Genomic DNA, 68,001 nt, shown 5'->3' on the forward strand with positions numbered 1-68,001 from the left:
GGTGAAAGCTAAAACACATGTTTTTATTGTACAGTCTTAGAGATTTGTAAATGGCAATTAAAAATCTCAATGGGGGCTTCCCAGGCTCAGCAGTAAAGAAGCCATCTGCAATGCAGGAGTCGCAGGAGACATGGGTTTGATCCCCTCATGGAGAAGATGCCCTGGAGAAGGGCATGGCAACCCACTCCAGTATTCTTGTCTGGAGAATCCCATGGACAGAGAAGCCTGATGGGCTGCAGTTTATGGGATCGCAAAGAGTTGGACATGTCTAAAGCAACTGAGCACAACACAGCACAGAAATCTCAATAACTTTCCAAGGGTCAGCCTAAATAAAGCCGGTGATACTGGGAGCAACCAAGGATCCTTGTGATGAGTAGTGATGAAAATGTTGTGAGTTAGTATCTTTAAGTCTATGGTGTGTGTGTGTTTATAAGAGAGAGGAACTTAATGATTTACTTTTCTTTTTTCCCAAGACTTCCTTTTCCCAGTGGGGTGAAGGACATTGCCCTTGAACAGTAAAATAAAAGGGAGCTCTTCATTTACCAAAGTGAAAGCCAAGAGTGTCTGGGGTTTTGGATACAGTCCTTTTTATTTGAGCGGTTAGGCATTTCCTCAAATAAGTACATATATTGTTCAATGGAGAGTAAAGATTTTTGCTGTGTAAACTTCAGTAGAATTATGATACTGGGACTCTGCTTTTACCATGGGACCTAAAAGGCAAATGGCATTCTATTTTGTAACTATTTTAAATGACCAATTCTCTGTTTTTGATTTAGTTAAGCTGATTTGTAATTTATACTGGAGTAGTGATGTGGTAGTCGCTCAGTCATGTCCAACTCTTTGAGACCCCATGGACTGTAGTCCGCCAGGATCCTCTGTCCATGGAATTGTCCAGGCAAGAATGCTGGAATGGGTAGCCATTCCCTTCTCCAGGGGATCCTCCCAGTCCAGGGATTGAACCTGGGTGTCCCACAATGCAAGCAGATTCTTTACCATCTGAGCCACCAGGAACTGGAGTAGAGATCGTATCAAACTAGTCAAAGATGTGTTAGGAGGGATATCAGTAAGGGAGATGGCTTTCTATAGAGAATTTACTTTTCTTCTTGGAAAAGATGTTGAAAATAGAAGTCCTATTTGTAGAGAATGGGAGTGGGGAGGGAGTAATCTGGGGGATGTAGTGACCATGGGCTCCTATACTTTGGATTTTGATCAGTGAAAAAATCTTGAGGTTCATACTGCCTTTCCTTCACAGAGGTTTTGCCCTTGTTTTCTGCCAGGTTCTTGAATGCATTGCAATCCTATGACCACATTAGATTAAATTCATTACTGAATTTCCTTTTTACACCACACAGGTAATGAAAATTCTGGCCATAATTCCCCAAGAACTGGCTTGTGATTTAAATTTTCCACCTGCACCTCAGGGGTCCACACAGACAAAGTCTATTACTTCTGTCTGATGTCTGTTTCTTATTTGCTCTTACACTGAGAATGGAGCTTATGAAACCAAGTAAGACCCTATGGGGATCCTGGGCATGAAAGGCTTTCTGTGTCCCCCATTTCTTGTTTGTAGGGAATAGGCTTCAGTCTCCATGACCTTCCCTAAGTTCCAAAGAGCAGGTTCAAACGGCTGCTAATTAGGGAAGGAAGGCAATGCAGAAACAAGGGAGGAGCAGTCAAGAAACAATAATACAGCACTGGGACAGGATCCTGTCCCATCTCAAAGGATAAATATAACAATATCTTTGAGCTTTTCTGCAAAACTAAAACCCCCAACAAATGGAAGATGTTAACCACTTGATGAAGCACCCTTCATTCCAGAGAGAAGGTCACAGTCTGATAATCCTGAAAACCACGGAAGCTCATCAGGAGACCACCTAAGCCCAGATTGAAGGAATGTAGGCCCTGCACACACCCTGACCCTTGTCAGCAACCCCCCCTTGAACCATTACTATAAAGCTCCTCACCAAACCGCCATGTTGGGACACACAGTTTTGAGGGCGTTAGCTATGTTCCCCTCTTCCTGGCAAAGCAATAAAGCCACTGTTTTCTACTTCCACCCAAAACTCTGTCTCTGAGATTCAATTTGGCACCGGTACACAGAGGCCAAGTTTTGGCATCACTTACAGAAGTGTTCTAGCTTTATTTAAAGGTATTGTAGACCTTCTCCAGAAAGGTCAACATTGAGTCCTTCTTGATCTGTGATTGCATAGTGTTCATCACATCAAAAAGTGGAATCTAATTTCCTATCTCTTGAATCTGGTCTGGGCTTAGTAATTTGCTTGGACAACAGCATACAGCAGAAGTGACATTCTGGGACTTCCAAGACTCGGTCATGACAAGCCTTGAGGCTTCTGCCTGAGTCTTTTGGACAATTGCTCTTGAGATGCTCACTCTTAGAATGTGACTGTCATTCTGTGGGAAGACCAAACTACCTGGAGAGATAACATGAAGGTGTTTTGGTTAGCAGCCCTGGCCAAGTTCCAACCAATAGCTAGCATCAACTGCTAGCCACATGAGTGAGCTCTCCCCGGTGGACAGCCGAGCTTTCAGATGACTCCAGCCTCAGCTTCCCTCCAGATACCACCCCAGGAAACTCCCCAAGTGAGAACTTCCCAGCTGAGTCCAGTCAACCCACAGACAGAAATTAGCAGGCAGACACCGAGGAAGAGAAAAGTAAAGGGAATTTTAATTGAGGGACATGGATAAAGACACAAATAAAATCTGGTGCTTTTTGAAAATTGTAAGCACTCTAATGTGGACTGGTGGACTTACAGGTATTTAGGAGGCCATGGGAAACCATAACAAACTTCTGAGAGAAGTGATATTAATTAATATAATGACTAAGCCACGTGTGTGTGAGAACCATCACTCTAGAAGTAGCTTATAGGCTAGATCTTCAGCATACATATAGAACCATGTTCTAAAGCTAAACAGAACTTATTCTTGATTGTCTTCAATTATAAATGATTCATTCTTCTCTGCTAGAGGAGTTAAGTGCAAATTAATTTTATTAAATTTTCCTACAAGGAAATGGCATAAATCTATGAGCATAGGAGCCATTTACTTTGAAAATCTCGGTCTTTTCAGCTGTCCTCAGATTTCCTCACTCTGGCCACATTTGAACTTGTGCTTTTTAGTTGTAGCTGACTCGCCTCTTTAAAGAAAAACAAACAAACCCACACCTGGAAATTCTTATTGAGTATAATTGTAGTCTGGGATGATCATCTTTTTTTTTTTAAAGCTTCATCAGTTATTTGGATGAAGCATATTTTTAGATCCTCTTTTCAGAACCACACAGATCTCGTTACCCTCTTTGGAACAAGTCAAATAATTTATTATAAACAGTTCTCCATTTAAAATTTTAATATACTCCAAAATAGCTCTTAAGTTTTCTGAGTTCTGCTACAAAGGGAAAAATAACTCTAAAAAAGAAATGTGCTTATAAAGGAAAGAATGTTTTAATGAAGAGTCCCATGAACTGGGGTCTAACATCATCTCAGACACTTTTCAGCTATGTGACCTCAGGCCAAGGACTTAGCTCTCTTGGCTTGGTTTTCTCATCTGTAACACTGGAATGACAATACTCACTCCCATCTTGCAAAGTGATCCTGATGACAAAATCCTTGTCACTTGAAAACCCACGTCAAATCCTTTTGAAACCCACCAGCCCCCGCAGAAATGTCAGCTATTCTATGCTACTAGATGTTTTGCATAAACAGAGTTCATATTAATCAATTTACATGTTAAATGCCTTTGGGGAGTCTGCCCCTTAAACGAAGCCAGGCAGTGAATCTTTCCTTAAAGTAAATAATTAATTTGTGACATTAGTGCCTGATTTTTCTGTTCTTTGAATTTTGCTATTTTGAGCGTTCTGAAAATAGGGCGCACTCGAGTTCCTACTTAAAAGATTGCAGTGATTATGCTGAGCGTAATGCAGTGCTGGACAGAGGGAGCTCTGATGATGGCATCAGCTCATGTGATGAGTGACCAGCAAGCCTCCCGGAATGCCTCCACGTGCCCCCCAAGGGCTCCTGGAACACGACTTCTGTCCTCTTTATGCATGAAGTTATGTCACGGGAGCTTAATGTATTATGACTCAAAGCCACTCTGAGTCTCCTTAACCTCTTCTTAAATGCAGGCATCTATAAACAGCTTGTTTCATAAATATAGTTAGCCATTTCCAGAAATATGGCAATAGAGCCATAATCTCAAACGAGAAAGGTTAGACTCTCAAAGCTGTGTGCCAGAAATCAAGAGTGATCCAAAGCTGGTTGAAGTCAGTCTTGACTATTGGTTCTTTAGGGAAGCTTGAAATGCATAACCTTGAACCAGAGGTTATGGGGTTTATTTCGTGTTGCTTTTTTTTTCATTTTACCACAAGGCTGCACTCAGAATAGTGAGGACTAAGCTATGGGTCACATACAAGACTCAAGGCTAAGGTTCTCAAAAACAGTTTAGTGAGAGTGTGGGGGGAGGTGGGTGGAGTCGGGGTGGGTGGAGGGTGGAGGAGTTGGGAGTGGGGATGGGGAGGAAGGTTGTGGACTCACAGTCTGGGAGACCAGCATTTGAACTGTGGCTCTGGATTCACGGGCAAGGAAGGCAATCTCTAGAACCTTTGATTTTCTAATCTATAAAACTGAAAATATTGAAATCTCACGGTGTTGTGAAGATGATCATCTGTATGACAGCAGCTAGCCAAGTACTGGGTACAGAGGAGGCATTCAATGAGTTGTGCTTATTGTAGTAGAGTGAACCTGAGGGGAGAAAAGAGAGTTTTTTAATTAAACTGATGAAGATGGATGCAGTAAAATAAGAAATCTATTTGTTCTTTGTCCCTGGATCCTAGCTTGAAAGAAAAGTCGCTCAGTCGCTTTGCGACCCCGTGGACTAGATAGTGCATGGAATTCTCCAGACCAGAATACTGGAGTGGGTAGCCTTTCCCTTTTTCAGTGGGTCTTGCCGACCCAGGAATCGAACTGGGATCTCTTGCCATTTCCTGAGCTATAAGAGTGTGTTTCTCACAAGTGACCCTTTCAAGGACACAGAGTTTATGCTAACGAGGTGCCTTCGAGTAGGATCCCTAGACAGTCTTGGGGTGACTGGGAGGGGGGCAGAGGGAAGTCACTAGAAAGACAAGGTGATTAAGGGTTGGAACTTTCAGCACCATCCACTAGACTCGGGGGTGGGGTGGGTGGGGCTACAGATGAAACTCTGGAAATGCCCTTGAACAGTGAAAGCTGATGAGCGTCTGGGGTGATGAGTGTCTGGGACACGTGTGGAGAGGACAGTGCACACAGCTCCATGGGGACAGACACTCTGCACTTGGGACCCTTCTGGACCCCTCTCTACCTCTTCATCTGGCCATTCATCTGTACCCTTTAATATTCTTCCTTTTTTTTTTTTCAAATGATCAGAAATCTGTCTCTTTTTTGCTTTTTGGCTGCCCTGTCAGGCTTGTGGGATCTTAGTTACCTGACCAGGGGTTAAATCTGGGCCCCTGCAGCAAAAGCTCAGAGCCTTAACCACTCGGATGACCCGGGAATTCCCTAATAAACTCTTTGTTGTTCTTTAGTCTCAAAGTCCTGTCCAACTCTTCTGTGACCCCATGGGCTGTAGCCCACCAGGCTCCTCTGCCCACGGGATTTCCCAGGCAAGAATACTGGAGTGGATTACTATTTTCTTCTCAAAGGGATCTTCCTGACCCAGGCATCAAACCCAGGTCTCCTGCGTTGGCAGGCAGATCCTTTACCACTGAGATACCAGAGAAACTCAATAAACTGGTAAATACAAGTAAATGCTTCTCCTAGTTTTGTGAGCCACTATGGGCTTCCCAGGTGGTACTATTGGTAAAGAATCCACCTGCCAATGCAGGAGACATAAGAGATGGAGGTTCCATCCCTGGGTCAGGAAGATCCCCTGGAGAAGGGCATAGCAACCCACTGTAGTATTCTTGCCTGGAGAAGCCCATGGACAGAGGAGCCGGGTGAGCTACCATCCACAGAGTTGAATAGAGTCAGACATGACTGAAGTGACTTAGCTAACACTTTAGCTAAGTCTTTAGTTAGTCTTGGCTAACACTTTAGCAACTTAACCAAACTGAAGGAGGAGGTCAGGGAACCCTCCAATGTATAGCCAGTTAACAGGTAATAACAGGAAGCACAGGTAACAACTTGGATTTGCAACTGACATCTCACATGGGGTGGAGGAGGGCAGTCTTGAGAGACTGAGCCCTTAATCTGGGAATATGATGCTCTCTCTGGGTAGATAAAGGTCTGTCTAGTCAAAGCTATGGTTTTTCCAGTATTCGTGTATGGATGTGAGAGTTGGACCATAAAGAAAGCTGATCACTGAAGAATTGATGCTTTGGAACTGTGGTGTTGGAAAAGACTCTTGAGAGTCCCTTGGACTGCAAGGAGATCCAACCAGTCCCTCCTAAAGGAAATCAGTCCTGAATATTCACTGGAAGGACTGATGCTGAAGCTGAAGCTCCAACACTTTGCCCACCTGATGCAAAGAGTGGACTTATTGAAAAAGACCCTGATGTTGGGAAAGATATAAGCCAGGAGGAGAAGGGGATGACAGAGGATGAGATGGTTGGATGACATCACCAACTTAATGGACATGATTTTGAGCAAACTCCAGGAGATGGTGATGGAAAGGGAAGCCTGGCGTGCTGCAGTCCTTGGGGTTGCAAAGAGTTGGACATGACTGAGCGACTGAACAACAGCCAGGTAGATAGGGTTCAGTTCAGTTCAGTTCAGTCGCTCAGTCATGTCCGACTCTTTGCGACCCCATGAATTGCAGCATGCTAGGCCTCCCTGTCCATCACCAACTCCTGGACTTCACTCAGACTCACGTCCATCAGTCGGTGATGCCATCCACCCATCTCATCCTCTGTCATCCCCTTTTCCTCCTGCCCCCAATCCCTCTCAGCATCAGAGTCTTTTCCAATGAGTCAACTCTTTGCATGAGGTGGCCAAAGTAATGGAGTTTCAGCTTTAGCATCATTCCTTCCAAAGAACACTCAGGACTGATCTCCTTTAGAATGGACTGGTTGGATCTCCTTGTAGTCCAAGGGATTCTCAAGAGTCTTCTCCAACACCACAGTTCAAAAGCATCAATTCTTCAGCACTCAGCTTTCTTCACAGTCCAACTCTCACATCCATACATGACCACTGGAAAAACCATAGCCTTGACTAGACAGACCTTTGTTGGCAAAGTAATGTCTCTGCTTTTGAATATGCTAACTAGGTTGGTCATAACTTTCCTTCCAAGGAGTAAGCATCTTTTAATTTCATGGCTGCAGTCACCATCTGCAGTGATTTTGGAGCCCAAAAAAATAAAGTCTGCCACTGTTTCCACTGTTTCCCCATCTATTTCCCATGAAGTGATGGGACCTGATGCCATGATCTTCGTTTTCTGAATGTTGAGCTTTAAGTCAACTTTTTCACTCTCCTCTTTCACTTTCATCAAGAGGCTTTTTAGTTCCTCTTCACTTTCCGCCATAAGGGTGGTGTCATCTGCATAGCTGAGTTTATTGATATTTCTCCCGGCAATCTTGATTCCAGCTTGTGCTTCTTCCAGTCCAGCGTTTCTCATGATGTACTCTGCATATAAGTTAAATAAGCAGGGTGATAATATACAGCCTTGACGTACTCCTTTTCCTATTTGGAACCAGTCTGTTGTTCCATGTCCAGTTCTAACTGTTGCTTCCTGACCTACATATAGGTTTCTCAAGAGGCAAGTCAGGTGGTCCAGTATTCCCAACTCTTTCAGAATTTTCCACAGTTTATTGTGATCCACACAGTCAAAGGCTTTGGCATAGTCAATAAAGCAGAAATAGATGTTTTTCTGGAACTCTCTTGCTTTTTTGATGATCCAGTGGATGTTGGCAATTTGATCTCTGGTTCCTCTGCCTTTTCTAAAACCAGCTTGAACATCTGGAAGTTCACGGTTCACATACTGCTGAAGCCTGGCTTGGAGAATTTTTAGCATTACTTTACTAGCTTAGAACTGAGTTAACTGCTTTGTGGTATTGGAAAAACACACATTAGAACAGATAAACAAGAAAGAGCATATACACAATTATTTAATATAACTGTTACATGTCACAGGAAATGAAGGAATTGAAGACCTGGAAGAAACATTTAGACCTGAGTGTTTTCATGCTAGGTTTGATAAAGAGCTAGCAGAAATATGGCAGTTAAGGAAAATGAGATGAGTGGAGTAAACTGGGAGAAACCTGGCAAGTCCTATTCAGATTCTTCTTGGAGTCCCTTTATCTTCGGAGAGAAGAATGCGTCTTTCCTGTGGGTATGAGAAGGGCACCCTAACATGAAAGTTTTGTGAGGAGTTTTTAGGGAAGAGGGGTCAAGGAAAGCATTGGAGTGACCTTCCTGCTTTTGCTGTTCTTTCAAATTTTCTCGGCCCCAAATATTCAATATGCCAAGATGCCATATTTTGATATATTGTGTCCTGAATTCCATCAAACCGCAGGGTCAGAACATTTGAACTTTCATAGTATTGTAAGATAGTAATGAAAGAGGGAACCATAAAGAATCCCAGCTCAGTGTGTGTGTGTGTGTGTGTGTGTGTGTGAGTATGTGGGGTCATTTTGTAGGTCAAAAGGGAAACATTTCAAGCATTGGATGAAAGTTCTAGCCTTTGTGGTTTTTGTGAAATGCTCTGATCTAAATACCATCAACCTCTATCTATAAATCAACTTGGACACAGTCATTTTGCAGGAATTTTAGGTTTAGGCCATTGGGGTAGCAGTGATAGTTTAGTCCCTAAGTCATGTCTGACTCTTTTTTGAGCCCATGGACTGTAGCCTCCAGGCTCCTCTGTCCATGGGATTTTTCAGGCAAGAATACTGGAATGAGTTGCCATTTCCTCCTCCAGGGGAACTTCCTGACCCAGGGATCCAATTTGAGTGTCCTGCATCTTCTGTATTGGCAGGTGGATTCTTTACCACTGAGCCACCTGGGAAGCCTGAAATGATCTTACACATGCAATTTGTTAAATGATTACCATTTATTTGAATGTTAAATAATCAACAATCTTCTAAATATCCTCAGACTAATTACATAACTAATAAATCAAATATATAAATTTAATAAAGTGAATTGTTTCAAATATTTAGACATTGCTATTTAATCTAATACTTCTAAATGTTAAATTGAAGTCACAAATATATTAGACTTGTAAATGTTTTAACACCTTAAGAGACAATATTTAAAGTATCATAGTGATTAAAAATCAGTTAAGTTTACACTAAGCAAGTAATAAGATTGTTAACATTATGGGGAAAAAAAATTCTCTTAAAAATGTCAAAAATTAATTCTGTTAGTCTCAAAAACATACAAGCAGCTCATGCAGCTCAATACCAGAAAAATAAACGACCCAATCAAAAAATGGGCCAAAGAAGTAAACAGACATTTCTCCAAAGAAGACATACAGATGGCTAACAAACACATGAAAAGATGCTCAGCATAACTCATTATCAGAGAAATGCAAATCAAAACCACAATGAGGAGCCATCTCATGCTGGTCAGAATGGCTGCTATCCAAAAGTCTACAAGCAATAAATGCTGGAGAGGGTGTGGAGAAAAGGGAACTCTTACACTGTTGGTGGGAATGCAAACTAGTACAGCCACAGTGTGGAGATTTCCTTGAAAAACTGGAAATAGAACTGCCATATGACTCAGCAATCCCACTGCTGGGCATACACACTGAGGAAACCAGAATTGAAAGAGACATGTGAACCCCAATGTTCATCAAAGCACTGTTTACAATAGCCAGGACATGGAAGCAACCTAGATGTCCATCAGCAGACAAATGGATAAGAAACTTATGGTACATATACACAATGAAATATTACTCAGCTATTAAAAAGAATGCATTTGAATCAGTTCTAATGAGGTGGATGAAAGTGGAGCCTATTATACAAAGTGAAGTAAGTCAGAAAGAAAAACAGCAATACAGCAAGTTAATGCATATATATGGAACTTAGAAAGATGGTAATGACGAACCTATATGTGAGACAGCAAAAGAGACACAGATATAAAGAATAGACTTTTGGACTCTGTGGGAGAAGGCAAGGGTGGGATGATTTGAGAGAATAACATTGAAACATGTATATTACCATGTGTGAAATAGATCGCCAGTCCAACTTTAATGCATGAAACAGGGTACTCGAAGCTGGTGTACTGGGACAACCCTGAGGAATGGGATGGGGACAACCCTGAGGAATGGGATGGGGGGTTCAGGATGGGGGACACATGTACACCAATGCCTGATTCATGTCAATGTATGGCAAAAAACCACCACAATATTGTAAAGTAATTAGCCTCCAATTAAAATAAATTAATTAATTAAAAAAAAATTCTACAGCTACTGAACAATGCACCTTACTATCAAGAAAAATTTCCCACAAGTGAAATGTACATATTTACCCTTACATCCTTCCCAGCACAAGACCTTATGCATAAATTATGTCAACAGCTATTTATTCAACTGGATTTTATATTTATAACTTTCCTCAAAGCACTGGTATTATCTTCTCCAGTTTTACAGATGAAGAAATAGAAGCATAAACAAGTTATAGTATCTTGGATTCCAAACAGTCCCTTGCTCAACCCTCCTGCAAGCAAAGCTGCATTTCCTATTAGTCAGAGGGTCCCTTCTTCTCTAATCTGGTGGAGAGGTAAGCCATTGCCAGGCCTGCCAGAGATCAAGTGATGCATGATAAACAAAATACCCAAATAACTCACTGGGATGTGTATGAGCTAAGGCAGCCATAACAAAATTCCACAGATTGGGTGCCTCAAACTACATTTTCTTACAGTTTTGGAAGATAGAAGTCCAAGATCAAGGTGCCATCAAGATTGGTTCCTGGTGTCAACATTAAATTCTCAGAAGGCAATGATCAATCAAACTGTTTATCTGGGATCAAAGAATTGCAATTCAGGGTGCACAGATTTGATTAGAAACCTAGAGTATCCCCTTAGGGAGTGACAGTCAGGGTGTTTTTACAGACAAAAGGAAATGCTTGCATAAGTTGTTTACAAAAAATTTTTATTGGTGTTGGCGCAGAAAGCTTGCCTTGACTACACAAGATTTGGTTGCTAAGGCGGTCACTAGGCAGATGCCTGTTAACTGGAGCAAGTTGCAGGTATTCTTGCAGAGTTGTTGGAATATTTGCAACTTGGCCTAGCTCAAAAGTTTGCAGTCCCACCGAGTGCGGACATGCATCAGGCACCTTGATGTCCTCCCAGCTCCACTGAAAGCCCCTTAGTATAAGTGATCCCATTTTATTTCACCTTTCACACTGATGAGGTCTCTCTTCCTGGACTTGTAGACAACTCCCTGCTCCCTGTATCTTCACATGCCTTTTCTGTTTGCACAGAGTGGGAGGGAGTGGGGGGAATAGGGTGGGAAGGGGGCTCTGCTCTCTTCTTCTTATAAGGACACCAGTCATATCAGATTAGGGTCCACCCTTAGGAACTTAATTACCTCCTTCAGGTCCTGTCTCCAAGTAAAGTCATATTGGCAGTAGGGCTTGAACATACGGATTTTGGTGTTGACATAGTTCATCCATAGGAGAATGCAACAACTAAGTGGAGGCCAAGACCCTGAAGGCAACAGGACCCTCCTCAGCCCAATGGTTCTGGATGCTTCTTGATGGCAGATTCCACTCTCCTCGTGGGCTGTATGAACTCAGAGCTTGGGATATGCAGTTTATTGAGCCTATGAAGACTAAGAAAGCTTTGTTCTTTGTATTTTTGATCTTGTGCATAACTTTCACTCTGATTGTTGGTTGGTTTGCAAGTAAACTGAAGGGAAGAAAATATAGAGTCCAAAGCATCATTTCTGCTGCTCTTCAAAGCCAGACTCTCTCTTATGACAACTTTTTTTTTTTTAATGGCCTCACCACAAGGCATGTGGGATCTTAGTTCCCTAACTAGGGATTGAACCCATGGCCCCTGCATTGGAAGAGCAGTGTCCCAATCACTGGACCTCCAGGGAAGTCCCATGATAACTTCTTGCAGAGGCAGCATGGCACAGTGTAAAGAGCCCTCTACCTGGGAACAGAAGTCCTGGGCTCAAATCCTAACAGCCTTCTGTAACTCATAAGCCCCTCCAGGTTTGGGGCTCTGACTCCATGCCCCTCCCTCACCCTCACTCCTGACCCCTCTTCTCTCTAACAAGCACCCTCCCACCTCAGAGACTTTGCAACAGCTATTTCCTCTGCCTGGAATCTCTCCATCAGATATTCATGTGGACCACTCTCTTACTTCATTTATTGTTGTCGAGTCACTAAATCGTGTCTAACTTTTTGCAACCCAATGGATTACAGCACACCAGGCTTCCCTGTCCTTCACCATCTCCCAGAGTTTGCTCAAACTCATGTCCATTCAGTTGACGATGCCATCAAACCATCTCATCCTTTGTCGGCCCCCATCTCCTCCTGTCCTCAATCCTTCCCAGCATCAGGGTCTTTTCCAATGAGTCAACTCTTTGCATCATGTGGCCAAAGGATTGGAGCTTCAGCTTCAGCATCAGTCCTTCCAATGAATATTCAGGACTGATTTCCTTTAGGATGGACTAGTTTGATCTCCTTGCAGTCCAAGGGACTCTTAAGAGTCTTCTCCAGCACCACAATTCGAATGCATCAATTCTTTGCCGCTCAGCCTTCTTCATGTATTACTTCACTTAAATGCCACCCCTCCCCCCAGGAAAGGCTCTTCTCTTACGACACTACCCAAAACCACATTACCCACACCCTCCCCTCATGTCCATCAGCTCTGTCCCCACACACTGCTTTATTTCTCCTTGTATTTATCACCACCTGACACTCTTGTATATATTTATTGGTTTATGGTTTGTCCTCCCCGGTGTACTATAAACTTCCCAAAGGCAGATTTGTTGGTTCTCTTCATTGTAGCCCAGGCCTAGAATAGTCCCTGAGACAAAGAAGGCACTAAATGAATGAATGAGGCACTTAACCTGTTTCCTGTTTCCTGAGCTGGCTCTTCCTCACTTAGGTGCTGCTCTCAGGGGCCTCTGGCCTGCCCTTGGCCTCACGGAGCTCTCTCATCTTGACCTTGACCAGCATCACCCCACAGCCTCTAGGGCCATGTCAGCTTCCTGCTTTCTGCAGACAATGGGTGGCAGGCTGCCATGAGTTGTATGAAAGTTCCAGAAAGTCCAGATTCCCCGAAATGGTGGCTTTCCCCTGAAATGGTAGGGGGTAGGGGGGTGGATGAGTAAAAGCAGGGGGCTCAGGGCCAGCTGACCTCTTAAAGGCCAGGAACCAAACTGGCAATGGCAGGTGTTGCCTTGAGAGAGGAGAGGCTGGGAGGGGTTTGCAAAAGACACAGCACAAGGCAATCCATTGTCCTGTCCATATGTGCCCAAGATAAAAGTGCCTCTGGAATAAAAAGGCAGAAGACAGCAGATGAAGCGAAAGTACCTGAATGAGCCCCAGGATCAGTGCAAAAAGGAAGAGACTGGAAGCTCTGTGAGAGAAGGCCTGCTCACCACTCTCTCCCAGGTCCTAGGGCAATTCCTGGCACATCACACGGACTCCATCAACTTGTAGTCTGTTGGAAGATTTGTTTAGAGGGCACCTGGTAGGTATGTGTGAGATGAGACCTATCAAAGTTGGCACATGGTAAATACACTGAAGATGGACAGTGACCAAATGAAAGAGCTGCTTAAAAGAGGCATCCGTGATGAAATGGAAAGTCAGGCAGCCATAGGGTCACAGCCTGATCCCAGTGGTAATGGCCATAGGAACCTGGCTGTTGTTATTCAGTTGCTCAGTTATGTCTGATTCTTTGCGACCCCATGGGCTGCAGCATGCCAGGCTTCCCTATCCTTTACTATCTCCTAGAGTTTGCTCAGACTCCTGTCCATCAAGTCAGTGATGCCATCCAACCATCTCATCCTTTGTCACCTCCTACTCCTCCTGCCCTCAATCTTTCCCAGCATCAGGGTCTTTTCCAATGAGTCAGTTCTTTGCATCAGGTGGTCAAAGGATTGCAGCTTCAGCTTTAGCATCAGTCTTTCCAATGAGTATTCGGGGTAGATTTCCTTTAGGATTAACTGGTTTGATCTCCTTGCTGTCCAAGGGACTCTCAAGAGTCTTCTCCAGCACCACAATTGGAAAACATCCATTCTTCAGCACTCAGCCTTCCTTATATCCAAACACGACTACCGGAAAAAACATAGCTTTGATAAAGTAACCTGGGTAAGTTACTTAATTCATTTGTGCCTTATTTTTCTGGTCTGGAAAATGGGTACAAATGCTACTCACTTTGCATCTTAATTACTGTATATGCAAGAGCCCAGCATGGCCCTGGCATGCAAAGGGCAGTCTACTGCAAGCAGAGGAGAGAGAAGAGGGTAAGAAGGGCTTAAGTGGAGAGGTGGGGCTGGACAGGGAGAGAGCCAGAAGTTGGTGGAGAGGATTCAGGCTGGGGTCCGTGCCCACACACACGCCCACCATGCAAACAGAGGAAAGGCCGTATGAGGACCCAGTGAGAAGGTAATTGTCTACAAGTCAGGAAGACAGACCTCACCCATGTGAAAGGTGAAATAAAATGAGATCGCTTATGTCAAGGGGTTTTTCAACGGAGCTGGGAGGATATTAAGGAGGTGGGCCTGATACATGTCCTCACTCGGTGAGAAATGAGGGTTATAGAGAAGACTGCTGCTGCTGCTGCTGCTAAGTCACTTCAGTCGTGTCCAACTCTGTGCAACCCCATAGAGGGCAGCCTACCAGGCTCCCCGGTCCCTGGGATTCTCCAGGCAAGAACACTGGAGTGGGTTGCCATTTCTTTCTCCAATGCATGAAAGTGAAAAGTGAAAGTGAAGTCGCTCAGTCGTGTCCGACTCTTAGCGACCCCATGGACTGCAGCCCACCAGGCTCCTCCGTCCATGGGATTTTCCAGGCAAGAGTACTGGAGTGGGGTGCCACTGCCTTCTCCACTAACAGAGTCCAAAGGATCAAGGAGAGGGAGTTTTGTTACAGGATGGCCAGGAGTGAGGAGGAGGGAGTGGGGAGGAGGGGAGGAAGAGGACTCTGACAACCGAGGTAAGTGGGACCTTGACAGAGCCCCAGAACACTGCCACACACGCCACAGCTGAAGCCCGGCTCCACTGGCTGGTGTTCTCCTTCGAGGAAGGCAGCCCCGGAAGCCCTCGTGCCCACCTGGGCAGACCCGCGATTCGGGCCCACAGAAGTCACAGAGGTCTCAGCAGGAGTCAGAAGTTTATTAACACAGGACTTCTCAGGCTGGGATGCCTGCTGGGGAGGAGATGGAAACACAGTGAATCAATCTCATCATTCAAAGCAGGAAGGAAATGAAATATTTTGGAAGTTGTTGAAAGGCAGATTTTATGTTAATTGGAATTAAATGTTTGGTTAACTAGTTGCTCTCTGACTTTTTTTTTAATTGAAGAAGGGTCACAAAGAAGCGGCACACTGAAGCAACTTAGCATGCACGCATGTAGTTGACTCACGGTGCTGTATATGTACCTTTGTTGCTTATCTATTAATATTTTATATGAAGTAGTTTTGTATCTCTTAATTCCATACTTATGATTTTTCTCTCCTCACCTTCCTCTTCCTTTTGGTAACCACTAGCTTGTTTTCTGTATCTGTGACTCTGTTTCTGTTTTGCATGTATATTCACCTAATATCTTTTAGATTTCACATGTAAGTGGTATACAGCAAACACTGTCTGACTTATTTCACTAAACATGATACTCTGTAGACCCATTCATGGTGCTCCAAATGGCAGTATTTCATTCTTGTGATGGCTGAGTAATATTCCAACACACACACACACACACACACACACACACACACTACGTCTCTTTAATCCAATCATCTGTCAGTGAGCACTGGGATTGCTTCCGTGTCTTGGCTATTAAAAATAGAGCTGCTTTAAACACTGACATGTTTGTATCTTTGGAATTACGGTACTGTTCTCATTGTTTTCCAGATATATACACCCAGGAATAAAATTGCTGAGTCATATGGTAGGTCCATTTTTAGCATTTGTCCTCTTCTGTCTGACTTATTTCACTAAACTTAATATTCTCTAGGTCAAAACACTTAGGTGCAAATGGCAGAATTTCTTTCTTTTTTTATGACTTCTGGATTTTGTAAGTTCAAGATAGATATCACCTTGGCACTCACTGGGAGCACTGTTGAACTCAGGCTTATTCCAGCTGTGCAGGATCTGAGTCATTTCATCCATGACTTAATTTTTCACCAGGCTCTGCATGCTGAGTGAACACTCTCATAACCCTTGTGTCAGACACTTCCTCCAAGGACCAGCTTACCTCCTGTGGACAGAGTGTCCTGTGTTACATGCAGGAGCAGTCACCCCAAACTGGGAGGAACTTTTTTGGGGAAGGTCAACTACAAATTGGCACTTGCCAAGAGCATTTGCCAGTGACTGAACAATAGCAACAAGGGCATTTGCCACCTGCCTCTGCGGAGACTGAACCCTGTGCTGCTGCTGTTGACCTTTAACACTCCTGAGGAGTTCAGGGTGGAGTGAGACACTCTGTGCACCAGCGAATCTAGAGGGACAGGTCTTTAGATAGTTAAATATTTTCAGGGACTGATTTCATGATCTCAATCTTTGCATGTCTTCACATCTAGAAAAACGCTAAATCCCTGCATGATGACATCAGATCCTCCTGACTAGCAGAAAAGCTCTTGTAAAGTAAGTGCTTGACTACACTGAACACTCCTTTCACCAAAATCTTATATATAAGATAAGGTCAATATATTGACCTTTCCCTACTACCTCTTTGGAGCAGGCTCTCAGAATTGAGGTGCTATCTCTCAGGGTGCAGTCCTTATTTTGCCCCAAACAAGACTTAACTTGAAACTCTCAAGTCAGGCATCTTTTTTTTTTAGTTTACAGGATCAATGCAATCACTATCACTCATGAGTACCTGGATCAAAACCATTTCCACAGAGAGTGTGTGTGCGTACTAAGTCGCTTTGGTTGTTTGTGTCTTTGCCACTCTATCAACTGTACCAGCTGCGACCGGCACACTTAGCGTGGGCGGCCAAGAGGAGCTACCCCACGTCCAAGGTTGGGGCAGCGGCCAAGAGTGCCAGGCTGAGACGGCACAGGAACAGCGGAGAGGAGCTACCCCACATCTGAGGTCAGGGGCAGCGGCTGGGAGGAGCAACCCCACCTCCAAGGAGCGGTGGCTGTGCAGGTGCAGGAGGGCCTAGAGGAGCTATTCCACTTTCAAGGTCAGGAGGAGTGGCGGTGAGGAGATACCCCTCGTCCAAAGTAAGGAGAAGCGGCTGCGCTTTGCTGGAGCAGCCGTGAAGAGATACCCCACGCCCAAGGTAAGAGAAACCCAAGTAAGACGGTAGGTGTTGCAAGAGGGCATCAGAGGGCAGACACACTGAAACCATACTCACAGAAAACTAGTCAATCTAATCACATTAGGACCACAGCCTTGTCTAACTCAATGAAACTAAGCCATGCCCGTGGGGCCACCCAAGACGGGTGGGTCATGGTGGAGAGATCTGACAGAATGTGGTCCACTGGAGAAGGGAATGGCAAACCACTTCAGTATTCTTGCCTTGAGAACCCCATGAACAGTATGAAAAGGCAGAATGATAGGATACTGAAAGAGGAACTCCCCAGGTCAGTAGGTGCCCAATATGCTACTGGAGATCAGTGGAGAAATAACTCCAGAAAGAATGAAGGGATGGAGCCAAAGCAAAAACAATACCCAATTGTGGATGTGACTGGTGATAGGAGCAAGGTCCTATGCTGAAAAGAGCAATATTGCATAGGAACCTGGAATGTCAGGTCCGTGAATCAAGGCAAATCGGAAGTGGTTAAACAAGAGATGGCAAGAGTGAACATCAACATTCTAGGAATCAGCGAACTAAAATGGACTGGAATGGGTGAAATTAACTCAGATGACCATTATATCTACTACTGCAGGCAGGAATCCCTCAGAAGCAATGGAGTAGCCATCATGGTCAACAAAAGAGTCCAAAATGCAGTACTTGGATGCAATCTCAAAAACGACAGAATGATCTCTGTTCGTTTCCAAGGCAAACCATTCAATATCACAGTAATCCAAGTCTATGCCCCAACCAGTAATGCTGAAGAAGCTGAAGTTGAACGGTTCTGTGAAGACCTACAAGACCTTTTAGAACTAACACTCAAAAAAGATTTCCTTTTCATTATAGGGGACTGGAATGCAAAAGTAGGAAGTCAAGAAACACCTGGAGTAACAGGCAAATTTGGCCTTGGAATATGGAATGAGGCAGGGCAAAGACTAATAGAGTTTTGCCAAGAAAATGCACTGGTCATAGCAAACACCCTCTTCCAACAACACAAGAGAAGACTCTACACATGGACATCACCAGATGGTCAACACCGAAATCAGAATGATTATATTCTTTGCAGCCAAAGATGGAGAAACTCTATACAGTCAACAAAAAGAAGACCAGGAGCTGACTGTGGCTCAGATCATGAACTCCTTATTGCCAAATTCAGACTTAAATTGAAAAAAGTAGGGAAAACCACCAGACCATTCAGGCATGACCTAAATCAAATCCCTTATGATTATACAGTGGAAGTGAGAAATAGATTTAAGGGCCTAGATCTGATAGATAGAGTGCCTGATGAACTATGGAATGAAGTTGGTGACATTGTGCAGGACACAGGGATCAAGACCATCCCCATGGAAAAGAAATGCAAAAAAGCAAAATGGCTGTCTGGGGAGGCCTTACAAATAGCTGTGAAAGGAAGAAAAGTGAAAAGCAAAGGAGAAAAGGAAAGATATAAGCATCTGAATGCAGAGTTCCAAAGAATAGCAAGAAGAGATAAGAAAGCCTTTCTCAATGATCAATGCAAAGAAATAGAGGAAAACAACAGAATGGGAAAGACTAGAGATCTCTTCAAGAAAATTAGAGATACCAAGGGAACATTTCATGCAAAGATGGGCTCGAAAAAGGACAGAAATGGTATGGACCTAACAGAAGCAGAAGATATTAAGAAGAGGTGGCAAGAATACACAGAAGAACTGTACAAAAAAGATCTTCACGACCCAGATAATCACGATGGTGTGATCACTCACCTAGAGCCAGACATCCTGGAATGTAAAGTCAAGTGGGCCTTAGAAAGCATCACTATGAACAAAGCTAGTGGAGGTGATGGAATTCCAGTTGAGCTCTTTCAACCTTGAAAGATGATGCTGTGAAAGTGCTGCACTCAATATGCCAGCAAATTTGGAAAACTCAGCAGTGGCCACAGGACTGGAAAAGGTCAGTGTTCATTCCAATTCCTAAGAAAGGCAATGCCAAAGAATGCTCAAACTACCACACAATTGCACTCATCTCACACGCTAGTAAAGTAATGCTCAAAATTCTCCAAGCCAGGCTTCAGCAATATGTGAACCGTGAACTTCCAGATGTTCAAGCTGGTTTTAGAAAAGGCAGAGGAACCAGAGATCAAATTGCCAACATCTGATGGATCATCGAAAAAGCAAGAGAGTTCCAGAAAAACATCTATTTCTGCTTTATTGATTATGCCAAACACTTTGACTGTGTGGATCACAATAAACTGTGGAAAATTCTGAAAGAGTTGGGAATACCAGACCACCTGACCTGCCTCTTGAGAAACCTATATGCAGGTCAGGAAGCAACAGTTAGTACTGGACATGGAACAACAGACTGGTTCCAAATAGGAAAAGGAGCATGTCAAGGCTGTATATTGTCACCTTGCTTATTTAACTTATATGCAGAGTACATCATGAGAAATGCTGGGCTGGAAGAAGCACAAGCTGGAATCAAGATTACTGGGAGAAATATCAATAATCTCAGATATGCAGATGACACCACCCTTATGGCAGAAAGTGAAGAGGAACTAAAAAGCCTCTTGATGAAAGTGAAAGAGGAGAGTGAAAAAGTTGGCTTAAAGCTCAACATTCAGAAAACGAAGATCATGGCATCTGGTCCCATCAATTCATGGGAAATAAATGGGGAAACCGTGGAAACAGTGTCAGACTATTTTTGGGGGCTCCAAAATCACTGCAGATGGTGACTGCAGCCATGAAATTAAAAGACGCTTAGTCCTTAGAAGGAAAGTTATGACCAACCTAGATAGCATATTCAAAAGCAGAGACATTACTTTGCCAACAAAGGTCCGTCTAGTCAAGGCTATGATTTTTCCAGTGGTCATGTATGGATGTGAGAGTTGAACTGTGAAGAAAGCTGAGCGCCGAAGAATTGATGCTTTTGAACTGTGGTGTTGGAGAAGACTCTTGAGAGTCCCTTGGACTGCAAGGAGATCCAACCAGTCCATTCTAAAGGAGATCAGTCCTGAGTGTTCTTTGGAAGGAATGATGCTAAAGCTGAAACTCCCTTACTTTGGCCACCTCATGCGAAGAGTTGACTCATTGGAAAAGACCCTGATGCTGGGAGGGATTGGGGGCAGGAGGAGAAGGGCACGACAGAGGATGAGATGGCTGGATGGCATCACTGACTCGATGGATGTGAGTCTGAGTGAACTCTGGGAGTTGGTGATGGACAGGAAGGCCTGTCGTGCTGCGATGCATGGGGTTGCAAAGAGTCGGACATGACTGAGCGACTGAACTGAACTGAACTGATACTGTAGCTCACCAGGCTTTTCTGTCCATGGGATTCTCCAGGCAAGAGTACTGGAGTGGGTTGCCATGCCCTTTGCCAGGGGATCTTCCAGATCTAGGGATGGCACCAACATCTCTTCTGTCTCCTGCTTGGCAAGTGGGTCTTTACCACTAGCACCATGTGGCAAGCCCTCACTGGATGTTATTTGCATTTTTCACTCCCATCGTTTCACTAGTCTACAGTAAGTTTTTCTAGAGATTACTGACATGTGACATCACAGCAGTCTGCATGTACAACATATGTGTGAATGTCAGACATTAAAGACATTTGCAAAAATGGAAAACATCTCTCTTCTATTTTTTATTTTGAAAATATAGTTATTTTTCATCAAAACATTTTTAAGTCAGCATGTGATAGGCTAATTGATATATATTTTTGCTTACTTCAAAAATTGATCCATATTTTTAAAATTTATATATATTTATACATGTTTCAGAGAAGGCAACGGCAACCCACTCTAGTACTCTTGCCTGGAAAAATCCCATGGATGGAGGAGCCTGGTAGACTGCAGTCCATGGGGTCGCTAAGAGTCGGACACGACTGAGCGACTTCACTTTCACTTTTCACTTTCATGCATTGGAGAAAGAAATGGCAACCCACTCCAGTGTTCTTGCCTGGAGAATCCCAGGGACGGGGGTGCCTGGTGGGCTGCCGTCTCTGGGGTCGCACCGAGTCGGATACAACTGATGTGACTTAGCAGCAGCAGCAGCATACATGTTTTGGGTTCCTCTTTTTTTAATATTTGCTTTACAGTTTTTCTTGCTAAATTAATATTTTTTTCTAATGAAATAGGTATTTTAATGAGAAATTTAATTGAAAAGTGAATCTTAGTTTTTAATGTAGTAAATATGATAGAAGCCTGGCGTGCTGCAGCTCATGGGGTCACAAAGAGTCAGACACAACTTAGCAAATGAACAACAAAATATGATATAACCCATATAAAGGAAAGGTCTTTGAGGAAATTCCGTGTCTGTCCAGTAGTTAGGTCCAGTGTTTTCACTGCCATGCACCTGGGTTCGATCCCTGGTTAGGGAACTGAGATTCCTGCAAGCCTCACAGCACGACAAAAAAAGAGAAAGAAAGAAAGCTCTTTGAGTGTTTGATAACTTTTTAAGACTATAAAGAGGTCATAAGACCAAAATGATTGCAAACTGAGTGAGACTGTACTTATCTCTGTGCCTGCTCTTTAGTCTTCAGAACAGACCTGTAAGATAAAGCCTTTGCTCTCCAGCTTACAGAAGACACAAAAGAGGTTCAGAGAAAACCCTCACTTCTAACAAGGGGCAGATCTGGGATTGGACATGCCTGCGTTCTCGATTCCACCCACTTTTCTGCAGTATCTGCCGACATCCATTGTGGCAAAAGGAAGTCTTATGGAAGAGAAAGAAACCCACAACGTTTAGCAATTTTGCAAGAGGCAAACTTCACTCTCAAAAGATTTCTGAAAAATATGGTGTGTGTTATTTTGTCTCAAGAGAAAGAAACAAACAATTCAAAGTGACCTCTCTCCACCCTTGACTGGGCACTCGTTGCGTCTGAACTGGGCAGGGTCCTGTGATTGAGATGTGAGCTCACCGTGTCTGCACAGCGCCCTCTGCCGGCCAGCCTCCGCTCCAGCACCGCTTGGTGTCATGCGGCGGCCTTAGACCCAGGTTCCCGCTTCCGGCGAGAGCCCACAGAGATCCCCGGAATCTTCCAAGGGATGGGAATTCTTCCAGTAGCAACCAGACCTTTATACGACTATGAAAGGCAGCCTTCAGCATTGAACCCCGCCCTTGGGGCCGCTCCTGGTTTACAGGTCCATTTTTCTGCCCGTTTTCCACATCCAGAGCTCAGATCACCCACAGAGGACTGTCTTCTCCTCTCTAGTGACTTGAGGGTGAAGCCTGGCATAAGCTCTGGGCCCACACAAACCTGCGTTGGAATCCAGGCCCTCCGACCTGTAGCTGGGCAAGTTACTTAATCTCTCTGAGCCCTACTCTTCTCATTTTAAAAATGGAGACGTTAATATTTCCCTTGTAGTGTTCTTGTGAGCCTGAAGGAGGACAGTTCAGATGTGCTTGACAAGGCGCGGAGCACTGCTGATCTCTGGTTCCCTACTTCTGCTCTGGGCTGACAGGGAAGGTGATCTTGAGCTGCACGAAACTTCACCACACACCCTGGTCGCCCTATGGTCTCAGTGGTAGATTCAGCTCCCACCAGGGGCAGGGATTTGTGCAGCTCTCAGGATATAAAGTTGAAATAAGGTAGATTTAATGCAGTACCTTCTAATCTTTTCACAAACATCACACAGCTCATTCTTCTCTTAAAAGACTTAAAAAAAAAAAAGTTGTTTTCTTTTTTTTTTTTTTTTAGCGACGCTACTTGGCTTGCAAGATCTTAGTTCCCTGACCAGGGATCAAACCTGTGCCCCTGCAGCGGAAGTGTGGAATCCTAAGCACTGCACCACCAGGGAACTCCCAAGATTTTAGTTTATTTTTCAAAGTTTTTTTTTTTTTTAATGTGAACCATTTTTCAAGTCTTTCTCAAATTTGTTGCAATATTCCTTTTGTGTTTTTTTTTGGCCAGGAGGCAGATGCAATCCTAGCTCCCTACACCGGTTGCATTGGAAGGTGAAGTCATAACCTCTGGACTTCAGGGAAGTCCTGATAGCTTACAGTGAACGATGTTGGATTCATGATCTCCGAAGAAGATTTAGCTTCAGGACCAGAGACCAGACTTGACCACTCAGGGCTCCTGTGTGGGAAAAGTTTCATTACAGTGAAAAGGGACAGAGAACGCTTCTGACACAGACATCAGAGGGGCGGAGAGCACCCTACCCGCTAGTCTTAGCAAGGAAGCTGTATACTTTTTAAATTAGTTATTACAATAAACAACAGACTGGTTCCAAATAGGGAAAGGAGTACATCAAGGCTGTATATTGTCACCCTGCATATTTAACTTATATGCAGAGTATGTCATATGTACTCTGGGCTGGATGAAGCACACGCTGGAATCAAGGTTGCCGGGAGAAATATCAATAACCTCAGATGTGCAGATGACACCACCCTTATGGCAGAAAGCGAAGAACTAAAGAGGCTCTTGATGAAAGTGAAAGAGGAGAGTGAAAAAGTTGGCTTAAAGCTCAACATTCAGAAAACTAAGATCATGGCCTTGGGTCCCATCACTTCATGGCAAATAGATGGGGAAATAGTGGAAGCAGTGACAGACTATTTTGGGGGGCTCCAAAATCACTGCAGTTGGTGACTGTAGCCATGGAATTAAAAGACGCTTACTCCTTGGGAGAAAAGTTATGACCAACCTAGACAGCATATTAAAAAAGCAGAGACATTACTTTGCCAACAAAGGTCTGTCTAGTCAAGGCTGTGGTTTTTCCGGTAGTCATGTACGGATGTGAGTTGGAGTATAAAGCAAGCTGAGTGCCGAAGAATTGATGCTTTTGAACTGTGGTGTTGGAGAAGACTTGAGAGTACCTTAGACTTTAAGGAGATCCAACCAGTCCATCCTAAAGGAAATCAGTCCTGAATATTCATTGGAAGAACTAATGCTGAAGCTGAAACTCCAATACTTTGGTTACCTGATTCGAAGAACTGACTCATTGGAAAAGACCCTGCTGCTGGGAAAGATTGAAGGCAGGAAGAGAAGGGGATGACAGAGGATGAGATGGGTGGATGGCATCATCGACTCAATGGACATGAGTTTGAGTAAACTCCAGGAGTTGGTGATGGACAGGGAAGCCTGGCGTGCTGCAGTCCATGGGGTCACAAAGAGTCAGACACAACTGAGTGACTGAACTCAACTGAACTGAACCAGACCCACTCCCATAATATACATTTTAAGATAACAGGAAGGAGAAACTGTCCTCAAGCAGGATACATTGTTGTTATATAATCCTTATACAGAGTTTAAGCTGAGTTGTGTTGTTGTGTAATCATTAGTTCTGGGTTTAAAGAAAAAAACATTTTCTGTGAGTAAGACTAAGGAATGTAGAGGGGGGAAAAAAAAGGTGTTTGTCCTTTCCTCTTCCTTGAGAATTCTAGACCCCTGTTTTCTCTTCAAGAGCCCTGGACCCCTCTTTCCTTCTCAGGGACCCCAGACTTCTTACCAATATACCTAGAAATTGACTGTCTCAGTCCCAAGATTTAATTTTTAAAAGCGGTTTTAGGGTTCACAGCAAATACTGAGCAGAAGGCTCAGATATATCCTATATACTTCCTTTTCCCAGATATCCACAGCCTCCTCCGCCATCAACATCTCCTACCAGATGGTACATTTGTTACAATAGATGAACCTACATAGACACATCATGACCATCCCAAATTCACAGCTCACCTGAGGGTTCACTCGGTTCTGACAAATGTATGTGAGCTAAATGCACGTGTGCTGAACTGAAAGCAGGAGTCGGAGGGAGAGAAATAGGAAGCTGTTGACTTTGAAGATGGAGGAGGGGACCATTCGCCAGGAATGTCAGTGGCTTCTAGAAGCTGGAAAAGGCAAGGAAGCGGATTCTCCCCTAGAATCTCCAAAAGAAAGACAACCCTGCCGACACCTTTGATTTTAGCCCAGTGGGACCCATATTGGACTTCTGATCTATGGACCTGAAAGAGAACAAAAGTGAATACCGTTTGAAGCCACCAGGTTCCTGGTAATTTGTTACAGCAGCAAGGGGACATGAATACCGGAAGGGGGATACACTCTGGGGGATCAGAACACTTTTAGTTGGTGGAAAGGGAGAACCCACCCAGTGGTCAGAAGCAAGAGTCCTGCTGGTTTGACCCTCAGGCCTCACTTCATTATCGTCAATACCATTCTCTTCAAAACTTGGATAGTTTTGCATTTCAGCCATCCTCCAAATAATCCCCCAAATTGAAATGTTTGTTTCCCTTATGTGAAGGGTTATTTATCGAATTAGCCTGTTGAAGTGATTATTCTCACTCATCAAATTGAATTTAATTAATTTTCATATTTCAAGGGCTTGATAGCTGCTAACTACATCCGCTTGGCCAATCGCTCCATAAAACAATCTGTGTTTCCCCTCATTGCACTTCTTTGCATCCTAAAAGACTGTATTCACTTCTCTGGAGTAAAACTGTGAGGGATGCCAGGCCAGATGAGCAAATTCTCTGGAGGGAAGAGAATCTGTTAGTAAAACACAGCCCAAGGATTTGTGGCAAACTAATGAACACTAAGCACATTGCTACAGCATATGGAAGAAGGTAGAGGAGAGAGGGTGCTTTTCCTTTAGACTCTGTGAGGATCCTGAAAGAGGGGCTGGGTTGCCGGACACCCCCCACCCCCAAAGCCCCAGCATCTGCCTGCAGTCTGGGAAAGCTCTCGAATGGCTTTTTCAGAGTTGGCTTCCGGTTGCCTCACAGGAAGCCCATGTCTACGAATGTGTTCATACCCATCCTGGCTTTTCAGATCTGTTCAGGGACAAGCTGCCTTCAGAGCTGACTGTGTCCTCAGAGCTCCATCTGAGTGTGTGTCTGGTGGCCCAGCTTTGCAGTGTCAGGCTGTATTTTTGCGTCAACATGTACAGCAGCACTTATTCCCAGACTGGCTCGAGGGCAGTGCTAGAAAGTGCTTCAAAAGGAAAGGACAAACGAGACAGAGAAGGAGAAATATGGTATGGCATCTCTTATATGTGGAGTCTAAAAAGAAACGGTACGAATGAACTTACTTACAAAACAAAAAGAGACTCACACACTTAGAAAATGAATTCATGGTTGCCAGGGGGAAGGGATAGTTAGGGAGTTTGGGATGGACATGTATACACTGCTATATTTAAAACAGGCAACTAACAAGGACCGACTGTAGAGCACATGGAACTCTGCTCAGTGTTATGTGGCAGCCTGGATGGGTGGGGGGTTTGGGGGAGAATGGATACATGTATATGTAGGACTGAGTCCCTTCACTGTTCACCTGAAACTATCACAATATTGTTAATCAGCTGTCAGTTCAGCTCAGCTCAGTTCAGTCGCTCAGTCGTGTCCGACTCTTTGTGACCCCATGAACCGCAGCACGCCAGGCCTCCCTGTCCATCACCAACTCCCGGAGTTCACCCAAACCCATGTCCATTGTGTCGGTGAATCCAACCATCTCATCGTCTGTCGTCCCCTTCCCCTCCTGCCTCCAATCTTTCCCAGCATCAGGGTCTTTTCAAATGAGTCAGCTCTCCACATACCCCAATACAAAATAAAAAGTTCAAAAGAAAAGGACAAATTATTGCTGGATTTACGTGATGCATAATCAAACTGATACCATCACTCAACTTATTATTACATGTCTATACAATTTATGTGTCTATTTATATATATATATATATATATATATATATACACACACACATACTAATAGAGACAAAGCATTAACGCAAAATTTCTTTAAAATTCAGGCAAGATTCTGCCATCAACATTCTATGACCTGTAAATAGTGCTCTGGTCAATATGGTTATAACCATAAACGAAACATAACTGTGTTTACCCTTCACTTTCAAATAGCCACCCTCCCTGCATATTGACATAGATGTTCTGTTACAAAGCATGCTATTTCACTTGATCCCCACAATGATCAGGTTTTACGGTAAGGTATCTAGGGCTTAAAGGGTAAGTGATATGCCCGAGGTTACAGAGCTTCCAAATGGTGGGACTGAGGTCAGCTGATCACCTTTCTCTATCTTCTGTAGATTACACTTTGCAGAACTCAAAAATATCAAGAAGTTGTGATAGTCATAAGAAGAACACTTATCATGGATTCTGCATATATTATGTGCCAGGCCCTGTACTGGTCACTTCTGTGTACTTCTCAGGTAATCTTTCTGCTCACCCTTAGATGTAAGTAGTGCAATTCTTACTTTGTAGATGAGGAATCTGAGGCTCAGAGAGGTGAATCAACAAACCCAAGGCCACACAGCTCACATCTGGTAGAGCTCAAACATAGGTTTGAACTCAGTTCTGACTCCAAAGCTCACATCTGGTAGAGCTCAAACATAGGTTCGAACTCAGTTCTGACTCCAAAGCCCAGGCTCTTCCCATTTGGCTGTGTTTCCTATTTTCCCTTTAGTACAAATTTAAATCAGTGCTTCCACCTTTTGTAACAGTATTTGCATTTTGCAACATCTCCAGTTAAGGAATGGGAAGACTTGTTTCTTTGGTTTTGGTTTTAATTCCAAGTCTCTGGTAATAGGGGGTGTGGCGGAGGGAGTCTAGGGGGTCAGCAGGCAGCCTCCGAGTGTCTCTGAAATTCACACCTCAGAGCCAGCCAGCCCAGGCTGCTGAGGGTACAGCTTCAGTTCTCCCGGAGGGTGAATAGGTTCTTCTGAAAAGTGTTGCATCTGCAACAGAGCAGTCCTGAGCCCTAGAGACAGAACCCTTGAGTCTGAGCAGCCCTGGACAGAGGAGCCTGGCGGGCTGTAGTCCACAGGGTCGCACAGAGTCAGACACGACCAAAGCAACTTAGCACAGCATCCATGCACGTGGCCCTGCTCATGAGGAGCTGTACAGCCCGGACAATTCATTTCCGAACCCTCTTGGAGACGCTGCTTCCTTTTATTGAAACAGGGATTAAATTAGATAGTATGTGTGTGTTTGGGGTGGGGTGCCAGGCAAAACAGGGAAGCTAGTCTTTCGTGTTCTCTTCCAGGGAGCCAAGTTTCCCTTGACCCTTCTCTGAGCGAGAAGGGTCTGCACGAACCCTCAGTGCCTGCCAGGGCAGGCTAACGATCAGAGTCTCTCCCACTCTGCCTTCTGAAGGGTTTGTGCTGTGCTGGTTGGTACATGTATCATTTCTTGCAGGAGTTTCCAAACCTCATCACCGAGGAGCTGTCTCCCAAGTAAAGGCTGTTGTGTGTGTTAAGAAACGACTTTGCTCATCTGCAGACCCCACTGGTTGGATGGTGTCATCGACTCGGTGAGAATGAGTTTGAGTAGCAGTGTTGACCACTTAGTGCTTGTTTTCACGACTGCTGAAAGTGTCTTTTTTTTTTCTTATTAAACTTTTAATTTTGCATTGGAGTAGAAAGGCAATGCCAAAGAATGCTCAAACTACCACACAATTGCACTCATCTCACACACTAGTAAAGTAATGCTCAAAATTCTCCAAGCCAGGCTTCAGCAATACATGAACCGTGAACTTCCAGATGTTCAAGCTGGTTTTAGAAAAGGCAGAGGAACCAGAGATCAAATCGCCAACATCCGCTGGATCATGGAAAAAGCAAAAGAGTTCCAAAAAAAACATCTATTTCTGCTTTATTGACTATGCCAAAGCCTTTGACTGTGTGGATCACAATAAACTGTGGAAAATTCTGAAAGAGATGGGACTACCACACCACCTGACCTGCCTCTTGAGAAACCTATATGTAGGTCAGGAAGCAACAGTTAGAACTGGACATGGAACAACAGACTGGTTCCAAATAGGAAAAGGAGTACACATCAAGGCTGTATATTGTCACCCTGCTTATTTAACTTATATGCAGAGTACATCATGAGAAACGCTGGGCTGGAAGAAGCACAAGCTGGAATCAAGATTGCTGGGAGAAATATCAATAACCTCAGCTATGCAGATGACACCACCCTTATGGCAGAAAGTGAAGAGGAACTAAGAAGCCTCTTGATGAAAGTGAAAGTGGAGAGTGAAAAAGTTGGCTTAAAGCTCAACATTCAGAAAATGAAGAGTTGAGGAGTTTGGCTTATTCCTTTCAATAGTGAAGTCTCTGAAAGTTTTTTGAGCAGACAAATGGCATTGTGAGAGTGAAGTTTTAGGCAAGTTATACTGGTCGTGGTGTTTAGAGGGAGTTGTCATTAAGGAGAGAAGATATAAGGTGGGGCAGTAGTTTGAGGACTATTACAAAGAGCTGATATGAAACCATAAGAATGGGAACTAGGATGACCACAGAGGGAAAGAAAAATAAGGGACAGATAAATGCAAGTTGGAGAGCAAGCAGATAGTAGGCTTACAGAAACAGCAAGCGAGACAATGACATCATAGGGTGAAGGCGGAAAATCTGGAACTTTTTGGTACAGTTGGCTTAAACAAGTTAAATTTGAGGTCTGGTGAGACAACCCCAAGTGAAAGGTAAAAATGACCAGCAACTTCCTGGGGATTCCAGAAAGCAATTGAGAATGAATTCCAGGCTGTAGACATGATTTGTGTGGCATCCGAGTGGAGAGGATGGCTGAAGTTGAGTACTATAGTCTGTAATAAGTTTTAAAATTAGGTAGAGTGACTCCTTCCACTTTATACTTTTTCATAATTGCTTTAGCTCTTCGAATTCTTTTGTCCTTCCATATCACTTTTAAAATAAACTTGCCTAGATCTACAAAAAAAAAAAAATTGCCGGGATTTGGATAGGAATTGCATTAAACCTGCAAATCAGTGTGGGGAGAACTGACATTTTTATTACATTGAGTCTTCCAAATATGAACATGGTATGTCTCTCCATTTCTTTATATCTTTCATCATTTCTTTCATCAGTATTTTGTGGTTTCAGCATACAGGTCCTATACATGTTTAATTTTATTGGGAAAAAAAATCCAATATAATGATTTTAAAATCATTTATACAGATAAGTACAAAGACAAAGGGCTTTGAAATGGAATTAGGTGTCAAAAGCAAATGTTATGTATTTATCTTTTCTCTCCAAAGCAGCAAGATAGAAAGGAAAGAAGTGAGAGTTGACGAGGGTTAAGGCCCAACAGCAAAGGGCTCGAGGGAGCCAGAGATCGCACAGGAGCAGCAGGCCCAGGGTGGGGCAAAGGGTTCCCTGCAGGAGATGTGCAGACGCACCCCCAGGTGGCCTCTACCTATTTCACACATAGTGCTCTCGAGGAGTACCCAGGGCCACCACCAGCTGAGGGTGAGACAGGGAAGCCTGGGATCTCACAAGCAGGAAACACACGATCCCGTTTACTGAGGAGGCCCTATATGAGGTTCCCAGTTTCCCATCCAACTATGGGAAGGCAGGGTATATGAACTGAAATCACTCAGTGACCAGGGGACTCAATCCTAGAATGTACACCATGGCAACCTGCTCTGATGTCATATCTACCGTATGCATGTCTTTTTCTTAATAGCTCAGTATTTCTTCTTGTTGCCAATAGTCGTGGCTGTAAACTTACCCTTAACATTTCCCAGCTGCAGAGCTGCTAGGACACATCTTCCAGGTAAGTCTATGGTGGTCCCTACTGCAGGCAGAGGAGCTAACATCAGGAAAGGTCATGTTATCCCTTACACTCTTGCAAAGATAAAAGTAAAACTGAGCTCAAGCACTGAGAGTTTTTGCCTTAAAAAATCTCATCTCTTCCATAATAAAACAGAACTAGAATACTAGAATTCAGGAAAACAAAGATGAAAATGCAATATCCGTGAATAAAACAGAAAATCAAATTATCCCCTGAAAGAAATGGAATTTTGTTTTTAAAGGCGAATATGATCTTTCTGCAGCAGGATATAATTTTTGGCTCTTTTGTCACAAACATCACTAAAAAGCAATAGCATTTTATTATTGCACAGAGCAGTTCTCGAAGGGAAGGAAGTGATGGGCGTGCCGTATCATGTCAGGCTTCTGTTCAGGCTTATGGAAGATGCTGAAAACACCAAGGTAGGCATCTATCCAAACTCTGTGCAGAAATCCACAAATAAACGGAGCAGACTCCAAGACAGAAAGTGTAAAATAGCACACCATGGGACACTGGTCTCCAGCGTTGTGTAAGTTACAAATTCTAATATAAAGCTATCCAGTATAAATTACTTACCCCTACTACTCAAGATTACTGGAGAGGGTTCAGAACTAATACTGGAAGAGAAAAATGGGTGCCATATAAGTAGAGGAGTCCACAGCTGGGCATTTGGAAGGGGGCCCTAGAGAAGGTGAGAACATGGTTTTGTGGGGTAGGAGGGATGAGCTGGGAGCCTGTGTGAGCAGGCTCTTTCCTACTTCATGTGGGCTTTCTTGAATAGGGTGGTCACACTGAGGAACGGCACTCCAGAATGAACAGGGCGAACCTCCACATGAGGGAATTAAAATATATATATATTTAATTTAATTATTTATTTAGGCTGTGCTGGGTCCTTTTTTTGTTTGTTTTTTTTTTCTTGAAGGTTTTCCCTAGATTTTCTGGGTTTATTTACATGTTATCTTAATGCTTTGTCTTTTCCCTCTTTATTTAAATCTTTACTTCATCTGGAATTAATTTCATTTTAGATATGGCATACTGTCAATATTTTCTGCAAAATAAGGAACTGTAATTGTAATTATCTTATTAACTAAAGTGGTATTTAGAAAATTGGTTTAAGTTCTCAACTCTCTTCTCTACCTGTAGTACGGTTAATTGCTGTGCAGGGGCTTTCTCTAGCTGCGGTGAGCAGGGGTTACTCTCTAGTTGAAGCACAAGGGCGTCTCTTTGCAGTGGTTTCTCTTGTTGTGGAGCACAGGCTCTGGGGCGCACGGGCTTCAGTAGCTCGGCACGTGGGCTCAGTGGTGTGGCGCATGGGCTCGTTGCTCTGAGGCATGTGGGATCTTCCTGAACCAGGGAGAGAACCGGTGTCCCCTAAATTGCAAGGCAGATTCTTAACCACTGGACCACCAGGGAAGCCTGACACAAGGGAATTAAGTGATGATTTGATCAAGGTTAGAGGGACCACGGGAAGTAGTCAGAAAAGGGAAGAGTAGCAACGGTGCAATAGTCTCCGTGCTTCCACTGCATGGGGCGTGGGTTTGATCCCTGGTCGGAGAACTAAGATCCTGCATGCCACGCAGTGTGGCCCGCCATCCCCTCCCCAAAAAAGACTCAATAGTGCCTACTCTGGGCCAGGGACTGGTCTCAGGACAGTTTACGGATGAAGAAAGTAAGGCACAAAGAGCTTAAGTAAATTGTCTAAACCGGCAGAACTTAAGTCACTGTTCTTAACCACCACATTATGCAAGTGGTTTAAAAAGGTTCTAAATATGAGTCACAAATAGAAAAGTTGGTGCCAAGTCCTCCCTATTTCATAGCCAGTTGCCATAACAAATTCCCCTGTTCGGGACTTAATGACATGGCCCCTTGTCACTGCCATTAAGACTGGAAGATTTCCATTGCTGCTACAAAGACTTAAAGAAAACGCAATCACTGAGGGAGAAATTCTCCATGAGGAGAGAAAGGGCCGGGGAGGGAAGATTTGGTTAAGAGACACAGAAAAATATGGAAAAACAAACAAACAAATACGGGGCTGGGATTCAGGAGGTTATGGAACAACCATTCAACCTCAGTCAAAGGGTTCAATCTGGAATGTCTAACAAAAAGGTCAAAAGTGTCACCAAAGTGAAGTGGCCCCACTAGGCAGCTAGTAAACAGAAGAGAGAAACTGATTAAGCTATAGCCCAATCATGGCATGACACAAAATCTGCTTGACTGAATACACTGCATACCTGTAAATGACATTCTTCATGATTTGGCAAAGTGGGTTTGCCCAAGAAGCATCCAAATAACAGCTAGTCATGCTGAAAGCCACTAGGGGGCAGCTCAGTTCAGTCGCTCAGTCATGTCCGACTCTCTGCGACCCCATAGACCGCAGCACACCAGGCTTCCCTATCCATCACCAACTCCCGGAGCTTCTTCAAACTTATGTCCATCAAGTCAGAGATGCCGTCCAACCATCTCATCCTCTGTCATCCCCTTCTCCTCCTGCCCTCAATCTTTCCCAGCATCAGGGTCTTTTCAAATGACTCAGTTCTTCAGGTGGCCAAAGTATTGGAGTTTCAGCTTCAACATCAGTCCTTCCAATGAATATTCAGGACTGATCTCATTTAGGATGGACTGGTTGGATCTCCTTGCAGTTCAAGGGACTCTCAAGAGTCTTCTCCGACACCAGAGTTCAAAACCATCAATTCTTTGATGCTCAGCTTTCTTTATGGCCCAACTCTCACATCCATACATGAATACTGGAAAAACCATAGCTTTGACTAGACAGACCTTTGTTGGCAAAGTAATGTCTCTGCTTTTTAATATGCTGTCTAGGTTGCCCATAGCTTTTCTTCCAAGGAGTAAGCGTCATTTAAGGGGGCAGTACCATAGGGAAAACAGCAGGAAGGGTGGCCTCCCAAGGTCTCACCTGTTAGAGAAGAGCATGTAGTTGGTTCTCAGCATCCATGGAAGGTACCAGCGGTGCACAGCAAGGAGCCTTCTCTTCCATCACAGTGGTTTTCTCCTTCTCTGCAATTATGTTTAATAGCAAAACGAGGGACTTCCCTGATGGTCCAGTGTTTAAGACTCTGCCTTCCAATGCTAGAGGCTCAAGTTCAAACCCTGGTTGGGAAATTAAGATCCCACAAGTCCCATGGTGTGGCCCAAAATTTTAAAAATAAATAATAGGGAAAACAAGACTCATCCTTTCAAACTTTGGCTTTGAGGTTGACCCAGGGTGTAACATGGGGTGCTGTGCTGTCTTGGCCACACGACATGGGGCCAGTCCTCCAGGCCCACCATGGCCAAGCCCAGTGCTTTATCACAGAGCATCTTTATCAGGCCTCTTCAGAGCTTCTGCTGAGGCTCAAGACAACAGTCACACATCTGTTTCAGGCCACAAGGGGGAAGGGAAGGCTTCTTTCTTACCTCTCTCTCAGAGCTTTTGCTCTGCAAAGCAGTGTTCCTTTCAGAATGAAGTTGCCAGCATCCTTCTAGACATAGATAACAAAAGTCAGCACCCATATGAGCCAGCTCCTGGGTTCCTTTCTGAAACTCTCCAATTATAAGAGTTCTCCCAGTGCTCCTCTCCCACCTTGGACCTCGGGTCACTTGTGTTGGCTGCTTATTTTGTCTGAAATATCCTTCTCTAATTCCCTCCTTCCTTGCTAATGCTAAGTCACTTCAGTCGTGTCTGACTCTGTGCGACCCCATAGACGGAGCCCACCAGGCTCTCCCGTCCCTGGGATTCTCCAGGCAAGAACACTGGAGCGGGTTGCCATTTCCTTCTCCAATGCATGAAAGTGAAAAGTGAAAGTGAAGTCGCTCAATCATGTCTGACTCTTAGCGACCCCATGGATTGCAGCCTAACAGGCTCCTCTCTGTCCATGGGATTTTCCAAGCAAGAGTACTGGAGTGGGGTGCCATTCCCATTCATCCAGTAAGAATTACCTTGGTCACCTCCTCTAGGAAGTCTATCCTGACTGCCCCCAGGTTACACGGTAAACAACTCAAATATATGGCCCCCAGCATCCTGTGCTAAGCTCATCACACCACTTATCAAGCTATAAAGCATTTTCTCTTTTCTCCCACTGGACTGTAAGCTTCATCAGGGAAGGGTGTGTGTTTGGATCATTGTGAATAACCAACATTCAAGAGAAGAAACATTTAGGGTCTTGACGAATATTTGTGTGCGTGCACGATCAGTTGCTAAGTCACGTCCGCCTCTTTTGCAACCCCATGGACTGTAGCCCACCAGGCTCCTCTGTCCATGGGATTTCCCAGGCAAGAATACTAGAGTGGGGTGTCATTTCCTTCTCCGGGGGACCTGCCCTACCCAAGGATCAAACTCGTGTTTCCTGCATCTCCTGCTTGGCAGGCGTATTCTTTACCACTGAGCCACCTGGGAAGCCCTGACAAATATTTGCAGGATGAACTGATGTTGGAACCAGGCAGGTGCAGAAAAATAATCATCTAGGAGTGGGATGGTCAAGAACACAGGTACTGGTGTCAGACCGGGGTTAGAATCCCAGTCTTGTCACTGAGTCCAGCTAAGAAATGTTACACCTCCCTAAGCCTTAATTCCCTCATTTATAAAACAACAATGACAATAAATAATAATTACTAGCTTTGTTTTTATCACAGGACCTACCTCAGGATTGAAATAAGGATCAGATGAGATGTTCTGAGTGCTTGCAACAGAACTCAGCCCGTTCTAAAGGCTTGACAATCCTTCGCAATATGCCCACCCCTCCCCCAATGCTGGCCTAGCCCTTCCCCTGCAGGAGTGGATTTGAAGAGAAAAAAAATCATTAATTTGCTTAGAAAATCCTGACATTCATATTTGAAGAAAACAAAATCGGATTGCTTTTCAAAGACAGCCTCCCATCAGCCAGAAGCCGATTACTCATCTTTCAAGAAGATGAGTAAATATTTTTTGCACTGTCATCCTGGAATGAGTCACAGCAACGGAGGGTCTCGTTTCCAAGGGCGCATTTGAAGTGTGTCTCAAGAGCCCTGTGTTACAGAACTCGCCACTAGGTGGCAGCCGAGCCGGGGACCCTCGGAGAGGAGAGTGGCCTGACCCTTAAGAGGGCTTGCGGAGGCCGCAGCGCTTGGAAACGAATAACTGACTCATCCAGGGAGTGTTAGCCCAGAAAATGACAAGGGCTTATTTCAACAGCGTGTAAAATATACCGTCCCTGGGCCCAGAGTAGTACTATAGACCCGGGAAGCCTGAGGGTCACCTCCTCCTCAGAAAAAATTCAGGCCGTTGACAAATGAAGACCCAAGAGCTTATAAACTATTTTGGACATGTTATAAATTTGATCCCAAGATAATTAAGTGATACTGCAAACAGCCTTATCTAGCTGTGTGTCTTCCCTGTTTAAAAGCCTGCAATGACCCTGTGGGGATTTCTTAACCAGAGGTGGGAGGGTGGAAGCTGGAGTCTGATGTCAGGATCTCCAGGGGAGCAACCCTGGTTTGAGAAAGAATATCCAATATGCCTGTTTTTCTCTTTCCTTTCCTTTTTCTTTTTGACCGCTTCACAAGGCGTGTGGGATTTGTTCCCCAACCAGGGATGGAACCTGGCCCCTCTGCATTGGAAGGTGAAGTTTTAACCACTGGACCGCCAGGGAAGTCCATGCCTATGTTCTTCATTATACAAACACAGGAAGCACAGTTTTGAGGGGGGTCTATCTAGTGGCTGTATGCAAAAGATAGAGTGAAAAAGCATTGACAGGACATGACATTTTTTTAAAAAGGTAACATGGACACAGTATTAACAACAATAACGATAATGAACATTTATTAAGTATTTAATATGCACAGTTGACTTCCTGTAGCACTGACAGGTTATGCTCTCCTTGCAGTCCAAGGACTCTCAAGAGGCTTCTCCAGCCCCACAGAGTGAAAGCAATATATAGTAAGATGTTACTATGTGTAAAGCAGATAGCTAGTGGGAAGCTATCTGTATTACACCGGGAGCTCAGCTCGGTGCTCTGTGATGACCTAGAAGGGTGGGAGGGAGGCTCAAGGGGGAGGGGACATATGCATACTTCTCGCTGATTCATGTTGTACAACAGAAACCAACACAACTCACGTTGCTCTCACACACACGCAGGCTTTGCCCATGTGCTCCTGGCCACGCATCATCAGCTCGGACATTGCTTCCTCTACGGAACCCCGATGGCCACCATCTGCGTTCCTGGCACTCTCTTCTCTGCTGCCGGGGGACCCTGTCACAGCTAGAACCCTGGAACGCTGGAACGTTCCACTTTCTGCCTTTGACCCATTTGTCTGCCTCCTGCACTGGACTTCCTGAGAACCCGACTTGCTCTTGTTCATCCTTGGCTGTGCAGTCTAGCCCAGCGCCTGCCACAGAAGAGATGCTCACCATTCCACATGTTTACCAAATGATCTTAAATATCCTGTTTTTTTTTCTCAGGATGGAGAATGCAACACCTTAAACCAGGGGTGTTCTTGCCTGGAGAATTCCATGGTTAGAGGAGCCTGGCGGGCTACAGTCCATGGGGCCCCAAAGAGTCGGATACAACTGAGCGACTGACACTTTTCGCTTTTCCCAGACCCTGGTGCATGGCCTGTTAGGAACCAGGCCACCCAGCAGCAGGTGAGTGGCACCCTCATCGCTTGCATTACCGTCTGGACCACCATGGCCTTCCATGGAAAAAATAGTCTTCCACAAAACCCATGCCTGGTGCCAGAAAGGTTGGGAACCGATGCTTTAAACCACACAACTGACCTGTATTTAAGAGCTGGGGGAGGGGGGTCCATGCAATCCCAGTTGTTAGCTCCTGTGCTCAACTATGTTCCAAGACAGGACACGAGTCTGGGACAGTGGGCATGGCTGAGGCTGTCAAAGCAACATTGGCAACTTCCCCCATGGGGCTTCTTTTGGAGCCTGTGTATGCCTGACTAGAGACCCCTGTTTAGAGCAAGGGGTTGGGGGCCGTGCCTCTGGCCCCTTCCCTGATGCTCCCTCTGGTTCTCAGTGAGGGCTGGGAATTCTTCCAGGGAGGAACTCCACAGTCAGCAAGCTTTTTCACAATTTATTTCAGGCCGTTTGTCTTCCCCTAGGTGTGTGGCACTGTGGGGCTGAGGCTCACAGCCGTTGTCCTAAATCCCTTGCAGATATAGATGTGTGCAATTTTTAGATGATAGAGATGCAGTGTCAAAGCACTGCTCCCAGTGTCAATTTACTGCTCCCCGTGGGCACCACAGCACTGCAGTGAACTGGCTGCCTCGGCAAGAGACACCTTCCGAAAGCAGCCTCTCCTGAGAGCTCCATCGCCTGAGTTTATAGCAAGCGTTTAGTATGCCTTCTCTAAGAGCCGAATAAAATGCCTATTTCCTGGTCCTGTCTTGCTAAAGATCTCAAAAACGTATTGTGAATATTTTACGCTCATGGTAAAACTGAGAGACTAATAGAACAAACATCTCTCCTCTGCCACCCACTTTGTCACAGGTTAACATTTTACAGTATAGTTCCCAAATTCTTCTTCTTAAGATGTAAATTACAGATACGGATGAAGATTCCTTGGGGGCAAAAGCTCCAAATCTCATCCCCGTCTCTCTTCACAATCTTGAATTTTAATGTTTATCATCTTCAATAGTTTTAAACATTGACTACATATGTACGAATCCATAAACAAGATTTAGTGCTGTTTTGGAACTGTTTTAGCAGTATAAAAATGACATATTACTGCACTGATCTTTCTGTGAATTGCTTTCTTCACTCAATAGTATTATTTTTGAGATTTTAAAATATTGATACGCATAGGACTAGCTCATTCACTCTAAGAATAGATGGTTGCTTTATGTTTTTCTGTGATTTGTGAACATTTTGTTATTCCTCTTTTTTTTTTTTCCTGCAAAAACAATACCGCAGTGACCTGTCTTATACACATCGACTGTGTGTATTTGAGAAAATATGTCCAGAGCAGAATTGGTGGGTTATAGAATTAGATATCTTTGACTTCACTAGACATTGCCAAATTGTTTTCTGAAGTGGTTGTATCAATTTATATGGCCAATAACAATGTCAAGGTTTCTATTTTTTCATGTCCTTGCTTCCTCTATATGGAAAAAAAATTCAAACTTACAGAAATGTTGCCAAAATGCTACGATGAACACATGTATCTTCTTTATTTTAACAGTTACTAACATTTTGCTATATTTGTTTTCCCTTTCTCTTCAAAGTTTCTTGGTCTTTTGTGTTCTGTTTTCAAATGATACATATATTGAAACACATGTATACAGACATAAATAAAGATATTTAATAAATACAAATAAAATTTTAAATATGTATGTATCTATCCTAGAACAAAGATATTCTCCTACATAACATAATGTAATTATTACACCCAGGAAATTAAACACTGAGATAACTCTATTACCTATTATATAGGCCAGATTCAAAGTTCTCCACTGAGCTAATAGTGCTCTTCGTAATTTTTCCTCCAGTCCAGAATCTAATCAGGGATTGAACATTGTATTTAATTGCCATATATCTTTAGTCTTCTTTAATTCCCTTTAATCCATAAAAATTCCCCAGCTTAAAAAATAAAACTCCATGACATTAATATTTTTTCTCCTTGCCAACTCGTGATAACGTCAGACTCTTTCATCTTTGCCGCATTGACAGGGAGTGAAATATCTCATTGTGATTTTAATTTTTTTTCCCCTTGATTCCTAGTGCAGTTGAGAAAACTTTCATATGCATATCGGCAATTCAAGCATCAAAAATATTTTCTGTTTAATATCTTCTGCCTGTTTCAGTACTTTGTAGTTTGCATTTGTTTTTACAGATTTATGAAAGTTCTCTATATATTCTGGAAACTAAACGATTGTCAGTTAAAGGCCATGTTAGCTATGATGCTTGGGTAGGTTGTTGAACAGAGGTTTTTAATTTTAATAATCAAATGTATCAATGTTTCCCTTAATAATCTGTGACTTTGCAAAAAGTCCTTTCCCATCCCAAATTCATAAGACATTCTCATAAAGATAATTTTAGATCTTTCATCCACTTGAAATCTATTTTGTGCATATGATAAGTATCTAATTTCAACTTTTTATATGTAATATACTGCTGCTGCTGCTGCTGCTAAGTCACTTCAGTCATGTCCGACTCTGTGCGACCCCATAGACGGCAGCCCACCAGGCTCCCCCATCCCTGGGATTCTCCAGGCAAGAGCATTGGAGTGGGTTGCCATTTCCTTCTCCAATGCATGAAAGTGAAAAGTGAAAGTGAAGTTGCTCAGTCATGTCTGACTCTTCGTGACCCCATGGACTACAGCCTACCAGGCTCCTCCGTCCATGGGGTTTTCCAGGCAAGAGTATTGAAGTGGGGTGCCATTGCCTTCTCTGATGTGATGTACTGATGTTACTTACTACAGAGCCCATCCTTTCTCCACTGATTCTTAATTCCATCTCTGTCATAATCAGGTTTTCATATAACTAGCATTATGCTCTTTTCACTCATGAGTGGAACTGGTGGGTCATAGGTCATAGATACCTATATCCTTACTAGATATTGTATAATTGCTTTATAAACTGATTGTATTGATTTATACTGCCAATAACAATGACAAAGTTTCCATTTCTTCATGCCCTTACCAACTCTCTTTTGGGAAAAATTCCCTTGCTTTATTTATCTGTCCCTATTGGGTTTCTCTGGTGGCTCAGTGGTAAAGAATCCACCTGAGATATGGGTTCAATCCCTGGGTCAGGAAGATCCCCTGGAGGAGGGCTTGGCAACCCACTCCAGTATTCTTGCCTGGAGAATTCCACGGACAGAGGAGCCTGGTGGGCTACAGTCCATGGGGTTGCAAAGAGTTGGACATGATTGAGCAGCTAAACAACAACAAGCCAATATTACACTATCTTAGAGGAGGTACATCTTTGCAATAAGTGCTATCATCGGGTAAGAGTGGAGGTCCCAAAAGGAGGATAAGAAACAGCTGAGGCAGAGCCAAACTTCCTCACCTATATCTTAGCTGACCTCTGTCTCCCACTCACAGACACACATTGCTTGTTGATGAGTCTCCTGAGATTTTTCAGTTGTTTATCATTTAGCATTAGAAGAATATTGTGAAGATGAAATGAGCAAGTCCTAGTGAAGTGCTTGGTACAAAGTAAGCCCTCTGTAAATATAAACTATTATTCAATTTCAGTTAATGGCAGTGAATTAGCTGAGTCACTCAAATTAGAGACCTGGGGCTCATGAATGATTCCTATTCTGTGCATTCACACACAATAACCAAGTCCACTGATTCTGTGTGCATGCTAAGTTGCTTCAGTTGTGTCCAACTCTTTGCAACCCCATGGACTGTAGCCCCCCAGGCTCTGTTCATGGATTCTCCGGGCAAGAATACTGGGGTGGGTTGCCATTCCTTCCTCCAGGGGATCTTCCTGACCCAGGGACAGAACCCAAATTTCTTATGTCTCCTGCATTGGCAGATGGGTCCTTTACCACCAGTACCACCTGGGAAGCCCCTACTGATTCTGCTTCCTCGGTATTTCTCACACTGGTTCCTTCTCTCTGTCCTTGGTCCTGGCTTCCCTGCTGGCTCAGACGGTAAAGCGTCTGCCTGCAATTTGGGAGACCCGGGTTTGATCCCTGGGTCAGGAAGATCCTCTGGAGAAGGAAATGGCAACCCACTCCAGTACCCTTGCCTGGAAAATCCCATGGACAGAGGAGACTGGTAGGCTATAGTCCATGGGGTCGCAAAGAGTCAGACACGACTGAGCGACTTCACTTTCCTTTTCCTTGGTCCCTGTTCTGGTTCAGGTCCTCATTGCTGCTGGTCTGAATTACTGGGCTCCCGGCAGCTCTTCTTGTTCTTCCAGTTCTTCCTCCTTGGTACTACCAGAATGATATTTCTAAGATACATTTGATTGTGACAGTCCTTGGTGCCTTCAGAATAATATACTGACTAGCTGTGTGGCTCTGAGTAAGCTACATAACACCTCAAGTCTTTGTTTGCTAAGCTGTAAAGTGGGGATCATTGCAATATCTCTTACAGCTGTTGTGAACATGGGCTCTAATTCAGGTGTAGCACACGGCATATGATAAGCACTCCAAAAATATTACTTCCAGTCATTAGTTTCTCATTTTCTTTATGTGATGCCTGATGCTGGTTTTGTCTCCAGCATCCTTATTACTTTCCTTCTTTTAAACAGTCTCTTAGGTCTTAGTCATGTAGTTCAGGTTGGATTGACCCCATCCCAACTCCAGAGGTGAGTCCCAATTGACATAGGAGTGTTCCATCACCTCAAGTCAAGTCAGACCAATGAAAGCCAAACAGGTTTAATTTCAGTGATTCAGTTTGCATTACTGAAAAGTAAATTCTCCTTACCCCCACTCCAATATTCTTGCCTAGAGAATCCCATGGACAGAGCCTGGTGGGCTATAGTCCATGGGGTTGCAAAGAGTCAGACATGACTGAAGCGACTTAGCACAAGCATGCACAAACTCTCCTTTCCTGGAGATCCTGAACAAGAATATTTGCAGCTCCAGGAGTTACAGGCTACCATTGTTGGATCACAAGTGAAAAGCTAGCTTTATAAGGAATTAAGTCTATGGAGAGCAAACTGTAGGCTTGCAATGAAACATGATTGAGCTGCTGGTTCAAGCGTCACCTGAAGGTAGCCCTCTATCTTGATATTTCATGAGCCCATAAGTTTGCTTTCTTGTTTAGGCCGATTTTATATGGGTTTCCAGCTACTTGCAACATAGAATCTAACATATGGTGCCTGAAAATGGATTCTTGAGCACTTGTTTGTCTTCAGACCATATTGTTCTAAGTGAAGCTGCCTCTGAGGTCCATACCTGCTATGGTAGATTGAGGGGTGGCTCCCCAAAAGAAATGTCCACCTAGAGCCTGTGAGTGTGACCTAATTTGGAAAAAGGGTCTTTGCCAATGTCATTAAATTAAGAATGTTAAAATGAGATATTATTGAATTAGCAGGGTGGGCCCTAAATCCAATGACAAGGGTCTTTATAAGAGACAGAAGAGGATACAACGTGGATGGAAAAGAAGGGATGGCCATCTGAAGGCAGAAGCGAATGCTGGACTGATGCAACCATAAGCTGATGACTGTCAAGAGTTTCCAGAAACTGCAAGGAAGGATTCTCCCCTAGAGTCTTCTTCACTAGAGTTTGGGGCATTTGAATTCAGACTTCTAGACTTCTAGAACTGTGACAGAATCTATTCCTACTTCTTTAAGCCATCAAATTTGTGGTAATTTGTTAATTAGGAAATTAATACACCTTAGGTGGGCAATTTGCATATCTAGAACTACCTTAATGAGGGGACCCTCCTCCCCAGCAATTCCTATCCCTTATAGGAGAAGTTGCTGTACTGTGCTAAGTTGCTTTAGTCGTGTCTGACTCTGCGACCCTATGGACTATAGCCCACCAGGCTCTTTTGTCCATTGGATTCTCCTGGCAAGAATACTGGAGTGGGTTGCCATGCCTTTTCTCCAGGGGATTTTCCCAACTCAGGGATTGAACTGGAGTTTTTTATATGTCTCCTGCATTGGCAGGTGGGTTCTTTACCACCAGCGCCACCTGGGAAGCCCTAGAAGTTGCCTGAGTATATTTATTCACATCCTCATAGTCTTCACTATGGTTCTTCCTACTGTAACACAAGATTACTTTCTATATCCATATCCTGAAATTTTATCTTGATCCTTTCCTCTCCTTTTCTATCAAAATTTAAGCCAAACTAGGGTGACCATATGTACCACTTTGCCCAGAACTGTTCAGTTTGTACCTCCTGCCCTAATGTTCTTATTGCTGTTATTTTAATATTATTTATTTGGCTGAGCAGGTCTTGGGGCTTCCCAGGTGGCGCCAGTGATAAAGAACCCATCTGCCAATGCAGGAGAGGAAAGAGACACAGATTCGATCCCAAGGCCAGTAAGATCCCCTGGAGGGGGGCATGGCAACCCATTCCAGCATTCTTGCCTGGAGAATCCCATGGACTGAGGAACTTGGTGAGCTACAGTCCACGGGGTTGCAAGGAGTCCGACTTGACTGATGCGGCAGCACCCACGAACACTGCCATGTCTTAGTTATGCCCTCAGGATCATTTTATTAATTGTTGTCGCATGTGGGATCTAGTTTCCAGATCAGGGATCAAACCCAGGACCCCGGCATTGGGAGCATGAAGTCTTAACCAATGAGCCACCAGGGAGTCCCCCAATGTTGTTATTATTAATAGCAGACTTTCACTCTCAAAGTGTCTTAATTTGCTCAATTAATTCTACAGTCTTGTGAATGAAATCGGCCAGCCTCTGCCAAGCTCACCGTGTTAAAGATACCAGTCATCACCTTCCTACCCACACTTCCTAAGGGAAAATTTCGTGCCCAAAGCTCTGTACCCTTAATGACCGGCACCACTTGTTGCCCCACTCTCGACTCAGCAGCAGCAGCAGCGTGATGGATTGGGGTGGTCAGAAGCAAGTGATTTTTTTGGTCATCTGTCTTAAAAAGGTGAGCTGGCTATACTAAACTCTTCTCTTAGAGGTTTGAAATTGGGAAATGGAGAGACTTAAGCGACTAGGAACACAGCTATCATGAAAGAGCGTGAGGCAGCGTTCAAGACTTGAGGAACAATCAGTTCCCCTGTCCCCAAGGAACAGGATGGAGGAACCATCAATACGACTGTAGGCTTACACATCCAGAGTTGCCCTCCAGGGGGCGCCATTCACACAGAACACCTCGTGACTAATTGTGAAGCCGTGCGATGCGGGTAGCCCTGATTGTTTTGCTTCCTGGAATCTTTCTGTTATAGTTCCGGTTCTTATATATTTCTATCAGTGGTTCTCAGACGCGGCTGTCTGTCAGAATTACCTGAGGACATTAAAAAAAAAAAAAATCCTGCTCCCCAGGTCGCACTCCACACTGAATAAATGAGAATCTCTTGAGTGAGAACCAGGTCTCAGTAGTTTGAAAAACTTCTCTCCGGTGAGGTGAATGTGTAATCAAGATTGTGAATCACCTGATCAGGGAGTGATTCCTGGGCCCCTTCTCTGAGGTCATGTGAGTGGGTCTCAAGTGCAACCAAAGGATTTGTATGCATGGCTCCTCCCAGGCTTCTGAAGGAGCTTGGGCACTCCTTGGTGTTCTGGATGGTAGGATATGGCCTATGACAGTCTTCTTACTGACCAGCTGTCATAATCCTTATCTAGAAAAATCTGGTGCACTTTGCCTGACACTCTAAATAATGAGGTAGTTAAATTGCTGGCTAATTTCATCAGCTGTCGGAATAGCTCTTTGCATGAAAATGAGAATTATGTAAAATAGAATCTTGTTTTTGTTCATCCCTCCTGCTTTGCCTCTCTTGATGCTTCTGTGGACAGGGTGAGTCATCTCTCAGCTACAACTGGACTGGAGTTTCTTTTAAACTACACAGCAAAAAGTTGATTGTGCTTTTTCTTTTTCTTTCAGTATTTCACACTGGCTTCAGGCTGTTCGTTTTCAATCATGTTTTTGCCCTTCTGCCTGGATATAAACATTCCTGTCTCACCTGCAGCAGCTGGCAGATGCCAGAGGTTTGTTTATAAAAGAGCATAGGGACATAAGAACTATATTTGGGAATGGCCACTTTGAATGACAAACTGATTCATGCTCTGGAATTTTCTTAATTAAATAGACCTGGAGGAACAGACTTTTCTGTCCACTAGATGACTTCCTCCTGTCTTTGCTGGAAGAATCATTGATCATTTGTTATTATTAGCAGCACCCACCCACCCAACACCTGAACACCACTTTTAGAAATGAGATTAAATGATCTGATTCCAGAGAGAAAAATCTCTCATGATCAACAGTGACAGGCAGGACTGCCTCACACCACCATGGTGATTTACTTAGTTTTCCCGTGAAAAGGTAACGGGGAGAAAAGGACAAGCTAAGTCTTTTCCAGGGAGATGTGGAGCCCTGGGCTCATGCATGAAGCTCCAGCTGCGACAGGCCTTCATAATCCCTGGCTTCCCCATTGAATGCAGTGCCCAGAGATTTGAACAGATGCCAGCCAGAGGAGAGACTGTGAGAATTCTGGACCAGGCATTCTCTAGAAGAAAGAAAAATACTCATCAGTTTTAGAATTCTCCGTGCTCTTTCTGTCTTTGCTTTTTCACACCTGTTCTTCTTACCTGCCTGGTGAACTCATTTCCATTCTTCAAGACCCAGCTCACACAACCCCTCTGTAAAGGTCCCTCTCGTTTTCTGTGCTAGGACGTGTGGCTCCTGGCCATAATGTTGTTATCGTACTTATCATTCTCTTTACTTAGCCATAGCCCTTCTCACTAGTTAAAAAACCCTCTGGAAAATTCCCTGGCAGTCCAGTGGTTAGGGCTCCCGTGCTTCCATTGCAGGGGGCATGGGTTCGATCCCTGGTCAGGGAACTAAGATCTCGCATGCCACGTGGCAAGGCCAATTAATTAATTAATTTAATTAAAATGCTCCGAAGGTGGGACTGACTCTCTGACGTGTCCCTTTACCCTGAAGCCTATACAAGTCCTGCTGGCACAGATCTGGTACTCAAGAAATAGATGATGAATTTAGAATGACACTGGAAGGAAGACAAGAATGAATGGTATGTCTCTGAGTGCAGGACTTCCATACATGATCTTATTAAAGCTTAACAACCTTAAGAGGTAAATAGAAAAATAAGAAATATTACTGTGCTTTCTTTCTCACTGCTAATAATGGGCAGGGGTCAGAGTGGCTCTCTGACTCCCAGTCACGTTCTTTCTCCATCCTATGATAGCCTGAGTTACTCAAAAGGCCTCTTTGAAAATGGGAACATATATTCCTTTTCCTTAAACAGAGCATGCTAACCAGCACAGTTCACTTCATTTGAAAATTCCTATTTTGAGGGCATTAGCTTAATTTTCGCCTCTTATATGCAAAACCTTTGAAAAGTAGAAGTATCCGCAATTACACAGAGAAGTGGTTCTTTCAGGAAAAATTTAGCAGGAAACTTATGCCCATATTCAGCATCTTAAATTAAAAGTATCAAGTGGTCTTATGAGATAGGAGCACACAGTGCGGTGGGCTTCTTTCAAAAGGCCCGTTTAGAAATACAGCACAGGGACTTCCCTGGCGGTCCATGGTTAAAACGCCAAACTTCCAATGCAGGGGACCCAGGTTCGATTCCTGGTTGGGGAACTGAAATCCCATGTGGGGCCAAAAAAAAAAAAAAGACAGAGATTGACTCTACCCAATGAACTGTGTACTTGAAGTTCTCAAAATAAAGGTTTTCATTTCCCCAAAAGAATTATTAAAGGAAAAAAAGTGCAGCATGGAGTGCATTGGCATCTCTCAAAAGCAGACACATCCTGCAGTAGCGACAAAATGATCTCAATCCACGAGACTGTAATAGAATAACCGCATCTATAGATGAGCTTAGAGGGCAGGGTAAGAGTAGTAAGGGCCTCCATGTGTCACCACAGGCAATGTGCAAGACTGTTCCGGAGACTGTGATAAGCAGTACAGGCCTCAGTGTCAGCGATGCCCTGCAAGCATGCTCACGAGAGCATTACTCACAACAGCTAAAACATGGAAGCCACCCAAGTGTCCATGGATGGATGAATAGATAGGCAAAATGTGGTGTACAAGTACAATGGAATATTGTTGTTCAGTTGCTCAGGTGTGTCTGACTCTTTGAGATCCCATGGACTGTAGTGTGCCAGGCTCCTCTGTCCATGGGATTTTCCAGGCAAGAATACTGGAGTGGGTAACCATTCCCTTCTCCAGGGTCTCTTCCCAACCCAGGGATCAAACCTGGGTGTCCTGCATTACAGGCAGATACTTTACTGTCTGAACCACCAGGGAAGCCCTACAATGGAAGATTATTCATCCTTTAAAAGGGAGGAAATTCTGGCACATGCTGCAACATGGACGAACCTTCAGCACGTTATGCTAAGTGACATAGAGAAATAAGTCAGCCACTAAAAGACACACACAGTATGGTTCCTCTTATATGAGGTACTTAGAGTAGTCCAAATCATAGAGGTGGAAAGCAGAATGGTGGTTGCCAGGGAGTGTGGGGAGTGGGGAGTTAATGTTTAATAGACGAGGAGTACTAGTTTGTGAAGAAGGAAAGCGTTCTGGAGATGGATGGTGGCATGTTATGAAAGTGTTTAATACTGTTGATCAGTACACTTAAAAATGGTGAGTTTTATGATACACATATTTTATCATAATAAAAAACTGGGGAATCAAACCAAAAATAGAATGTATGTATGTGTATGCTCAGTCACTCGGTCGTGTCTGACTCTTTGTGACCCCATGGACTGTAGCCCCCCAGCCGCCTCTGTCCGTGGGATTCTCCAGGCAAGAATACTGGAGTGGGTGGCCATTTCCTCCTCCAGGGGATCTTCCCCGACCCAGGGGCACAGCAATCTGATAGCATTGGTTCCCTCTGGGTTGGGGTAGGGAGGAAAACAGGATTGTGGGGGGGAGGGGGAGGGGGAGGAGGATGGCGGGGTAGGCCTTATTTGTAATGCAAAATGAATGCCTGCTTCCTCCTTCGCCGTCCCCCCTCCCCCTCCTCTGCCTCCTGATTAGGTTCCAAACTCTGTTCTACCTGTTATTAAGTGAAGTTGCTCAGTCGTGTCCAACTCTGCAATCCCATGGACTGTAGATGGGATCTACAGTAGGCTATAATCCCATGGACTGTAGCCTACCAGGATCCTCCACCCATGGGATTTTCCAGGCAAGAGTACTGGAGTGGGTTGCCATTTCCTTCTCTAGGGGATCTTCCTGACCCAGGGATAGAACCCGGGTCTCCCGCATTACAGGCAGACTCTTTACCAACTGAGCCACCAGGGAAGTCCTCTACCTGTGATTGGCACCCTCCAAACCACATCCTGGAGCCTAAGTACCAGGAGGTGTGGGAAATGTCAATTTTATCTTCCCGCCTCTCCCTGATAGAAAAGGGTTGGGCAGCCTGGGGAGCTTATCAATGCACACAATAGTACTCCGGACAATGAAGGCTTTGGCCAATTGCCAAATAAAATCAAGCTAAAGCGAAAAGAATATAGTCTGAAACTGCAATAGTATAAGCACACAAGAGACAGAAGTGCACACAAGCTCTTGATCTCTGTGAACTCTGACATTTCTGCCCTCCTCCCAGGGGGTCTCCCCACCATCCAACTTCCTGAAAGACCCACTCTCATTTCCCCTTGGGATGTTTTCATTCTCTGTCATGAGGAAAGGCACCATGATGAAATAATTTAGAGAAATATTTGGGAACAAAAATGTTCATCACCAAGTTACCTATCATCATAAAGTTGAAAATATTTTGCATATTCAAAAGCAGGAGAGGAATTTGTGTATTTATGATGAATTCTTTCTGTTTTTTCTTTTTCTTTTTTTTTGACCACAGCAATCAGCTTATGGGATCTTAGTTCCGCAAAGTGAAGTGAAGTCGCTCAGTCGTTTCTGACTCTTTGCGACCCCATGGACTGTAGCCTACCAGGCTCCTCTGTCCATGGGATTCTCCAGGCAAGAGTACTGGAGTGGGGTGCCGTTTCCTTCTCCAAGGGCAACCAGAGATCAAACCTAGGCCCAGCAGTGGAAGGGTGGAGTTCTAACCACTGGCCCATCAGGGAAGTCCCTATTTATGTATTTAGGGACTAAGAAAAAAGTCAAAAGCGAAATTTCAAAATGTTACATAGGACTGTGCTAAGTCACTTCAGTCATGTCTGATTCTTTGTGACTTAATGGACTGTAACCCACCAGGCTCCTCTGTCCATCAGATTCTCCAGGCAAGACTATTGGAGTGGGCCGCCATGTTCCTCTACAGGGAATCTTCCCAACCCAGGGATTGAACCTGCATCTCTTAAATCTCCTGCATTGGCAGGCAGGTTCTTTACCACTCACACCACCTAGGAAGCCCCATTTTCCTTATGAAAGTAAAAAGCGAAAGTGGCTCAGTCATGTCTGACTCCTCATGAACCCATGGACTGTAGACTGCCAGGCTCCTCTGTCCATGGAACTCCAAGCAAGAACACTGGAGTGGGTAGCCACATTATGAGTATTTTCTTTGTAGTTCTTTTTATTTTCCAAATTTTTCACAGTGAGTTTGTAATGATAATTGGAAATCTTGTTATTTTCATTTTTTTTTTAAAGAAACACATACGACCATCCCTTTCTTCCACCACTCTTGCTGAGTTTCACCTCTTGACCATGCTTATTTTCCAGACAAGTTACACTCTTCTCTGCCTGCTTCCATCTCACTTCCAATAACTGCAGCTCACTTCCCACTCCCCACACCTGCCCCAGGGGAAGATCATGCTTTTAGGATTTAGGGATGGAGAATTTTCAGATGCTCCCCACAGGTTAGCCCCACTGGCAGAGGCCATGCATGCATGGGTGGAGAGAGGGACTCTTTGGTACAGAGCTAGACTGAGGCATGGTCTGAACCCCACGAACACCCGTGTCAACTCCCCTGTAAGGAACTGTCCAGTGCCAAACAGTTGAGTTCTCAGTTCCCGGCTTCCCTTGTCACCCGGGTCAGTAAATGGATCAAACAGAAAGTGAGAAAATGTGAGCTGTGATGACTATGAGAACCCCGATGCTAAGAGGCGACTCATTGGAAAAGACCTTGATGCTGGGAAAGGTTGAAGTCAAGAGGAGAAGAGGGCGACAGAGGATGGTTGGATGGCATCAATGGACATGAGTTTGAGCAGACCCTAGGAGATAGTGAAGGACAGGGAAGCCTGGCGTCCTGCAGTCCATGGGCTCGCAAAGAGTCGGATACGACCCTTTGCGACTGAATGACAACAAGGGAGACCACCCACAGATCCCCTGTTTGCCACAGATCCTCTCTGCTATTGTCATTTAAGGTCCCCAGGCCAGACCTACGATAGTCTGATAATTCAGGCCTGGTTGGCCACGTTAATTTCACCCTTCAGATCAAAAGTCTAGTCAGTGGTTAGAAATTCTTTTTTCCCATTTTAGATAGAATCTGCATAGCCGATTATTCTGCATAGCAGAGTAAGCCTCCCGCAGGCTGGAGTCAGAAGGCTACGCTGTCACCTGCAGACATCTCCAGGGGGGCTGGGGGAATGTTAGTGATAAGGAATTGTTTACTGGGTGCCTCCAGACTGTAGTACCCTCTAGGCAGCCCAGCCCTGGAGGAAGAGCAGCAGAACAGGCACTAAAGAGCAAGAGATGGCAGGGTCAGAAATGGCTGTTAGCTCAGAGAACTAGGCTTGCTGACCAGTAAGCTCGGGAAAAAATTGGAAAATGCTTTCAGGCGGGGCTCCCAGTGCAGAATAATAAGCCTGGTGACGAACGTGCTTTCGCTGTGAACTCCACCCCTTGGTGACCGAGCCCCGCCCCTTGGCGACCGAGCTCCACCCCTTGGTGACCGAGCCCCGCCCCTTGGTGACCGAGCTCCACCCCTTGGTGACCGAGCCCCACCCCTTGGCTGCGCAATAGCCAGCCCTGAGAGGTGACTACGAGACTCCAGTAGCTCAGGCCACAGAAAGGAAAGCGTAGTGAGGAAAGAGACCAGTAACATAGACTTTCTGAGGAGCTTCTGACTGTTGGAACACCTTGGAGTCCGCTGCCAGCCAGAGAGTGCAGAAACAGCAGGATCCAGCACGTTTGTGCTTAATCCAGAGGAAACACACTGGCTAAGGAGCGGGCCGCTGCAGAGGTGGAGAAATAGTGAGCAGGTGCCGTTCAGTCCTTGGACCAAGTGGGAGAAAGCCCTCCCTCACCAGTTTGTCAGGAGGGGCAGTAAAAGGGAGAGCTCCCCCCGCTTCCCCATCCCACTCCCCCAAAGCCAGACTATAAACGCTGCTAGGTTCCAAGAACGCAGAGACCCTGTGCGTTTTCTTTTACCATTCCCTCTGCAGCCCCAAGGCTGTGTCTGAAACATCATAGATGCTCAGAAAATATTTGTTGTCCTGAGGGAGAAACAAAGTGGGAAACTAGAAGCTAGAAAATCTGCAAGTGCGGTGTGGGTCATTTCTTACTTCTCTCTGTTCACCTGACCTGGATTTCAGGCCCTTCTGAGTATGTGATTCTGGACGAGTTGCCACTTCTCATAACCGCATGCTTAGTTTTGGTTTGGTTTTTCATTTGTAAGGTGATGATAACAATACTTCATAGGGTTCTTGTCAGGGTTAAATGAGGTAATGTATATCAAAGAGATTTGTAAACTGTCAAGTGTTAGATAAATGCTAACTTTCTGCTGTTTTGTGAGGATGATATGACGTTGAGGACGGTGATAGCAATGATGAAACAATGATGGTTTCTTTTGGAAGAGAAGGTTGTGAAACTCTGAAGTGAACTTAAGAGAATTTCGTATGTGGAACCAGAGTGGATGTGTTGATGGAAAGAAAGGGTCACAGGAGCCAGAGACCCCAGAATTTTGCTCACATGGCTTGTGTAGTCACCCTTTATGTTGCTAAATTTGAACTCTGGATTAGGAAAGCTCATTTAAGAGCAAGGAGCATCTTTTACTCCTGTTTGTTCTTCATGCCCCTTACACAGTACGTTGTTCATAAACAATCAGTAAACATTTGTTGGGGAGAAGTAACGAATGAATGATTTGATGAAGGGTGATATAGCTGCAGTGGGCAAAGAGAAATGAGAATATTATCTGGGCAGAGATTGCTCCCTGAAAGTAATTTGTTCAGGCAGAATCAAAACTGATCTTGTCACTTCCTAATTTAAAAACTCCATTGTTTCTTCGCTGCTCAAAAAATGAAGTTCAAGTGTATTAGGAGGGCATACAAGGCCCTTCAGAAACTAGATCCAACCTCTCTCTCTCTTTTTTTTTTAAAGAATATTTATTTACTTATTTAGCTGCATTGTGTCCTAGATGTAGCACGCAAGCGTTTTGTTGCAGAGCGTGGGCTTCTCTCTAGTTGTGGTTTAAGCTCACTAGTTGCAGCACAGCCTTAGTTGTCCTGCATGTGGGATCTTAGTTCCCTCACCAGGGGTCAAACCTACGTCCCCTGCATTGGAAAACGGATTCTTACCTACTGGACCACCAGGGAAGACCCCCAGCCTATCTCTCTAGTCTCATCTTCCTTCCTTCACTCCATCTCCCCAAACCCTAATTCCTTCCACAGCTGTCTTTACTCACCCACATTCTAACAATGCTGGACTCCTCAGGGTTCCCTGGACAGGTCAAGTCTTTCCCCAGTCTATTTCCTTCTGCTGGCACACTCCTGTGCATCAATGGAGATACAATTTCTGTGCTGTCTGTTTGGGAAAGCAGTCCCTGATGTCTCAGACATTTGTTCATTCACAGAACTAGTGTTTCCTTAGCACCTGTGTGTGAGCAGGCCACCCAAAGATGGCTGTTCTCTCGCTCTCTGTGCAGCTCCTGTTCAACCAGTCGCTGCTTCACCTCTACCCTACTCACCTGATGGACCTTTCCTCTTCATCATGAGCCTAACCAGTAAATGCTTTGTGTACTTGCCCCTGGCCCCAACTGGCGATGGTTCTAATCTTTACATCAGCACTATCTACCCTGTGATAGTTTAGCAATAAGGCACACTGGTCTGCTGGTTTCCCTGGTAACCCCCATAACAGGTAATCTCCCTCTTCCCCAGTAGTGAAGACTACTGCTATATCCTGCCCACCATCTTTCTCAGTGGAGTGTCACTCCAGGTCTTTGCTTCAGACACGTGAGAGTCCCCCATCCATCAAGTCACTGCTGTCTCTGTTGCTGGCCCTGGGCTCTATCTTTGGTCTTGTGATTGGGCAAGGACAGAGCTTGCAGGCCCGCGGGTGCAGCCTGACAACCTGCTGTGAGCCAGACACTGTTCTAAGTGCTGGAGACAGCAGTGAACACATCAGACTGTGTCTCCATCCTCATGGAGCATTCATTCAAATAAAAGGGGGTGGGAATGCAAAGCAAAGGAAAGAAAATCATTATATACTATGCTGTTGTTCAGTCTCTGAGTCATGTTTGACTCTTTGCGACTGCAGCACACCAAGCTTCCCTATCCCCTACTATTTCCCAGAGTGTGCTCAAACTCATGTCCATTGCATCAGTGATGCCATCTAACCATCTCATCCTCTGCTGCCTCCTTCTCCTTTTGCCTGTGTATACTGGCAATGGCACCCCACTCCAGTACTCTTGCCTGGAAAATCCCTTGGATGGAGGAGCCTGGTGGGCTGTAGTCCATGGGGTCGCTAGAGTCGGACACGACTGAGCGACTTCACTTTCACTTTTCACTTTCATGCATTGGAGAAGGAAATGGCAACCCACTCCAGTGTTCTTGCCTGGAAAATCCCAGGGATGGGGGAGCCTGGTGGGCTGCCATCTGTATATTGTTAGGATGTTGTAAAAGTAAGAGGGCTGGGGGACTGAGGAAGGGGTTGAGAATTCTGTTTTATTTAGGGTGATGTATCAGTCAGGATAAGATGGCTTATGTTGCAATTAAAAAACAGCCCCCTAAAATCTTAGTTTTAAAACAAAGATTTGCTTCTAGTCACGCTCCTTGATTACGGAGGGTCATCTAGGGCTTAGCTCCACGTTCCTCACTCTGAAGATAAGCCCAAGCAACCATTTCTTTTTTTTTTTTTATTTTATATTGGAACATAGTTGATTAACAATGCTGAATTAGTTTCAGGTGTACAGCAAGGTGACTCAGTTACATATATACATGTATGTATTCTTTTTCAAACTCTTTTCCCATTTAGATTATTACAGAATACTGAGCAGAGTTCCCAAGCAAAGATTGCTTTGGAAGAGGCTAAAGAAAAAGAGAGGAAGCAGGCACCAGTGCTAAGGATTTCAACTGAAAATGGTGAAATGCAAGTCCTCTCTGCTCATTTTGCACTGGCCCAAATGAGTCACGTGATCACACCTGAGTTAAACAGGATGTGGAAAGAGCAGTCCTACCATCTTCCTAAGAAGAGAGAACTGAATGTGTGTGACAGCCTTGATGATTGCTACACATGGTCAAAGAAGGCCTCTGATGATAAAGAGACACTTAGGCAGAAAACTCAAAAAGTAAGGGGTTAGCTGGTAGATATTGGGGGTGGGGGACATCATCCTTCTGGGTTCTCAGGCCAAATAGCTTAGAGTCATCCTGACTCTCCTCTCTTCCTTTCACTGCCCACATCAAATCTACCAGCAAATCCCATCGGCTATACCATCAAACCATTTCCAGAGTTGAGTGCTGCTCACTTCCTGCAGCGCTGGTTCAAGCCTCAGCATCTCTTTCCTGTCTTTTTTTTTTTTTCCTGATTGTTGAGCTGCACTGCCAAGCATGTGGGATCTTAGTTGCCTGACTGAGGACCAAACCTGTGTTCCCTGCATTGGCAGTGTGGAGGCTTAACCAGTGGACCACCAGGGAAGTCCCCTCTCCTCTGGATTATTGCAGGAGCCTCTCACCTGCTCTCACTGCAGTCTGTTCTCCCCACAGCAACCAGAGGGACACTCCAAATTGAAGTCAGAGCATGACACTCCTTTGCCCAAACTCTTCTATTGTTTCCCATCTTTCTTGGAGTAATAGCCCTATATCCCCTACAGAGCCTCACGCCATCCACACCTCACCCACCCAGTTCCACCCTCCCTTCTCTCTGCCCTCATCCACAGCTCTCCCTCTCTCGTTCACTTCACTCCAACGACACTGGCCTCTGTGATTTGTCACCAATTTGCTCAATAATGATTTGAGTGCCTGCTCTATTCTAGGCACCAAAATGTAAGACTGAAAACAGAGTTAAAAGCAGAGACCAACACTATACTTTCCATGCTCATGCTTAGTCGTGTCTGACTCTTTGTGACCCAGTGGATTGTAGCCCACCAGGCTCCTCTGTCCACGGGATTTTTCAGGCAAGAATACTGGAATGTGTTGCCATTTCCTTCTCCAAGGGATGTCCCCAACCCAGGGATCGAACCCAAGTCGCCTGTGTCTCCTGCATTGCAGGCAGATTCTTGACCTGCTGAGCCATCGGGGAAGCCCGTACCATCGTCTGTTTTCCCATCTCTCTCCCTAGTACACTAGTATCTCTGTTTCCATATTATTCATCTGTATATCTATATGCCCAGCACTATGTTTGGCATGGCTTGTTAAGTGAACAATACATGTTTGAGCAGAAGATAGAAAGATGGAAAGACAGATAAATTAGATTAATAGACTGCCTGACTGACTTCCACTTTATTGAAGTTGTGGCATGTGCTATGGGTTCTTTGAGGTGGAATATACCAGCCTCTAAGAGCTGAGGCCATTTGCAAGGAAAGCCTAACAGCAGAGGGCCCTATCTGAATTTGATTGGTATTTTCAAGGAGACTATAAAAGTAAGCAGACTTTCTTGTATGAAGGGGAAAAAAAAAAAAGATTCCAAATCTGAAATGATTTAGCCTTGCCAGATGAGTCAACCATAGAAAAGAAACTCGGGCTCATGTGGTCAACCACAGCCAGTTTACATACCCCTTGATTTGACTTGAACTTTAAGGAGAGGAAAGAGGATGGGTTGATAAGGTCAGAAATAAAAGTAACAGATGACCCACAACATTGGTGGAGAGCATTCAAGGGCCCATCAAAATCCTATTTAAACTAATAAGTTTTCTGTTTACATCTTGTGGTTAAAATCCTCAAATGTGAATATGTAATCTTTCCACTTCCATTCATGTCAATTTCAGAGAACTCAAATTATTAATGTGTCCCAGAAGCCAGTTTATCTAAATTGAAGCTGTAACTTCTGCTAAGAGAAATACTAGAATTTAATGTAAAACTAGAAAAGAAATTCATCCAGAAGTTACCAAAAAAAAAAAAAAAAAAAGATTCTTAATAGATCCCCCCACAAAGATGATTCCTTTCTTCTTTAGAAAGATGAAAGTTACTCCCTCTGATTGGAAAAAAAGACAGCATGTGGTCATACTGCATTTCATAGATGTGAGCTGCTGTGGCTGGCTCAGCTTCTGCCACGTGATTGGGAAGTTTGCCTTCCTGGTGGCAATTGAAAGGGAGAGAGTTGGAGCACTTAGGGATGTGGAGAGGCCGCCAGCTGAGTCAGGAAGTTCTGGGCCCCCAGTTGTTGACAGAGAACTTGCAGCCAACACAGGGTAGCGGGTGTTGTCAGTGATGGTGTGCTGCTTCAGAGTCGTGTCCGACTCTGTGTGACCCTATGGACTGTAGCCCGCCAGGCTCCTCTGTCCTTGGATTTTACATCCTCCTCCAGGGGATCTTCCCGACCCAGGGACTGAAACTGTGTCTCTTACGTCTCTTGTGTTGGCAGGCAGGTTCTTTATCACTAGAGCTACCTTGAAAGGGTGTGTCCTACAGATTATGTACCAGCAAACACAGATGATTTTTATTTCTCTGAACACACAGGGGATGTGTTTATATGATTACATTGTATTCTGTGTGAGCTCCAGTTGTGGCCCACAACCCAAGAAGGTGGTAAGTCCTGATTAGAAAGCATCATTTTGTCTCCTCTTTAAAAAATATTCATTTTTGTTTCTTGATTGTTTTGGCTGCACTGGGTCTTTGTCACAGCACGTGGGGTCTTGGACCTTCATTTTGTCACTCGGGATCTTTAGCTGAGGCACTTGAACTCTTCAGCTGTGGCATGTGGGATCTAGTTCCCCAACCAGGGATTGAATACAGGCCTCCCGCATTGGGAGTGAGGGGTCTTCACCACTGGGCCACTAGGGAAGTCCCCCATCATGTCTCCTTTTTAAACACAATGCCGTTTTATATAGGGATGAATCCTTAGCAGAAGATTAATATATGCCAATTGAATGAATGAGTAAGTGAAAAACATTGCCACTGAGAGGAAGCAGCAAGGGTAAGAGCTGCTAGAAAATCTTGACTGATTCTCTTTAGAGGTTAACAGTATACCTTATGCGTCATAGAAACCTGGTAATTTTGGTTTTAAAGTATAGACAATATTTAAAAAAAAAAAACAAAACAACCTGGAAATGCTTTGCTATGCAAAGAGCAAACTACAAAATACTGAGGGCTTCTAAGTTTCTGAAAGGATAATGTAGGTAATGTAGGGTCTGCTGGCAAATTTCAGATGGTGGCAATGTAAATTAAGTGGCAATTTCAAAGACAGGTGGGTCCCAGAATAAAGTCAGAGTGGAAACTAAAAGCAAACTCAAAAGGGATAAAACCATGTATGTGCACAGCATGCACCTGAACAGCCTAAAAGGTTTGGGCTCCCTTTCTGTAGACTTTCAGAAAAGGAGCCTTTCAGTGAGAGGTTTATTTTCATGAGACTTTTGTTCCTGTGGTGATCTGCATAATTTTGCTACTGTCTACTTGGCATAAATCATTTGTGAAGAGATGAAAACGTCTCTCACTAGCCGACACAGAACCTCTTTGAACCGGCTTGCCTCTGTGCCTCACCCTCTGGGTTCTGAAGAGTGAAATCTTCCACACCACACATGGGCTCAATGTGTCATCCCAGGGTGCTGGTGCTCGTGGCGTTGATTTTGTATGAATCTGGCTATGGCAAGGGCAACCTAAAAGTTACATGAAGATGAGGATCAAAGGACACCAGAGCAAAGATAACAGGAGCTCAAAACAGCAGAAACAGAAACAAGCAGAGCACACAAGGTGTAGAAGCTCAAGGCACCTAGAAGTAAGTCACACTCACTGAAGTAGCTCTTGCGATCTCCACAGGTGTTTTTTGATGGGCGTGGATGGCACCAGCTCCATACACAGGCATCCCCCCATCACTGTGCCTGCTTTGGATTTGATAAACGAAGCAAAGCACCCTCTGCAGTAGGCTGATCCATGAATCCAACGACCCAAGTTCTGGGTTCTGATCTTCTTACTAGTTTGTTGATGTATCTTTTCTTTAGTTCTTTTATCTCAAGCTGGTTGAATGATGGAGGTGGTGGTTCAGTTGCTCAGTGGTGTCCAACTCTTGTGACCCCATGGCCTGTAACCTGGCAGTCTCTTCTGTCCGTGGGACTTCCCAAGCAAGAAAACTGGAGTGGGTTGCCATTTCCTTCTCCAGGGGATCTTCCTAACCCAGGGATTGAACCTAGGTCACCTGCATTGCAGGCAATCTCCTGCAATGCAGGTGGATTCTTTACCAACTGAGCCACCAGGGAAGCCTCAGCTGGTTGCATGCTTAGCTTTCATTGTTCACCTGTAGGCTGTAGGTAAAAATGCCTGCCTGTCTTGTTGTAGGGGAATAAGTGAGAGAAAGGACGTGAATGCACCCTGGAGATGTGAATTCCAGGAGGCAGTCATGGCATGATTTGGGGGCTGAAGATGAAAGACAGAGAGATCTTAGTAGATCAGAGGCAACCACTCAGACAGAACCTCATAGTCAGCTGTCACAAAGTCACTGGGATTTTATTAGTGTAACCAGAGCAGACGAGACTCAGAGGGTTGGATTCATGCAAACCAAACTTACAAGAGATCAGTATTTGAATTAGAATGTCAATTTATTTAATATGCAGTGGGAGATAGCCCTATACAGTGACAAGAAGATTTGTAACTACTACCCAAGAAATCCCCCTCCTAATTTATGAAGGTGGCCAGCAGTTGTTTTAATGAGAAGATTGGACAGGATTCTCAGCTAGATGCAGTAGAAAATAACTATGTAAATGGGTATAAGTACAAAAGCAATTTATTAAAATCATATTAGACATTTGGAATTGTGATTGGCTATAGACTCAAGTTCAGGTACATGGGCAAGAGCAAGGCTCCAGAATGGGCCTGAGAACTGGTATAGAGAAGGCGTTCTGCTTCAGCCACTGGGCATTAGGTATTGTGCTTTGCACTAAGCAGAGTCTGAGGTATTGTTTGTAGAAATAACAAATGTCCACAACCGTCCACCCCTTTGGCTATCCAGCAGTAACAGACTCTCTTCTTCATCCCAAATGTTTCTACCTGACGAAATGTAACCATCCCTCACACAATCGGACAATCTTTCACTCCTTCCTCAGAAAGATAGCAACACCAAAGCTTATCAGGGACTGCATCCAGCTCATGACCTGGAAGTCTCAGTGGGACTCTTCTGTGTCTATAAGAGGCCTATCTGTGGTGATTTTCTAGAATACCCATAATATCCTATGGACTAGATATTAAAGGAGTAAAGATTTAGTGGTAGTTAAAGGGGTTTTCCCAGGTGGCTCAGTGGTAAAGAATCCGCCTGCCAATGCAGGAGACCCAGGAGATGTGGATTTGATCCCTGGGTCCAGAATATCCCCTGGAGTAGGAAATGGCAACCCACTCCAGTATTCTTGCCTGGAGAATCCCACGGACAGAGGAGCCTGGTGGGCTACAGTCTACGGGGTCACAAAGAATTGGGCACAACCGAGCAACTGAGCACACACACAATAGTTAAGGCAACCACTACCAATTCATTCTATTCAAAATCATGGAGGTGGGAAGAGAAAAGAGGGAAAATAGTTAAAATAGGAACATGACACCATAGTGAAGAAAATACAGAAAAAAATATAACTGAAGAGTCAAGACGACCTGATTGCCTATTGTCCCATTATCAGTGTTTCTCCTTTTCTAAATTTATTTATTTGTCTGCAATAGGTCTTCATTTCAGCATGTAGCATTTTCAGTTGCAGCCTGGGAACTCTTAGGTGCAGCATGTGGGATCTAGTTCCCAGACCAGGGGTCAAACCCAGGTCCTCTGCATTGGGAGCATGTAGTCCTTTAGCCACTGAACCACCAAGGAAGTCCCCCCACTATCAGTCTTGAACAGGGCTGACCAGCAAGCAGGAGATGTTTTTCAAAGGTGAACAGTGCCTTCACTTGCTAGAAAGCCTTAGGGAGCGCTTCTGTGCCAATCCCCTTGAGATTCCCTATAGGCTTCATTCCACGTGACAATTCGCAACAAACCCTTGGAGCCTTGTTGCTCTGCCCTCACAATCAGCTGGAGAGAATTCTCTTGCCCCCGGCTCTACTTAAAGCTGCTTGTCTTTCCATGTGTAGTGAGCAGAAACAGAACATTCAAAGGTGGTATATGTTTTCTACAAAATCCAAACATTTCCGCTAAGCGTTTTCTTTTCCCTTAGTGGCAGGGGTTACAAGATGTAGCAACAAGGTGTTGACTTGTAATGGTATCCCATCCTGCCTCAGCCTTCTGGCCTCTCAAGCCTAGTATCTTCATGACTGTCCATCTCCCAATCCCCTCATTCATAGCAAAGTATATCGAGCTCCAGAAACTTTCTGCTCCCAGAAGTCTATCTCATCAGTGTCGTGAAATGGTGTGATCTTCTATAAGATGATGACAGGGATAATCAAAGCCCCTGCAGACTGACTTGTGAGGCACAGGACAGGAAGTTGATGTGTTCCTGGGCAATACATGGAAGGTATACTGCCCTCCTCCCCGTTGTTCAGCTGCTGAGTCGTGTCTGACTCTTTGCGACCCCGTGGACTACAACACACCAGGCTCCTCTGCCCTCCACTATCTCCCGGAGTCACTAGGTGAAAGCATACAACTCCACATATTTTCTGTTTGGGGGGATAGAGACCAACAGCTGCCTTCTGACTGCATGGGATGTATGTTGCTGCTGCTGCTAAGTTGCTTCAATGGGATGGGATGCTTCAATGGGATGGGATGCTTCAATGGGTTGGGATGTATATATTCACTTTCCTGAAGAGACCACATCCAGAAGAGTAGTTCCAATTTGTCATTATTCCCTGATTAAGCTTACAGCAAATTGTTGTCATGATCCAAAATCTACCACTTGTAATACTACCAATAGGGCAATCCAATGAGAATGTGAAAATAACCCCACTCCTATATCATTTCAGGTCCATAATAATGGTATTTATGTGTTCAGTTTTATCAAGGATGAGGCATTGCATTTGATTTACTGAGTCAGAGGTTTCTCACTGACCTTTCCAATGAGAACAGATTTATTCCATGGGTCAGGGACCCAATGAGGGGATTCTGAAGACTGCTAAGTAAATCTATGATAACAATACACTAAAAAGCTAGGGCAATAACTATGGGGTCTACTGTGAGGTGACTTTAGGTTAAATCTCCATCTGTTGCATGGCCCTGATAAGCCTCCACTCTGTAGATGAGAGTGGCATTCTGGGTCCCTGAAAATTAATGTTGCTTAGAGATAGTTTCTAATGTTCCAGTTAGACTCGGTATGTTTTCTTCTTCTAGTAAGTGACCACAGGACCCTTTGGAGAAGCTGCAGGAACATATGCAATAAAGGACATGTCAGACGATTGCACGTTCCTTCTGTAAGTGGTCACAGCCTTCTTCTACTCAAGGACCTCTTGTCTGGAAATTGTCTCAACCTGGAAATACAGTGAGAGACAGTGACTCTTTTGTAGTGGCTAACGTAAAGACTTTATTTGTAATTCTTGGAGTTTGGTGGGGTTTACAGATTAAGCAGTATCTTTATGGTAAGCTTATCTGTGTTTGTTCTCAGGAGTCAAGAGCAATGGTTAGATCAATGGTTCTAAAAGTGTCCCTGGATCTGCAACATCAATATAACCTGGCAAGTTTTTAGTGAGAAATGCAAATTCTTGGATCCCGTCCATACTTTCTGCATCAAAAACTCTGCCCGAGCCCTCAACCTCTCTTTTCTCCGTTCAGCCAAAAGGAAGTCCTCATCTCCATCACCTACAACTTGTTGGGGTCCAAAAGGAGTCACTCTGTTTCCACAGTCCAACTTCCACACAGGTGGAGCCAAGACCACCCTGCTACATTTGATTTAGGAAAGTTATATATAAAAGAACTGGGGAGATTGTTAATTTTGGAAGCATCATCGCCAACAATGACTTTGAGCATAGGAGGGGAAGGGTTTCAGTATCTCTCGTTGCTGTGGTTTGTCATCATGACTCACACTTAGCAAGCTTCCATTTAGCAGTGCATCTGCATCACATTTTAATCGGGCAAGCAAGTGGACTTTAGTCATTGTCCCAGTGCTATGTAAAGAGATGCATCTCACTAGCTCAGAGATCAGCTTTTCCTGCTGTCATCAGTCCTTGGGCGCTCATCTCAAGGATGACACCCATCCCTGCCCACTCCAACCCCCCACCCCCATCCCGCCCCCCCACACACACACAAACACACACATCCATGTCTGTGCATTCTTCCCTCACCCTCAGTCCTCTCCAGAAAGTTCTGTTCAGGCACCTGGCTCACTTCCAGCCTGATGCAAGGACATGTTTCCTAGTTGTCCCTGAGTTCTGGGCCTGTGTCCCCTGAGCAACATCATGACCCGTATCTCCATAGTAAACTTGTGCTTCCTTTTGAGAACATGATGATCTTTTGAAGGATACTCAATGGCACTTCTGTTAATGAAGAGCTGGGTTCTGACAACATGCTTTGTGACCAGGAGCTTCATTACCAGGGTCAAAAATAAAGTTGGACACACAGGGTCCAAAATAAAGTTGGACAGATAGGTGTATGCCCCTTAAAATCAGCAAGGGTCCCCAGTTCCTCCTAATAGCCAAATTCAGTGGCTGCTTTCTGAGCATCCCACTTGATTCCTCTTCTACCTCTGATAGGATGGAATCAGGGAATTGGGAGAGAGTGATGGAGATACACAAACTGGGTTCAAATCCTTGCTCCCATCTTCCTAGCCAGGGAACTTTGGACAAGATACATAGTTTCTGAGACTGGCTTGTCTTCATCTGTAAAATAAGTTAAATGATTTACAAGAAAGATTATAATTCATATGGGGCTTTTGGAATACAGATAGTCTCTGTTTTTCAAAAAAAATATTTATCTATCTGTCTATTTGGCTGCATTGAGTCTTTTTTTTTTTTTTTTTTTTTTGTATTGAGTCTTAACTGTGACTCAGGATCTTCATTGCAGTTCCTGGGCTTCTCTGGTTGTGGCACATGGGCTTAGTTGCCTGGTGGTATGTGGGGTCTTAGTTCCCCAACCAGGGATCAAACTCACATCCCCTGCATTGGAAGGCAGATTCCTACCTACTGGACCACCCTACTCTTTAATAGTGAGTAGTTACTACTACTCTTGTTGACGAGTTTTCATTTCCCCTGGATGTTGTGACACATCCATACATGATTCTCATTCTATCTCAATTTCCATTTCTCATTCATTCAATCAAGAGTTTGTATTGAATGTCTCCTATGTTCCTGGCATTTCACTAGGCTTCCTTGGTAGCTCAGCTGGTAAAGAATCTGCCTGCAATGAATGAGACCCAGGTTCGATTCCTGGATTGGGAAGATCCCCTGGAGGAGAGCATGGCAACCCACTCCAGTATTCTTGCCTGGAGAACCCCCATGGACAAAGGAGCCTGGTGGGTTACAGTCCTTGGGGTTGCAGAAAGTCAGGCATGACTGAGCGACTAATCACAGCACAGCACAGCACAGCACAGCACAGGGGTACAAAAATTGCTACCACACAGTCCCTGTCCTGGAGAAGCTCACAGACCAGTGGAGAGAGACATACAAACAATATGACTCAAAACTGCTATACTAGAGTCCGCACGTGATGGTCTGAACACAGTGGCTTAATGCGTCAACAGCATCTGTGAACTCTTCTGGCCTGATCTGAATCTTGAAGGATGGCTTTAAATTTGCCAGGCAAACAAAGAAAGGAAGTATGTCTGGATCCAAAGCCAGCATAGCATCAGTGAAAATCACCTAGCTGGTTCAACATCAAAAGCCTCAAGCAGAAAAAAAAAAAAAAAAGTTAAGCCACAGACCAAAAATGATGTCATCATTTTTGTCTACAGACTTTTGGATGTGGTGACAGTCTCACACATGATCAAAGTGTTTCTTGAACATCATTTAGGAATACACTGATACAGCAGCTCTCAAAACAGTGGCCAACCGCATTTCTTGGCTCTGGGAGGCATGTAGCATGAAAATCGATCTAAAACTGTATAATCACAATCCACATGAGATGCTCATACTACAAATGGCATATTTACTTACAAAACAGGAAGAGACTCACAGAGAACAAACTTATGGTTGCCAGGGGGATGGGATAGTTAGGCAGTTTGGGTTAGACATGTACACACTGCTGTATTTAAAATGGGTATCCAGCAAGGACCTACTGCAGAGCACAGGGAACTCTGCTCAGTGTTATGTGGCAGCCTGGATGGGAGGGGAGTTTGGGGGAGAAATGGATATTTGTATATATATGGCTGAGTCCCTTTGCTGTCCACCTAAAACTATTATAACATTGTCAATTGTCTATACTTCAATACAAGAGTAAAAGTTTAGGAAAAAAAAAAAAAACCTCAGACCAACTGAGGAAAATCACATCTCAAACTCACAGATATTCTTTGAGTGGAATGGTTAGAAAAAAATCACTATAGGTTTAATTTTTTTCTCTTTCTCTTATCCTTCTCCTATTCAGGGATATAATTGATTTTGCTTAAGTCAAATCCAAGTATGATGTGACTTCCCCCATCTGAAGCCCCTGTATCAGAATTTGCACATAATTTGCTAAGATTTTCCTTGTATATACTGGAACACTAACAATGAAGTCCTGTAGTCCATTTTTTTATTACAAAAACTATAGAGGAATTTAAGACAGTCTTGTTTAAGAACCTTTTACAATAATTACTGAGTTTGGTTGGCAAAGAAGTGTTTACATGGGCACAGTTACACATTGCTGATGGCATTGAAGTTGATCCCCTTTTGAAGAGCAGCTTGGCAATACTTATCAATGTCATGATGGTGATCACAATGATGGTAGTGAGAATACTTATTGACTTAACTTACTGTGTATCAGTCACAGTGGGTTATGTGTGTTAACCTACTGTACTCCTCTCAGTAATACTACTAGTATTATTACTATTTGATGGATGAGGACACTGGAACCCACAGAGTTTAAGAAACTTGCCCAAGGTCACACCGCTAGCAAATGGCAGATCAGGTATCCAGACAAAGGCGCTCTGACTTACACGCCAGAGACTATGCTTTGAACTATTTGCTATATGGCCTTTTACTGTATCAAATTCTAATACCTCTCTACCCAGTTATTACATTCTGGGAATTGATCCAGAGCAAAAAAAAAATCCTAATCATGAACAATGTTATATGCAAGAAGATTTACTGCATAGTATTATGTGTCATTGGAAGCAACCCAAATGTCCAAATTGGCGAACAGTTAAGCAAATGATATACGCCCAGATAGTTGACAACCTCACACCATCAAAAACGGTGGTCACAGCTTCCAGGTGAAGAAGATGGGTTGGATATGTGCATCCATTATTACTCCTTCCCTAAGTGACAGTGGAAGGATCTTTTTAAGAGGCTTAAGTCCACAAGGACCAAAGTAAAAGGAGACAATAGCAATTTTATTAGCGAAGTCTGAAAGTAGTAGATCATCAAGAAGTAAATGACATAGCACATCAGAGAAAGCAGATTCCTAAACAGGCAGTGGGGGCAAAGTATGAATCAATCCATCGGAGGCTTCTTTTTTTAAGTTATATGTATTATCCATTGTTGGCTGGGCTGGGTCTTCATTGCCGCTTGAGGGCTTTTTTCTCTAGTTGCAGGGCACAGGCTTCTCTTTGTGGTGTCTTCTCTTGCTGTGGAGCACAGGATCCAGGGTGCATGGGCTTCAGTACTCGTAGCACAAAGGCTTAGTTGCCCCCACAGCATGTGGAATCTCCCCAGAGCAGGGATAGAACCCATGTTCCCCATATTGGCAGGTGGATTCTTAACCGCTGGACCACCAGGGAAGTCCCAAGGAGGCTACTTTTTAAGGCTCAGAAATCGGTGGCATTCACTTAAAAGTGAAATGACTGGAGGGGGCCACTAGAACAAGGGAAGTGTGAGCAATCTAAGAAGCACTTTGATATCCCATTTCCCATTATTCTTTCCTATTCTGCTCAAGCTGGTGACTGTCCCTCTTCTGACCCTGGTAGATGATTGGCAGTTTGGTCCAGGAGAATATGCCCCACAAGCTCTCTGAACCAAATGGATCAAAGTATCTCTGAACTAGAGGGCTCTTCCAGCAGCACCTGCCAACAGTTCATCACTCTTTCTTGAAGCATTTTTTTTTTTTTCAGTTGACTTCTAGATAATTCTCTCCCTTGATTCTCTATCTTCTTAACTGGTCCCTCCTTCTCAGTTTCCTGAGCTAGTTACTTCTCATCTCCTCATCCTCTGAATGTTGATGTACATTCCATGCTTAGTCCACTACTTAATCTGTATTATTTCCTAGGCAATTTCACCCAGCCTCATGACCTTCAATGCCATCCCTGGAATTTATATCTCCAGCCTCTTCCTTGAGTACCTACAATATTGTGATTTATAAGAAATTTGCATTTGGTCCTTCAGATGACCAAAATATATTTTTAATATTTATTTGGTCTTTGTCCACAGTCCCTGGCTCACAGCTCCCCAAACCCGTGGAGTTTCCTGGTCTGGAAGAGCAGTGGGAGCATCTTTTGTTATATTTGGTCTCTTGTGCTCAGTCCCTGAAACCACTTCAGAGCCGTAAAGGTGAAATTCACACACACACACAAAAAAGGCTTTTCTACCACAACTGGGTTTATGTTAATGAGGCAACTTCTGGAAAGCACCTAAGAATGGATGCTGGTTGCCAGGGTAACCAACCAGAAATAGAGGATTAGGACTGATCTGCAGGGAATGAAGAAGGGCTGGAGGCTGAATCAATCACCAATGGTCAATGATTTAATTAATCATGCCTATGTAATGAAGCCTCCATCAAAAAACAAAAAGAATAAGTTTTCTGAGAGTTTTCAGGTTGAGGAAACAGAATGTTCCCATGTGCCACTGTTCAGTTCAGTTCAGTTCAGTTCAGTTGCTCAGTCGTGTCCGACTCTTTGCGACCCCATGAATCGCAGCACGCCAGGCCTCCCTGTCCATCACCAACTCCCGGAGTTTACTCAGACTCACGTCCATTGAGTCGGGGATGCCATCCAGCCATCTCATCCTCTGTCGTCCCCTTCTCCTCCTACCCCCAATCCCTCCCAGCATCAGGGTCTTTTCCAATGAGTCAACTCTGCATGAGGTGGCCAAAGTACTGGAGTTTCAGCTTTAGCATCATTCCTTCCAAAGAAATCCCAGGGCTTATCTCCTTCAGAATGGACTGGTTGGATCTCCTTGCAACTATCCTGGGTCCCAAAACTCCATGAGAACAGAAGCTCCTCTGTTTGGAAACTTATACTATGTATCTCTCTCTCTCTCTTTTTTTTTTTTAAGGTCTTTTTTTTT

General features: G+C 44.2%; 1 long non-coding RNA gene across 1 annotated transcript; it reads right to left on the bottom strand.

The window, feature by feature from the left end:
• Positions 1–4,378: 4,378 nt before the first annotated feature.
• Positions 4,379–58,912, bottom strand: LOC129624359 (uncharacterized). The gene is made up of 4 exons (XR_008700904.1): positions 58,490–58,912; positions 34,303–34,367; positions 33,803–33,903; positions 4,379–4,754 (listed from the first exon to the last, which is right to left on the bottom strand). It is a non-coding gene; the product is annotated as an uncharacterized LOC129624359 (long non-coding RNA).
• Positions 58,913–68,001: the final 9,089 nt, after the last annotated feature.

Source organism: Bubalus kerabau, chromosome 12 (assembly GCF_029407905.1).
Source record: "Bubalus kerabau isolate K-KA32 ecotype Philippines breed swamp buffalo chromosome 12, PCC_UOA_SB_1v2, whole genome shotgun sequence".
In the NCBI taxonomy this organism is placed as follows: Eukaryota; Metazoa; Chordata; class Mammalia; order Artiodactyla; family Bovidae; genus Bubalus; species Bubalus kerabau.